The sequence below is a fragment of the Rhipicephalus sanguineus genome, chromosome 7, assembly GCF_013339695.2.
Source record: "Rhipicephalus sanguineus isolate Rsan-2018 chromosome 7, BIME_Rsan_1.4, whole genome shotgun sequence".
Taxonomy (NCBI): Eukaryota; Metazoa; Arthropoda; class Arachnida; order Ixodida; family Ixodidae; genus Rhipicephalus; species Rhipicephalus sanguineus.
The window spans coordinates 49,581,060-49,653,148 of NC_051182.1; the positions used below are offsets into that span (position 1 = coordinate 49,581,060).

A 72,089-nucleotide genomic window follows, 5' to 3' on the forward strand; every position below is an offset into this window, starting at 1 on the left:
TCGGGAAACGTGAGTGCTGTGTTGCGTGCTGGTAGTCCCGGCGCAGCAGCAGGCGAAGACCGGCGGTGACCAACGCGACCGGCGGGGACGCCAGCCAGCCCGAAAACGCGGTTTGGCGCGAAGCGCTGAAGCAGAGAAACGTCCGCACTCAACGAGTACTCTCCACACACTCTTTTATTTACACGTCGCCTGGGTAAAACAGGAACGCCAGAGCGGCGCCCACAACCGGCAGCCTGAAGGCCGCCCACAACGCTGCTTTTTCATTTTTTAAACATTTTTTTTTCACCTTCTTGGCCTTCTCAAAGCTAAAGTTTTTCAACACCAACCCATGGCATTCGTACAGTGCAATACAGAACCGAAACCGAAACACAACAATGAGCTCGTGCGAAGGGCACAGAGGAAGGCTAATGTCAGCGCAGTCGCATTTTCAGCTTTGTTGAAACAGCGCTCACTAGACGACGACGAAGTAAAAGAAGGCACAGGACAGGCGCTGCCTGTCCCGTGCCTTCTTTTACTTCGTCGTCGTCTAGTGAGCGCTGTTTCAACAAAGATGAACGCATACCAACTCGCTCAAGCTTCCATTCTTATGCATTTTCAGCGCAGCTTAGGAAACTAGGGTCCTTAAAATTGCGTATGTATGCATTTTCTATTAAAGGAACACGCCACCTAATACTTACCTAGTGATGTTGCACCTCAGATATGCATAATATTTACTTTTTGATCGACAACGTTCACAAGTATGAACAGCCGCACCAGTTCAAGACGGCTGGCCCTTGGGCAAGTGGTTCGACTTTGGCCGAGTGGCTGAATCGAGGGACGTGCCGACAAACAGAAAGACAGACAGACAGAAAGACAGACCAAAATTTCTGCGTTTAAGTTCCCCAAGAAAGACTATCGTCTTTAATAATAATAATTGGTCGCGTTTAACATCCCAAAACCACGATATGATTATGAGAGACGCCGTAGTGGAGGGTTCCGGAAATTTGGACCACCTGGAGTTCTTTAACGTGCAGGTAAATCTAAGCAAACATGCCTCAAGCATTTTCGAGAGGAAAGAGAAAAAGATAGAACTACAAAGAAAGAAATAGACAAAGAGAGAAAGACAAATAAGCAGACACAAAACGAGATAGAAAAAACAATGAGCAAGACAGGAAGAGAAAGAAAGCTAGAAAGACAGAGAAAGAAATACACAGAGAGAAAGAGATAGAACGAAATGAACAGACAAAAGAGATAGAAAAAAATGAAAGCAAGACAGAAAGAGAAAGCAAAAGAGAGAGGTAAAAAATAGAGAGGAAGAAAGGAGAAAGACAGAGACAAGAAATAGGTAGAAAAAACAGAGTGAACTCCGCCCAACTCTGCTGTTCCTTCAGGCTTGGCACCACTAGTCCGAAGCTGCCTTTTTTTAAAGGCTCACTGCAAAATGTGGAGGATCTGATGAAACGCACATGACAGTCAGAGCTGCTGCTGTCAGCGCGATTGAGCACAGTGCGGGCGGGCACACTTGCTCATGCCGCCGACAGGTGCACGGCGATTTCAGTCCATCTCAGTGGATACTTTATTCTGTCTTCAATTCATTTGCGTTCTCGAACACTCAGTTTTACTAATCGGTGTAAAAATTTCAGTCTTGAGACGCGAAGCCTTGCTGTCCGAACCACCACGAGGTGCTATTGTCTTTCAAGGCATTACGTCAAAAGTAAACAATAGTGCAAACGCTAACGTTCGAAAATATTAAAATCACAGAGGTCGACGTTTCACTTTACGTGAGTAATATTTCAACTGACGTACTAGTGACTTACGCTATGCTTGCTGGGATGAGTGTCGGTAAGCACGCAAGAGAGGCGCGAAAACAGCACCTAATGGTATGATATAATAAGTGGCGCACCCAAATGGCGACAGGAAGCTCAATGCTGTTCCCTATTCGTGAGTTGGGGATCGCTGAGGACTTCGCATTCCGTGGGTGTCGGCTTTCTACGATAGCGAACAATCGATATTCGTTTCACTTAAATTCGGACCCTTTGATGGATCTGCCAGTTCTTCGATTAAATAATCCCTGTCATAGAAGATATGGATCTCAAGTTACAAACAATAGTTAAACATTTGGAAGCCTCAGTCAACAACTTACGTTCTGACGAGCCTACCTATTTTCGTGGTTCACATATAAAGTTGCATGAAAGAAACATTTGAGTAACAGATGATGATGATGATGATCGTTGTCATGATCAGAAGTTATATGCTTTTCGCTTGAGGGATGCTGGTAAACTACCATTCATAATCTGAGGAATACTGGTAAACTACCATTCATAATCTGAGGAATACTGGTAAACTACCATTCAAAATCTGAAAATACCAGCCGAACGTACTCCAACACATTCTTACCTTTCTTAAAGGGACACTAAAGAGTAACAATGAATCGGTTTAGAACAATAAATTGTGCTCTGAGAACTGTAACGTCGTTAATTTCGCCGTCATAGGTTTATTATTAGAGGAGAAAATCTAGTTCAAAGTTTCATTTTTTAATTTCGCGTCGAAATCTCCCCGCGTGACGTCAGGAATTTCGAAGTGTATTTATCGTATTTTGACGCCTTTGGCACAACAAAATTACCCCAAACTTGGTATGTTAAGTCTATGGCCCCCTCAGAAGGCAATGTACTTCATTTTTACCGATTAGGAACTATTTAGTCCCTAGTAGCCGCCGTCAAAACATGTGACGTCATGGCGAATGGTACGGAAACTTCAAGGTGGCGTCGCCACCCACATTTCGTTTTTGCGCGTTTTCTGCCTTACTAAGCGTCTTCTCGCAGCAAGCGTGGTGTTTTTTTGTATCGTGAAAGAATACTTTTCTAATATGAAAAAAATAATTTTGCTCTTTAGTGTCCCTTTATTACTTGAGCCTCATGTGCCGGATTGCGGTCACATCCTCTCTGAGTAAACGTATTCGTTTACCATTCAGTGATTCGCTACCTATTGCAAACCGCTGTTATCTATTTTCGAAACTGTTAAACTTTACTTTATTATCTGCATATTAATATTTAGACGCATCAGTTTGGTTTGCCTCTGCAATTCACGAATCACATGATAACAGCTTGACAAGTTATCATAGCTGAAGACGAAAATCAGAGGTTTTATTGAATACATTTAAAGATACGTTGGCCATTGATGTGAACGTCTTAAAAGAAGTCCTTTGATGTGTTCGTCTGCACAATGTATGCACAGTGATCGTCAGTTCGCCTCATTTTTTGCTGTTGTGTCCATTCTAAACACTGTAGTGTTTGTAACAATAACAGTTTCCATTGATCTTGTCTTCGTACTATATGGAAGGAGGCGGTCAAAATCACCCCGCGGTGTATAAAAACCTGAAAATCTCTTGCAAGAAAAAGACATTACAGGTTAAATATACAACCAATTCTATTTGCAATAAAATTGATATACGTATAGTGTAATATAGTGCAGCGCAAACTGAGTGTTTTCTTTCCCTTCGGTTTTAGATTCTTCCTTTTTTTCACATCAAATGATTCAACGTTCTCATTTATGTATGAGGTATTGCACTTCGAGCTGGAGCCGCAAGTTTTGAAGCATAAATAGCAAAAATATTCTACCGGAACGAAACAGAGGAAGTAAAGCAGAAGACCATGTTGTCTCTGCTAGCTCATATTGCACACAATGAAAGGAGATGTGTACTGCCTCAACTACCAATGGTCATCGAAATTATTTTTCGCCAAGTTCTTCATGTAGTGGTAAATTCAGGTAAAGTAGGAAGATGATATAAAACACACACCTGTTTTTGCACTTGACTAAGCTCTTTGAGCTGTTCGGCGGCTTCTGTCATTTTCTTTCTTCTCCTTGTCATCTTCACCCAAGAAAACACATAAGCAATGTTAACGTAAGTGATTGTAACATTATCACCGAATAATTGAACGGTATAGTTCGTTCGCAACATATGTCATACGGATATTTACGGCACTCGCCAACACATGTGCCCTCAATGCCACAATTAATTTCTGACAATGCCCTGTCATTTATTGCGCAGCAGTAGTTTTTGTATGTAGTACTTTTTCATGTTGTTGTCGTCATCATTGTTATCACTGCTGTTGTTATAAAGTCCAGTCTCAAGGCAAATATCCGAGGCATTAATATAACTGTAACAGCAATTCTTCCACTGATTCCCATAGTTTTCAAATCAAGTGTTTAAATCGTAGTTATCAGCACTATTTCGTATGACGCACGTTTCGTGCTCGACGTGACATATTAAATATTGTTCCGAGAACGCTAATAGTAGTACTGCGGATAACCCCATGTTGTATCACTAGGCCAACTACACCCGCCACAGTGGTCTAGTGGTTATGGTGATCGAAAGCTGAATAAAAAATCGCGGGATTTAATCCCGGTCATGACGGCCGCATTTCGGCGAAGGCGAAATGCTCGAGGCCTGTGTACTTAGACTTGGGTGAACCTCGAGTGGTGGAAACTACCGGAGCCCTTCACTACGGCATCCGCAATAATGATATCGTGGTTTCGGGCGTAAAACTCCAACAATTATTATTATTAGGCCAACTAAATCTTTTACACTTTTTAGATTCCGATTATCGCACAGCCCGACTTGATCGGCTGACACTTTAGCAGTAGGGAGTGGTAAGATGCGTATTGTGTCCTCTTTTTTCCACGCCTTACGGTGATTGTCTCGCGCAGTACCTTTACATCTTCAGCCACTTTTCTAATTCAAATCACAGTGAACTTTTTTTTTCATAGTGTTATGCGGAGGGTTAGGTGAAGCGACGAAATTCGGACGCATAAAATAGCATCAGCTCGATCAGGGAAGGGTGGGTTGGAAATTATTGCGAGAGGCATTCGTCTTGCAGTGGACATAAGAGAGTCTGATTATGATGATCTCTCCGAACAAAAAGAAGGATAGCGTTATCATAGAGGATAGCTCTTCCTTTTCAAGCATTTTCTTTTTTGGAAGCATTGGCAATATCCGCGAAATATAAAAGCGATGCAACGTCAGGATTTTTGCGCATGACGATGGTACACTGCGACAGTTGTATTTTCATTAGTTTTTTTTTTTTTCGAAATCAGTCTTCTATCATAATCAGAAGTAAACTAATACTCAACCCATAATTGTTCATATGAAGAGAAATCCTTCACGGATTTCAACAGTTCATGCAATTTCATGCACTGTTATGCCACCGTGCAAGTGGAGAAAGAAGACACGTCAAGTTTAAAGACTACTAATTTTCCCTTGGCCTCCTATTAAGACATCGAGTTTTACAGCGTACAGCTAAATATTAGCCTCCATGGACGAAGAAAAAGAAGTTGTTGAATAAGCACTGTCACTTCCGCGAACTTTTTTTATAAGGGGGAAAGACGACGTTCCTTCAACAACATCTCATCACTACAAGCCTCCACCTTTCCCTTAACTTTGTATAGATCAAGAATGATTCATACGTGTTTTGTTGTCGGAACCTTTATCTTTTTCTTTCTTTTTCTCCTCCTCTTTGCCCTTCTTCTTGTCCTTCTCTTCTTTATCCTGGAGTTTGTCCTCTTTTTTATGGTCGTTCTTGTCCTTCCCTTCTTTATCCTCCTTTCCTTCATTTTCCTTATTTTTCGTCTTTCTTGTCCTTCGGCGACTTTTTCTTTGCCTGAAATTATGCGAATAAAACCTTACTGAATGACCTAAAAATAATCACCATTTCAGACTGGCAAGTTCGTACTATGCACAGCTATGGCCTTAGCACATTACAACCGGCCTGCTCAATAAGCATCACTTGTATATCACGTGCAGCTATTCAGCACTCTCGAAGTATTCATTTTATCGGTGCGCTATGAATTAAGCTTGTGTTACCAAGTTTCTATCGATTGCTTAATCAAATTATATGCGGCAACGGTGCACTGGACACCACGCATTCTTTATTTCAAGCAGCAAACTCCTCGTAGGACGAATCTTACGCTATCAACTGTTATCTAACTAATATAGCAATCCGTCGCCCTTTTCTTGCGTGGGAACTCGTATACAAGTTCTAAATGGCTGCTTTTTCGTCACCATGACCAAGCTTATATAAACAAAACTGGATTGCTTCGAAGTACTCGTTTTTTTGTTAGACGCAAATAAATGCATGCAATAGATAATGAGGCTTAGTAAAGCATAACGCATATTATTTGTTGCTGTTACCCGCAGTGTAATTATGACATACACTGAAATGAATTAAAGCAGAAAAAAAAACACCCTTTCTGTTGGTTGTGCCCGAACCCACAACTGTTTAAGGTTGTGAATTCGGGCTATACCTGAGCGTCTGTAGTGGTAGTCAGCGCCAGTCCAGCTGGTCTTTTTGCCCCGTTTTCTCGCGATATTTCTTGCAGTGTCCTACAATTTTGAACACAGCATTGTGCGTCGCAGTTCCTAAAATCGTAGTCGTTTGAACTAGCTATTGCGACATTGCCAGTACGTGCTACAGTGCGATGGCACGGAGACAGAGTGAAGAAATAGAATATTGCTATTCCCACGCCCACTTTTTTGGTTTATTTTGATGCATTCGGATTTGACCAGCAAGGACGGTTATCAACGCTCGACGGTGTCCGCGAAGCAGTGTTCGAGAAGCTTCGCTATTGTTGTAGATCGTTTTGTTAAGATTGCGCGCCGCACGTGAATGTTCCAGCTTTGGCGAGAGATACGCTGGCACCAGTGATATCGCTGGAAAGTTCGATAGCGCCTGTATAAAAGCCGACGCGCTTGACCGCTTGTCAGTGGATCGACGTTCGACGCTCTGTTCGCCGCTATCAGTGTATTGCTGTAGTTTGGCTTTCAGTTTCTCGGCCACAACTTCGGCCAAATAAAGAGTTTCATCTTGACCACGCCAGCTTTTGTCTTCGTCGAAGTCACGACCCCGTGACACTATAGCGGTTTACAACCTAAGAACAAATGTAAGCTCCACCCACAGCCGTCACTGTCCCTCCCAGTATTTGCATAAATGACCCATCCAATTGCAATTGTTTCTTTACGTGACGTCAAGAGCGTGTCGCGTATTTCAAGTAAGTGGCCTTCCTATGTAGGCACAGGCTCGTGTCTCTAGTTTTCAGTCGACAACTTGAACCCAGTGGCAAAGTTTAGCAACGATTACGACTCACCTGCTCTTCCAAACGTAACACTTAAAGGGTACGACGAACTTTCAATTTATAATATGCGGAGAATTTACATTTGCAGCGAAAAGGTATTTAGGGTTAGAAGACCAGCCACCAAGCACAACTCTGTTGCAGAGACGAATGACAGGCGCGCCGCAGTTTTATGACACTTTACTCAAATTCTGATGTAATAATTAATTACGTGTGAACTACTTGACTACGATAATGTTCGTGGTTAAGCAAGGGGTGGTGCAAGTGCTCACCTTCTCCTTCCTTTGTTTCTTCGCCTGATTTTGTGTCGCCGCCCGTCGCGCCTGGACCACCTAGATCACCCAGTCCATCCATATCACCTCCGCCAAGATCTGAAAGGAAGCTGCAGTTAGAAATACTTCAAACTGCACAAGCATACAAGCCATAAAACACATCACGCGCTCCACTCGTCAAAGGCTCCATTTACTACTCAATTTGCGTTCACATTTTGAATATGAATTCTTGATGACACATGTAAATAAATGTGCGACAGCCATGCTTCACCAAAGAAATTGTTCGGATAGAGTCTGCTAAACATAAATATTTCTCGCTTGGCAAGCAAGAGTGGTTGCATGAAAAAAATGGTTTTTCTTCTGTGCTTATTTGTGCATTTTGTTACGAGATTGTAGGCTGGCGAGGTCACTGTCAAGATCATCTTCTTTCCTCAGTCTCCCGCAGCATGGTCTATCCTGATCCTGTTGCAGATAAACTGCATTTAATTATTTGTATTATTATTATTATTATTATTATTATTATTATTATTATTATTATTATTATTATTATTATTATTATTATTGATATTATTATTATTATTAGTAGTAGTAGTAGTACCTGCAGCAGCCGAAACAACTAGCTACAACAGTTATGTGAACAAGTCTCCAAGATTTGCTTTCAAGCCAGGTGGTTACACGGGCCTGTACAATTACTTGTCCACCGTTGAGTGGTCACAGGTTACTGACAAACCAAATGTTGATGACCAGGTTGATCGGTTCCCGGAGCTTGTACTGAGCAGCATGCGTAAGTTTATTCCGCAATATACACCTAAACAACGTAAATGTCCCCACTGGTTCTCATCTGTATTTATCAGTGCACTGAAGCATAAAGATCGCACACACGGGTAATTTAAATGTTCTCCACCCAGCGAGTGGAAGGAAGAGTTCAGCTTCTTTCGAACTCTCTGTAAACGCCTATATAAACGGGATCATAGTTCGTATATTGAATTCTTAGAAAAAAGCGCCTCTGACAGGCCAGCTGAGTTTTGGAAGTATGTACGTAAACGGTCTAACAAAAGAGCAGAGTCCTTCAGACTACTGGACTCAAATGGGGTAGAAGTGCATGAAGTCCCTTACTGTTTTGCCACGCAGTTTTCATTCGTTTATAAGACCTCATACTCTAGCACTGATATCAGACAACAGCCCAAGGCAGTTAGCTCACCCAGTGCTTTGTCGCTGGATGAAAATCTTCTCTGCAAATGCATTAAGCGCTTAAAACATACTTTTCATGTGGTCCAGATGGCATCCCCTCCGCCATACTAAAAGCTTATGCTAGTACATTTGTCCCAGTACTGACAACAATATTTAATAACTGCCTGGACACTTCCACATTTCCTGGCATGTCAAAAACTACTCGTGTTTTCCCAGTATTTAGGTCGGGCTCTAAAATATATGTTTCTAATTATCGCCCGATATCTCTACTATGTGCCACATCAAAGATCTTCGAGCTGGCTCTTCACAACATATTGTCTTTTGGTGTGAAAAACTCAATCATGCCAAATCAACGTGGTTTTCTCGCTGGCCGTTCAACCACCACAAATCTTGCTAATTTCATGACGCAGATCTCCAAACCTATTTCTCAGAGAGGACAGGTGGACGTAATCTACTGTGACCTGAGCAAGGCTGTTGACGTAGTCAGCCACACACTGAATATGGTTAAATTTGCGTACTTTGATGTTCACTTGTCGGTTGTGAATCTCCTGCACATCAATCTGCTCAGCAGATCTTGTTATGTTGCCGTAAAAGGCCAAATGTCTTCTTTGTATAAAGTGACTAGTGGGGTCCCTCAAGGTTCGGTATTAGGCCCACTGCTATTTTTAATTTACTTTGTTGATGTTTCTTTTGCCATTCGTAGTTCTTTCCTTTTGTATGCAGATGACATCAAGATATTTATGGAAATTCATTCGGTTAACGACTGTCGCTTGCTGCAGTCAGATTTGTGTTCTTTTTCCGAATGGTGCAACAGCAATAACCTTTCCCTGAATACCTCAAAGACAAAATTCACGTGTATCACTTGCAAAACATCTAGCGTGACATTTCAATACTATGTCAATTCTGTGTCATTATGCAAGGTTTATGACATCAGTGATTTTGGTATTGTTGTTGATAGCGCGTTAAACTATGCTGCTCGCGTTAAGCGTGCTACTATGCGGGACCTTCGTTCTCTCGGATGTGTTTGCAGAATATCTCGAGAATTCAGTTCTCCCATAGCCCTCCACAAATTGTACACCGCAATATGTCTTCCACAACTTGAGCATGCGTCCGTGATATGAATTCGAATTGCTCAATCCAGAGGTAACGCCATTGAACGAGTCCAGAAAAAAATCCTCAGCATATATAACCATCGCTTTGCTAGAAATGACTCCGGATCTCATTCAAATACTGCTTGAATATTATCATTGCCACCACTTCACTGCTGACGAAATCATTCTGACGACTTACTTCTTTAGAGGCTAGTTCAATATATCATACCCTGCCGGGCACTTCTCAATTGTGTTAATTTTTGAATTCCGCGTAAGTTAACCAGAGAGAATAGACCGTTTCATGTACCCGCCTGCTTCTTCCAGACTATACCGTTCACAGAATACAAAGTCTCTATAATGTTAATTTTCTTCATCTTGACGTTTTTCACAGTCCACAGTCATATCCTAGCTTTGCACTGTCTTGACATAGTGTGGCACAATGTACAAAGTCTTCCCTTCTCACTCTTTCCACATACTTGTATATATGCAATCTAATTTTTTATTTTCCTTCAATATTTCTCATATTGTCTTATTTTACTCCTCCGCTTTTGTGTTCATTTCTCTTTGTCTACGTGTTTTTGCTCTTTTTATTTATGAAGACTGTCTGTATTGCATTGTTGATTTTTATTGTTTTTTTTTTGCGTGCGCCTGCACAAAGACCTCACGGTTGTTCCTGGGCACGTTAAATAAATGATTGATTGATTGATTGATTGATTATTATTATTATTATTATTGTTTTTGTTGTTGTTGTTCTGTGTTCATTCAGCTCTAATACCTACTGCAATGTTTTGCGAAAGCTTTATTCACGTCCCACGGTGGCCCATTAGGGCCAATAAGAGAGGCAAAAATGGTAAATTGCGTAATAAGGAATTGGAGGCAACATCATTCTGCAAGAAAATGCAGTGGCATAAAATCTATAGTAAGTTCGGTCCATAGGAATGAGGCCAGTGGGGTAGTGCTAGCCAAGCGAAAATAAATAACGATGGTGTAGACGGCCGCATACGGCAGCTGTCAGCGTTTATGAGATAAGTGACACTTACAAGATTCGGCCAGCACGTAACACTAATTTTCCGGAAGCACTGCAGATAGTGCTCACCCTTTTCCTTATTCCGCTTCTCTCTTGCTTTGTTCAATGTTTCACCTACAAAAAAAAGCAAGAACATGTGATGGCCCCATGCGCTCGTTGAAAAAAGCATCTTATCCTGATGGCACTGTACAATTAGTGCACTCAGCAAACAATGATGGTTATTTAGTTTTCTGCTTCAAAGCATCACAGGAGCCATAACAAACACAGTAATGCAGGCGTTCGTGTTCTTGTCCTTCGTATCAGTTGTACCTCAAATGACTAAGCTTTGACAGGCACTTTTGTGTATGTTTTCCAAGTGGGTAGTTTTCAGCGGTGTACACCTGTACACCGGTTTACTATAGTGTAAGTCATTTAGTCACTAGAAATTGATTTGGGAAACAATGCTTGCCTAGCTATCCGACACGTGGGTGTAAACATAGACCGACATTAAGGCAGCAATGTTGGTCTATACATTATCTTGATGCATCAAGCGTGAGACATACATTGAGACTTACCTTGATGCATCAAGCATCGTAAGTTGAAACACAGAAAGTGAAGGGGTAAGTGACGTGCTACACGGGAGTTTAAGGACACGTTCGGCACAGCGCCAACAACATTGCGATTATTTGCCTACACTTATACCCCTCGCAGCCCCGATCACGAACGGATTCGATGAAAAGTCCTGTCCAGCTGCTGGTGCTCACTGATCACGGTGATGATGGCCTTGTTCAGGAACTGTGAAGAACCCCTTCCACACATGCACATGAGTTCATGAAACGTGCTTGCGTTGTCCGTCATGAGGGACAAGTATAAGCACAACATCTGAAACGCAACTGTGACAACTGTAACTGAGTGAAACGTACGTGCAGGGTGGCTGCGCGTGCCACTGTGCTGTGTATATATCTAGATAATTTTTTCTGAAGAAAGCTTAGTTGCGCGTAGCACCTGTCCTCTGCATCTGTGTTCCTTCTTTGTCCTGTTCGAATCCGTGGTGTCCAACATTGAAGAATATAAGGACTACATATCAGCTCCGCGTGTCTGGTGTTGGTAACACCCATGTTGCTGTTGGCATCGTTGCCTAACTGTTTACAACTGGTTACATATTACATGTGCGACCCTTCAACAAATGTGTGTGTACCATTTGTACATTTATCTAGCGCCACTCCGTCGCGTTTTGCTCAACGTATAAAATTACACCACATTCACTTTCCCGCGCATGTTTCGCATAACATCGGTTCCCACGGTACGTGGGATCTGCCGAATTTTTTTTCTTACTCTAACGTCATTAAGCTGTTGTGCTGCTGCGTTGGGGTTGCTCATTAGAAACAGGTCGAAAGATGAACGGCATCCAACGTAACACGTCTGATAGGGTTTTTTGTTCAAAATTTCACCATATCAACTACAGCGCATGCTTTTAGCGTGATCGTGAGTTGGTGCGAAATGATCGTAGTGTCATTTGTGTAATGAGGCAAAATTTATTGCCCTCCCTTTTTTTTCAGTGACATGATTGTGTTTTCTGCCGGATACCTTATGCTAGGTTGCGGTTCCAATGATCCAAAAGAAGCCTGATCATTGAAAAGCTCAGACCCAGCTTAAGTCACATACAACTGCTCTGTCTTGAAGGAACGTTACAGATTCATATTCAGGGAGCGAAAATACCACACGTATAGGGCCTAGAGTAACTTGATTTACATCACTGTAGGTGCTACGCAGTAGTTGGAAGTAAACATTTGAAATTAATTGGCATATTCACTTACTTAGGCCTCCTCCTCCCGAGCCACCGTCCAGCCCTTCCCCTAGAAGAGTACAAAGCGACGTTTGCACACGATAGAGCGTTTACAAAAGTATCCTAGCGTAAATGTGGCACAGAGGATATCAGCGTTCATATCTGTGGTAGCATGGTTCCCTACAGCCCCAAAAAGAGAGTGACTCTTGTTGTGACTAAATTATAGAAAAGCGTGAAAAAAAAATCGAAAAAAAGAGTCGCATAGTGAAGCCCCCATTGAAAGTTCCGAATCGCTTCAATGTGATGCCGTTGAATTTTAAAGACCTTTTTTGTGTTCCCCGGTGTTGCTAACGTGTAGGTTAATAGTCACTGCATTTTAATCACAAATGCCGAAGGCTTGTGCCCCGACGCGTTTCATTTTAACCTAACCTTAATGCCCCAAATAAAACTAAACTTTTGCAATATTGACTTCAGCGGGATTTACCGCGCTGGGGATTCAAAGAAATGTTTTAAGGGCTGGTACTGGGAGTGTGTTGAATGAGAAGTGTTTGCAGACAGCTTGCCAGTATAAGAGTATGGTTGCCGGCTTCAGCGTAAAAGTGATTTCCAACTACACAGCGCCCGGCTCCAGTATATTCGGACTACGCGGATGTCTTTAGACTCTTGCTGTGACAATGGTGCAATAACTAGACGCAAGACTGACGGCAGCGTTCATATGACTTTAGATTACTAATGAGCTGAGGTTATTTAATTTTTTGTTCGCTGTATATGCGTCATCTTTGGCCTGATAAGATTCAGTTGTGAGTCTGCGCACGACCTGTCTTCTTTTGTCCGTGTTTCTAGCGCACTAAAAAGTGTTTTCAAGATAATGTGACACTGATCATTTTAGTTGTTATACAGAAGATCATTATTGATAATAAACAGGAAATAGGTAGTTTCACTTACCTCCTAGTCCTCCCGTGCCGCCATATCCTCCCATGCCTCCCATTCCCATGCCTCCCATTCCCATTCCTCCCATTCCCATCCCTCCCATTGCCATCCCTCCCATTCCCATTCCCATTCCTCCGCCCATCATTGAACCTAGAACGAGAAAAACGGCATTTCTAGACGATTCAATGCTTACAAACATTCTTATAAACGCGAAACAGAAGATATCAGTATGTTTAGCTGTGTTAGTAAGCTACCCTAGTACAACGCCACGAAAAAAAACACCATCATCTTAACAGGGAGGTTTGCAAGCCTGAAGAAAAGCGAGAAAAAAAAACATGGATACTGATGTCGCCTTAAAAATTACCACCTCACTTCACAGTGACGTCACGGTTTTCAAGGACGCGTCTGCTTTGCATCTTTGTGAGCTCGTTGGCAAATTTCTGTCTTTTCACATATCAAATTTTGACTTTGTCTCAAGCCACCATCGTAGCTTTTTGTTCGAGATCCATTTCCTGTATCTTTTGCTGGAATAAACCGTTCGTTCGTTCATACATTCATTCATTCATTCATTCATTCATTCATTCATTCAAAAATATCGATTGCCTTTATTCTAAAAAGGTGAAACGCAGAACCTAAAAACTGTTCGCTTTTACTTATGCTCTCGCTGATTCCAAGTTGAAAAATGTATGTTGAAAATAGTGACGTCAGGGGGATACACCGCACTTTGGATTCAATAGAAAGCTTTCGAGAATTGCCAACGTGAGCACATGATGCAATAAATATTGCAAAGCATTTGTAAAGAATGTTGCGGTGACTCAGCTCGGCTATGCCAGGATGACGTAGCGTTAGCAAAGGTTCAGCTGACTGTTCTTAGCTTTCCTGATTGTCTAGGTTTAGCTTGATTATCATGCTTACTGCTGCTCCAATGACACACACATGGTATACATATTATGTGGCACACATATATTTATTTTGCCAGGCAACTACTTCGGGACCTCATGAGTTAAGCTTATCCGCTCTTCTGCGCCGTTGAGCAGCATTTGCCCTCTCCTAATCCATGGCTAAACCACACTGGCAAACACCAGTAAGATGCGCTATCAAGCGGCTCCAGCGCAGTGTCAGACGGCGACTGCACAGCGAAGGCGAACAGCTGTGCGCGCGCCGGCGCCAGTACGTCTACCTCGGCTACGACGTCACTCCTCTGGAAAGCGCAGACCGGCGGCAGCGAGTAGCACGCGGCAGCGGCGGAGTGCGCGGGAGGTGCCGGCTCCTATGCGCCAGCTGTGTGACATCAATGATCCTCGCGCATGCGCAGCACAGCTCTTGAAGAGCCACGACGCTACTAAATATGCTCGCACCGTTTTTCAAGGGGCAAGGAAGACAACTATTGGGAGCTAATCGGCGAATTCGTGAAATGTCAGCTACGAAACGCTCACTACGAAATTTTCGTGATGAATTCCCCCCTGTTCGTGCGCATAATGAGGGCTTTCTTTACAAGAATTGCTCAAGTAAACTGACACATTCGGGAATGCTTCGTATCACGAACGCGCGTGATTTTTACACTTTTAACTTTAGATGGCACTGTGACCGTCAGCATTACATTCGTTCACATTTTAGCGGTACCACTCCCAGCGGTCGATTCGTTGTTATAAAATGCGTAATATGCACTGATGGGCTAGTTGGGGAGCCGTGATATTGATGAAGCAGTGCACAAAAGACACAATCATGCACACATAAAAATAAAGCAAACGCAAGCTCTGACGGAAGCAGCGTTTGTGTTTGCGTCAATGTTTCAATTCAATTTCAAAATTTGTTTTATTGTTTTCTTGTACAAGCAAACATGTGTGCTTTATGTGTGCGTTGTTAACAGCGAAGCAGTTTAAGCTATCGGTAACTTGTGCTCCATCGTGTGAAACTCCACAGCTTGGTATGCGCCAAACGAATTGGGCAAGCCCAACTAGCGAGTACAGCAGGTGCGACCATTAAACGAAACTCGGCTCGGAGAAGTGGAGCACGTGAAATGTGAAAGAGAGAGAGGGAAAGAAAGAGAAAGCGATAGAAAGAAAGAAAGAAAGAAAGAGAGAAAGAAAGAAAGAAAGAAAGAGAATGAAGACATAAATAGATCGAGAGCTGGAGAAAACAGAAATGCAGAGAAAGAGATACAAAGAAACGGACACAAAAAATGCAGAGAGCAGGACCGAAAGAGAAAGAAAGAAAGAGTAATAGAGAAGCAGACAGAGCGAGAAAAGGGATAGAAAGAAAGATAGAAAGACAAAGAAAGACATAGAAAGCGAGAGAAAGAGGTACAAAGAAACAGACACGAAAATGACAAAAAAAAGCAGAGAGCAAGATAGCACTAAAGAGAAACAAAGAAAGAGCGCTAAAGATGCCGAGAGAGAGAGAAAGGAGTAGAAACATAGAAAGACGAAGAAAATGAGAGAAAGAGATACAAAGAAAAAGACAAGAAAATGACAGAGAAAGCAGATAGCAAGGCAGAAAGAGAAAGAATAGGTGGATAGCAAAACGGCGCGTCGTCTGCTACAGCACTTCCGGTTCTAGGAACCGTCAAGGCTCAGCTCTTCGCTGCTTCAAGTTGTGTGCGGTTCAGTGTAATCGGGGAGGAGGCAAGATAACTGGTAACAACCGTGTCGCCGAAAGTACGCGTTTTCTCCCCGATTACACTGAACGGCACACGTCTTGAAACAGCGAAGAGCTAGGCATCGAACCGGAAGACGTCATTTTGCTATCCACCTATTAGAGAGAATAAAAGAAACAAGGAATGAGAGATGAAGAAGTACATAGCGATAAAAAGGGATAGAAAGAAACATAGAAAGACATACAAAGCGAGAGTTTATTTATTTATTTATTTATTTATTATTTGTGTATTTATTTATTTATATATTTATTTGCATACAAAGACACACAAGGACACAGGGAAAAGAGGAAGACAGCAAGCTGGCAACTGCCACCTAGAGGGGCACAACGCCTGCCTACTCTTTTGGGAGGAGGGAAGAGACAGAGGAAAGGAAGATAGGGGGAGAAAAAGAGGAAAGAAGGTAGGAAAGTAAAGGAAAAAATTGACATAAATACGTAAAATTGACACAAATACTTGGACACAAATACGCAAAAACACACACGAAAAATAGAAACGCTTATAGGCGGGTAGCCAGATCCGTTTGTTCCATAAAGGTCAGCAGAGTTCGATGGGCCTGGTCGCGCCGAATTGCACAAAATCCCGGAAAGAAATAATCGTCAATAGTCGCGCACCTAAATGCGAGGAATTTATGTTCGTCGGCGTCCCTCTGGTACTCGCGGAGGTAGCTAGGGAGCAAGGCCTCGAGGAGCACAACGCACGAGACTGACGTAGTGGCCGCGTCACGATGAAAACTCGTCCTCACTGCGTGGAGGGAGCCTAATCGTCTCTGCAGGCATTTTCATAAAGCTGCTCTCTCTAATCAGCAAAGCACGCTGCGTAACGAACGCGGGACAATGTAATATAGGATGCTGAAGTGTTTCAGAATAGCCACAAGCTGCACACAACGGACTTTTCACACGCCCTTGACGGTATAAGCGGTCTCGCAACAATACTGAGCCGACTCTTAGTTTATATAACAGCGCTCTGGAACGATGAGGCAAGCCACGACCACAAACACGGGAGGGAACGATGCGTTCTTGACTCGCTGGTCTGGGTACTCCTTTAGGACGTGGCGGCATATTAGCAGACGAGCGTTGTCCATCATCAACGAAATTTACAGGCAGTCAAAGTCATCATAATTACAAGATGAAGCGAGGCTATCAGCCTCTTCATTTCCAGCAATACCCACGGGCGAAGGTGTCCACTGGGCAGCTAGGGACACTCCGCATGAGAGAATTTTGTCGGCGTATTCTATCGTACTGCATAGAGTAGGGCTGTCGGCCTCTTTTCCAGTGAGACTGCTAAGGGCACCACGAGAGTCTGTAAGGATGACGACCTTCGATGTAGGTAATCCTTCTTGCACGTACTTAAAGGGGTGGTGCCACCAAATTTGTGGCTTGCGCGTTCTTTGCTGTAAGCGTTTCCTATAGCTCCAGGAAGCATGATGCACGCACCAAGGTTCATGTATTCTTGCTAAATAATTTGATATCGCTTTTGATGTGGACATCTTTCGGTTTCGGTTTCTGGGCGCCGAGGTTGGGCAGTGACGTAGAAGTGTAGGAGGCGTGGTCACGTGACCACACAAGGCTGTGACGCACTTAGCCAGGAAGTTATCGAAACTCGGCGAGTGGTGTAGCAACCGATGCTTTGCCGGTACTGTAGTGAACTAGAATATATTCTAGTTCACTACAGCCGGTACGTGCGTTGCGGAAGTGGCGGAGGTCCGGAGGTCACTCGCGTTAATACAGCAGATTTGGTGTGACGTCACTACAACTTTCGTTGCCCATCCTACAGATCTACGTCAGTGTTGGCGCGCTAGCGATGGGTTTCGATCGGGAGAATGGGCATTTAGGTACACTTTGGCAGGGAATTAAAATATGTTCTAAACGTTTGCTGTGTCCGACCCTTCGTGTGGAATGTCCTTGCATACAGAGGAAACCCACAACAGGCTTGTTATAGCCTCGAAATTTGATGGCACCACCCCTTTAAGGGTGACATCAATCGCTGCTAGTTCCACAGTCACGGATGATGATGGGTGAGGTATTTTAAGCACCCATCTTATGTCTGTCGAAGGACGAAACATAGCTGCAGAAGCACCTAGGCCGTCGCTGCGTACAGATGCGTCCGTAAATACTTTAATGCAATCTCCGAATTCTTCAAATAAGTTCCACTGGGTCAATTGGAATTGTGCCGAAACAGGTTATTCACACTTTTTGCGTATTTCTGGAAGTGAATGGGGAAGATGCATTTTCTGTGCTCTTTCGATGTTGTCACAGAGGGCGGTTTTGTCTGAATTGCCAGTAATGCCAATAAACAAAGCCGCCATCCAGATACAATGAAACAGAAACGAACACGAGAGAAGAAACAGAGAGCAAAACAGAAAGAGAAACCAAGAGAGAAATAAAGAGAAACACATGAAGAGAGAGAAAGACGCAGAGAAAGAAAGAGAGAGAGAGAGATAAATAAAGGAAGAAGAAGAAATGAAGATAGAAAAAGCGAGAAAGAGAAAGAAATAGATAGAGATAGAAATAGATAGAAAGAAAGAAAAAGAGATACAAGAAACGGAGAGATTGAGAAAGAAAGAGAAGAAAGGAAGAAGCAATAAAGAGAAACGAGGAAAGCCACCCAGTTGCTCTCTTTCTTCACGCTTGGCACCACTAGTGAGGAGCCGCTATGGTTTATCCTGCTTTTTGTGCGCTGTTTCATCAATATAATACAATGCGTCTGCCATCAATGGCAGCGTCATGATCGATGAGATTTTTTCGCACTTGTTTAGAAAGGTATATCAATACGCTCTGTGACACTCGGCTGATAAGCGAGCGGCTTCTCGAAACAGTCACGCTCATTCACAACCTCGTATAATCACAGTTGTGTCAGCAAGCCCAAGCATCTCCACTGATGGATGCAATCATCACTACCTCCGCCATGTTGATTCTCCTGAGCAAAGGTGCTGGACAGCGCGAATAGCTTCAAGAGTAAGCTGCTCTACATCAATCAGTTTGTGAGACATAGCAGAAACGATGGCATCATAATGAAAGTCACAATTTCTCTTACTCATCATCATCATGTCCGTCATTCCTGGAAAGAAAATAAAAAATATTAGTTCAGTTCAATCATTTCAATCATTGAAGTTTCTTCGTGCTATGTTTCCATGTTTATTCATTGGCATGTGTTGCTTTTTTATGTGTACTTAGTGTTTGGAGAAACCGGATGGGAACTGGAGACAAAAGTAAAACCCGACAGGGCATTAAGTGCCCGAAATTAGACACCGGAAATGAATCATGAGACCGGAAGCTGTAATATGAAGACCTTGGTGTTAGCAGTTGCAGCACGGACTTTAACTTACCTTGTTTGAGTTTTCTTTAGAAGAATTGATGCCTGGGCAAGTTGGAATTGGTTATGCATGTTCCAAAGGGGCGGCGCAAAAACAAGGGACAAAGGAAAGACTACACACCACAGGGCGCTCTGTGGTGTGTAGTCTTTCCTTTGTCCCTTGTTTTTCGCCGCCCCTTTGGAACATGCATGAGTTTATTTGTTTATTTTAATAGCTGTACTGGGTGTTTATTAATGCGATAGCGTTAAAAAGTTTGTTTCGCAGAAATTACGGTGTCGGCGGCGGCGTCTTTGCTCTGAGCAAAAAAGAAGCGTTGCCCATTGGCGAAAACTTGAGCCAGATGCAAATAAAGAAATGCGACGGAGGACTTCCGCACTTTGGCTTTCCTTGCGGCACGCTTTTGCTCTTCACCGAGTAGTGAAGGCAGGCTAGCGATTGGGAAGGCGTTACAAACACGGCCCGATTACGCAATCTCGTTCTACTTTTGTTGCCGCCGCCAGCGAGAGGAACGGGCGCGCGGTGTGGTCGCACCATCTCTTGGAGGCGTTGCGATGGCGCGCCGCGGTTTTCCCGCCGTTTCCGAGAGATAGCATGACCACGCCGCGCGGATGTTCCCTCACAAACACGTAGTGGGTGCATCGCTAGTTACTCATAACAAAGGGCCCACACACATTTGCGCGCGCATTTTCTTACACACACGTACAGGGTTCATCTATACTTCGAAAAAAATGTCTCGCGCGTAGATGTTCCCTCAAGTCACCGGGCTGTTGACACGCTTGTGATGCATTCTGTACATTCGCAATAACTTTGACTGCAGTGTCTGAAAGTGTCAGGGTTGTGTGTGCGAGTGTGCAAGAGAGAACTCAACGCGTACTAACGCGCAGAGAACAGAAGTGCAGGGCACTGTATATAGTTGCCCCAACAGTTCACCAGCTCTCATTACTCGCTCGTACTTTGAACACACAAAACACTGTTGTCTTAAAATTGCTGTTCTGTTGAAGAGGCTGGAAACCCTTACCTTTACTATATGTATGTCATGTGTGTGTGTGTGTGTGTGTGTGTGTGTGTGTGTGTGTGGTGTGTGTGTGTGTGTGTGTGTGTGTTCGTGCGTGCGTGCGTGCGTGCGCTATTACGTCCAGCTCTAAGAGGTGAAGCTTAAGAATCCCCAATTTTTCCTTACCGAAACTGCAAATCGACGTCACGCATCGTCAAACTTAAGTATGATGGCTTGAGAGGCTATTCGTTGATTGTAATGATTTATTCTTAAAAGCTCAAATCGAAAACAGTCGGGACATAATTGGGAAAGTGCGTAAATCGAGTTACTGGGGCAAACGGGAGAGCTTTTTGTTGCACGGTTGGAGACTGTTACAACTGTTGGAGACGCCAATGCTGCCTGCCTCTACTACTTCTACAGATGTACTGGTGATCGGCTCTTGCCCCTAGAAAGGGACAATAGAGATGAACAAACGCTAGACAAGTTTCCCAGTGCAAGAAGAAAAGATCCCATGTGTGTTCCTCGTTTGGCACACTGAATAGCTTTCTCGAAGCTTACGTCTATTTGAGTGCACTGACCATCACATTTAATCGTTTCCTGGCGAGTCGATCTACATTATTTCACCTCTTCCAGACCATAGAAATGTACACTTTTGTGTCATACGGTATTCCACGTCCTTATTTTCTTGATAGTCTTCTTGCAAATACCCTCACAATACTTTATAAAACCTGGAAGGTAAGTGCAGACTCAGCGCTTACTGGATATGGAAGCTGAAATTGTCAAGGTGTCACCCTTTACCGAGTATAGTTAAAATAGAATAGGTTTTGGGGATTCTCCAGTGGCCTGAGCTTTCTTTAAAACCGATTAGTTCTCGACAGTTCTGAATGAGTTAACAATAATAATAACAATAATAATATGCAGGTTTTACGCCACGAAACCGTGGCATTATTGTAAGGGCCGCCGTACTGGAAGGCTCCAGAAATTTTGAATATCTGGTGTTCTTTAACGTGCACGTAATCTAAGTACACGGGCCTGAAGCACTTCGCTTCCATTGAAATGCGGCCGCCACGGCCGGGATTCGATCCCGCGACCTTCGGGTCATCAGTCGAGTACCATTACCTCTAGACCACCATGGTGGGTGTAAATGACGAAATACGACATGTTTGACGAGATTTTGCATACCAAAACCACTATATCATTATGAAGTACTGTGGTGGGGTGCTCTGGATTAATTCCGACCACGTGCTCTTCAGTGATGTGCGCTTAAATCCGAATACACGTGTGTCATTGCCCCCTCTAAAAAATCAGCCGCCCTAGGCGGCATTTGATCCCGCGCCCTCGAGTGTAGCAGCGCTGTATCTTAGCCGCTAAGCTACCACGCGAGGTACGCCACCTAGGCGCTATGTTTCTTTTTTATAAATGATGACGCTGCACTTACCCATTCCTCCTATCGGGTTACCACCTGTAAAATAATCCAAAATCATTCAAACTGGAAACCTTGACCAGAGCTATGCTTTCGACGGCGAGTAGGCTGGTGCCTTGTGTTTGTCCAAACGACTGAACTGGTACGTTTTTAAATGCGAAGCATTTCTTAGCGAACCTCAGGCACTTGGGCCGTTTCTATCTACGTATCTATCTATCTAGCCGCCTACGTCTGGGCGCTCTCCAGGTCGTCTCCATAACTTCTAGTATACCAAAACCGGCATAGCAGGGGATCAGTGTACGACGAACACGATCCACTGGTCATGACATGAATAACGCAAAATACATGTCGCGTACGTCATGAAACCCTTTCTCTCAGACACGTGTAGCACATACCCGCATACCAGAGTTCATGTTTTGCGGGTATGTGCCAGAGGTGATACAACACAGTAACCGCGAACACACACAGACACGCAAGGAAAGCGATAATATTAATTGTTGGGGTTTTATGTCGCAAAACCAGGATATGATTATGAGAGACACCGTAGCCAAGGGCTTCGGAAACATGGCCATCTGGTATTCTTTAACGTGTACCGAGATCGCACAGTGCACGGGCATCTAGCATTTTGCCTGCATCGAAATTCGACCGCCGCGGCCGGGATCGCACCCGCGACCTTTGGGTCAGCAGCCGAGCACCGTAACCGGTACACCACCGCGGCGGACGCAAGGAAAGTGAGGAACCTGAAAAGAGAACAGCCCTGGAAGACGCTCAACTACCTTCCACTCGTCCACGTGGTCCGCAACGTGGACCACGTGGATTACGCAAAAAACCGGCAGCAATGGTTCCTACAATAAATCTACCGAGAGAACCAGGCCTCTCATCATTACCGGTGACTTCAACATTGTTTTATCAAGACCCAACAACGCCTGGTCCTTATACCGCGTGAAAAACGGCTAGGACGAGGACAGGGCATCAAAAGACCTCACTGCCACGTCCACATGAGGCATCAGATGATTGCATCGTAAGAGGCATCCAGGATTTCCGCCAGCTGTGATATACCTCGCACTTCACTGCACTTAGGCCCCTCGAAGCCGCGATCATGAACAGATCCGAAAAACAAGCCCGGTCCAGCTGCTGCGGCTCACTGATCACGGTAATGACGGCCTTGTTCAAGAAGTGCCAAGAACCCTTTCCACACATCCACACGGGTTCGTGCGTGTGTGCGTGTGTTCGTTCCGCGTGCGCGCGTGCATTCTCCATCATAACAGACAAATATAAGCAAACAATGGTAACAACTGCCACTGTGACTGTAACGTACGTGCAGTGTGCCTGCGCTGCCACTCGGCTGTGTATATATGTAGGGAAACTTTCCTGAATGAAGCTTAGTTGCGAGTAACGACTGTCCTGTGCACCTGTGTTCCTTCTTTGCCTTGTTCGAATTCGCGCTATCCAGTATTGAAGAATATAAGCACTACATATCAGCTTGCCGCGTCTGGTGTTGGTAACACCCACGTTGCTGTTGGCATCGTTACGCAACTGAACTGTAAACAACTTGTTATATAATACATATGCAACTCTTCAACACATGAGTGTGCGTATACCACTACCATATTTCTCTAGTGTCATTCCGTAACGTTTCTTTCAATGTGAAAAATTACGCCACAGTCACCATCCAGCGCATGCTTCGCATAACGCCGATTCCCACGGTACGTGAGATCTGCCGAATTTTTTTTTTCTAGTTTTTTTTTTGCTAGAAAGGCTATTTACCCGTGAAAAGCTAACGATAAAATAATTATCAGGGCTACTGCAAACTTGTTATAAGCACGAAATTATTTTAGCTCCCAATGTCGAAGGCCTTCAAGTCACTGAGCCAAATGCCAGCTCCGTTTTCCGGGCACTGCAATCGAATCATCCAGGGACCTCAACTACTTCATCCGGGCGTCGTGGCGAGACTTCAACGGCACATCCGGGCAATAAGCCGAAAAGTTTAAAAATGTGTGGTCTTTCGCAGTCGCCCCGTCTTACAAGACCGCATTACATACACTGGTGGCGGTTCAAACAAATTACAAATTAATTGCTTCAGAGTTATTCTTAATGTTCGTTCATACTATCACTGAAGAGGTAACTTCTTATCTTATGTTTCCTTGCTCTGAAACATAAGATGCGCAGTACCAACTAGCCCACCGGTCGGCTTTATTGTACTTTAAGTTCTCGTACACTATGATCTTACTTTACCATTTGACATAGCGACGTTCCAAAGGCAGATATGGCACCATACAATTGTTCTTTCCAACGCTAGCGCCAAGGCTGTGTGGGTCACCCACCAACACGCCTGCGGTTGGTGGGAAACGGCGCGCTGCCAGAGCTTACCTTTGGGGCAGCTGTTTTGCGGCGCAGGTTGCCGCATTCTTCGAGAGATGACGCCATGCTACGGGCGGTGCACATGCCTGTTGTCGCGTCGTGGCCGCATCGGCCGGATACGCTAGGCAAATCCCAAAATTTACCTCGCCCAGTAACAGCAACCAATGGCGTTCATATGGACGAGTGCACGGTGTACTGTAGTGTGGTGTACTTTGGCGTGTGTGTCCTTGAAAACGTGCAAAAATTTGTTGATTATAATCTCCAACCAACCTGCTTTGCCCGTAGACATTTATTGCTTACATCTACTCTCGATTACGGGAGAGGCAGACTTTTACGTAGAAACACCCATTTATTTACGCATTTCAAGCAAGTTCATGTCTTTCCTGGAATGCCTCAATGTAGCAGTTATATTGTAGCTCGCTTGCGCGTAGGCATCTCTTAGTTTTATCTTGAAGCCCAGTTTCTCAAAGTATTAGTCCCTTGTATCCTTATATATTAACATTTGTAGCACGTTGTCGCTAACCCGGCATTACAGACGCATTTGTTAAAGACAGTAATGTGAAGAATTAACCTCTTTATCCAATTGCGCTGCTCTCGAGTATCACGCTTTTGGAAATAAATTACAATTAAAATTACCTTGCGATTACTCTTACAAACGAGAGCGCTTTTCAATACTTTAGTTGACAAATCGACTACCTTTCTTTCTACGTGAGATTGCAACTGAATATTTGCACTTATAACAAGCCAATAGTTTTGTAGCTTATCCTTTCGCACTATGAATCAACAACAGAATGTTTAACGTAAAAATGAAATGAAGTAAAGCATTCATGCTTGGTAGATGCGCGCCTGGATGTCCCTTCATATTTAAAATATACTGCGTTGTTTGGTAATATTCCATGTACTCTATGTAGAATTATCTACAGAAACAGAATGGTAAATATACCGTGTAACATTTCAAGCCATACGTGAACGGTATCACTTCGTATGCATGTATGACCCGATTTGTCTGCCTGTGTCGGCAACCATTCATATAGCGCACTCAAGTGCTTTCAGATGACACTCTAAAAAAAAGGTTTCAGGCATGTTTCGTTGGTGTGCCACTTCTGATGCAAGAGATGCGCAATCTTATGCTTTCCGAGATGGGTTGCATTTTTCCTGTGTTCCACGGTCAGAAAAGAGCCATTCATGCAAAATTATGCAATATGTAACCCCCCCCCCCCCCTTTGCTCTGTTATGCCTTATTGGCGCGGAAGGTACTGCAATGAAGAAAGAAATACATAATTATTTACCTAAATAAAAAAATTAAAATAAATATATTTTGCCACTGTGAACAAATGCTGTCGTACTCACTCGTTGGCTTTTTAGGTGTCTTAGGCTTTTTGTTACGTTTGAAACCTAAAACAAGTAAAATACACATGTAGAACACGCTGCATGCTTTGGAAGAATATATAAGTCTTAACTGTTGCACAGTTTCACAAAGCGCTGCTAGCAGTATATCAAAAGGTGATCAAGCTAGCGCCAGCTATTTTGATTACCTCGCTTTACCTCATCAGTTTTTGGGTTGATTAACTCACCACATACATGCAGCTGCACATAAGCAGTCGCGATGAGAAAAAACTCTTCATTAGTACAGCTTGACTAGGCCCTTTTCTTCTGTTAACGATGGCAGTATGAGAGCAAAACTTGTTCCTGGGCGAGTTGGTGCCTAAGTTTCCTAAACATGTTATTCCTGGCGCAATGCTTAAAGCATGGAAAGAGACAGAGGAGCGCTAATTACCAACCGTTTATTGACGGTAAAATCTTCTCTGTCCTTCCGTCATGTTAAAGCATATCGTCAGAAATAACACGTTTAGCCAACTTAGGCAGTATGACAGCAAAAGGTCATAGACTACAGTCGTGCAGAATGACAGTGCACTTGCTTTACAATGAAAACAGATTTTCAAAGAAGGCGAGAAAAATTCGTAAATATTTATTACGGCATGCTCAAAATAAAATTCTTTGAGGAATGTGCGTAATCTTCCATTAGAAAACTTGAGTTTGTTTTATATGTTTGGCAAGCAAGAACACCAGGCCTGCGCGGAAAGCGCAACACAGTCACAACGAAAGCTGGAAGAGCGGCCTTTCTAGAGCCCGTTATAACTCTCTTGTGGCTGCTAATACCAGTACACTAGCAACGTACCCACTACGCCGCAAATCCTGATTTTTGTGAAGCTGGGAAGCACCCACCGCGAAATTGATCGTCATTCTGCGGAGAAGCGAGGCACCATCTGTAAGGCATTCTGTGTACTTTGCTGGTGCGATGGATGATGACGATGAATTATGGCTCAGCCCTTTGTAATGAGTTCGAAGCTTTAAACGATCTACTAGTTACGTAAGTTGCATTGTGTGACGCGCGGTCGTTATTTATTTCTCTCACCACGCTTCATAAGATACGTTAACGTGAGAAATAGAGAGAGAGGGAAATAACTTTATCGAGACCATAAGGAAATGGGTCATGGGAGCCTATGGGCTTCCTTCGCAACCAGTAGAATTGCACTTGCGAGTAACCCACTACGCTATAAACCATCATAATTTTTATGAAGTAGGGAAGCAGCCACTATGAAAATTTTAGATGCGAATCATCTTATAGCGGAGTTCAAACCGGTGGTGCTGGTGGTGGTGTGCGGTATGACCACCCTTACTGCGCATGCGCAAACGCTCTCCACACACCTCCTCTCCTCTCCCCTTCCCCTTTCCCCTTCTCCTCTTCCCCTCTGAAAGCGGGCTCGACATGCCGAAATTCTCTCCTGCGCAACACCGCGATGAGCGCCAGCGCATGCACGTCCCCTCCCCTCTCTCTCCTCTCCTACGCTGCCCCCCCCCCCTCGCGCGCCTGTTGACCGCGTTCCCCGCTCGCCCTGTGAAAATTAACGGCCAGGTTAGAGGGAAGACACGACGCGCGTAGCGTCCCTCTTCGTGTTCCACGACGCGAGGTTAGTGGCATGCATGCCCAACGAACGCCAACGGAACGCGATCGTGCACGTGCTCCGGCTTCGCATCGCCTCACGGTCCCCTTTAGCGGGCAATCGTGTAATTTTTTTCATTCTGCGGAGAACCGTGGTACCCGCTAAACACCTGTAAGGTATTGTATGCGCTTTGTTGATGCTGTCGCTGATGACGATGAAGAACTGTAGCAGAGGCCTTTGTAATGGGTTGGAAGCATTCAGCAACCCACTCGTTGCGCAATTCGCCTTGTGTGAGGCCTGGTTACAGAATTCGCGTTGTTTGACGCCTGGTTGTAATTTTACTGTTCTACCACACTACATTACATGTGTTAATGTGGTTCCTTCACGACATGAAGCCTGTATAGGGTCATTTTTCAAAGCAGTTTCAAGCACCGGCCCGGCTCTGAGGTAGAATGCTGGGCTCCAGGCAAAGGGCCCAGGTTCGAAACTCGTTCCATCCCGGATATTTTTTTCTATTTAGTCTTTTTTTCGTACTTCCCGCGATAGCGGTTACTGACACCGGCGGTGGCGGCGGCGGCGGACAACTAAGGCGCCAAAAACGGCCCTTATTGTGATCTCATAACAGCTTTCGCTGTAATGACATATTTCTTGAAAGCAAGTTCGTGCGTTGCTGCGGAAAATATCAATGTCAGTTTAATTTTTCTCAGTATCATATTTGATGGAAAGCAATACGCTTTGTCCATAATAAGGGTTTGATTTAAATATTTTACGCTTAGCGAATAGCTTGACAGGATAGCTTGGAATAATAGGTTACGACTGATATGAAGCAACTGCTCTGCTATAAGACGCGAACTGCACTCATCTAGTGACTATGACTGGGTGACGGATCCCTCGTTACTTCAGTGGTATGTGGCCGTAAGATTGCAAGCCTTCAAAAACATTCTGAAGTAGCCTAGCAAAAAAAATATTCACTAAGTAGCTGTTGACATCTCGAAATGGCGAAAGTGTCGAGTTAACTCGCTCAATCCTTATGGAAGCATCAGGTCATAAGACAGAAATGTACTGGACAAGAGCGATCCATTGAAAAGCGTTCAGCAGATCTTAGAGTCACAAGTGGTAGATTCCTGCTTACCTTCCAACGGACATATAATTGTTACACTCTACTAGTAGGCGACAAGGTAGCGTCAAATATAAAGTTCAACAGCAAGTGTAAAAATAACACATAATATCAATTCAACGAGGCATGCAAGAAAAAAATCACACCATCTCCCGCTAAAGGGGACCATGAGGCGATGCGAAGCAGCGTTTCAGCATGTCGAGCCCGCGTTCAAGAGGGAGGGGAGAGGAGGTGAGTGGAGAGGGTTTGCGCATGCGCAGTAAGGCTGGTCACACCGCACACCACCACCACCGGATTGAACTCCGCCATAAGATGCTTTGCATCTAATAACTCTGACCAGGAGATCACCAAGCATGAAAGCAGCAGTATATGGTGCTATGCAGGATGGCCCGAGCTTCTCGGGAACATGAGCTTGCTCCGAGCTCGCACTTCGGCGGTTATGATAGAAAGACAGTGCGGAGCGCGCGACAGCAGCGTTGATAAAAACGGCAACAAGATTGAGCATGGCGTCACAAACGCATGTGCGGCATTTGCGGCGGTTTTCAAACGTCAGGTAGACGTCAGGTAAGAAGTCTTCCTTGACGTCTCGAGGTAAGACGTCAAAAACCCTCCGCGCCGTTGCTTATCAAAAATTTTGAGTGGCTTAGCTCGGCTATGCCAGGATATAAGTAGCAAAGATTCAGCTAATTATTCTTAGCTTTCCAGATTGTTTAGGATTAGCCTTCTGTTCATTCTTCGTACGCTGAACCACTAATTGGCAGGCAACTACTTCGGGATCCGATGAGATAAGCTTCTCAGCTCTTCTGCGCCGTTGAGCAGCATTTGCGTTCTGCTTCTTCGTGGCGTTACCCACCTGCAAACGCCAGTCAGATGCGCTATCACGCGGCTCCAGCGCAGTGTCAGACGGCGACTGCATAGCGAAGGCGAATAGCTGCGCACGCGCCGGCGCCAGTGTGTCTGCCATGGCTACCACGTCACTCCTCTCGAATGCGCAGACCAGCAGCGGCGATTCGCCGCGACGGTGGCAGAGTCGACGCGCGCGCCGGTGCCAGTGTGTCTGCCGTGGCTCCGACGCCACTCCTCCCGAACGCGCAGAGTAGCAGCGGCGAGTCGCGCGCGGCGGTGACGGGGAGCGCGTGAGATGCCGTCTCCAGTGAGCCAGCTGTGTGACATCACTGATCCTCGCGCATGCGCAGCGCGGCTCATGAGGATCCACGCGAAATCGGCTCCGGCTAGGCAAGTGTAGCTAACGCTACAATAACTAAGCCACAGCTCCGCACCGCCTGTGTTTAACCTCGCCTAGCTGCGCATACGCCGAACGGCAGCCGCCGCCAAGACACGCCCATAGACGGAGACAGTCCGCGCATCCGCCGCGGTGAATTTTCCCGGCGTGGCGCGAGCCGAGTACGAGCGACGTAAGGTGCGAGCTTCTACCGGGGTGCCAAGATTTGCACGTTAGTTTCTGGCGCTGGAGTTTGAACATTCTTGCAAGGTCTGTGACATTCTGTGGTTCAACTCTACTCTGTCTACGCCAAGGAAAGACCTAGCATCAGCCAAGAAGGCCACGTTAATCCCCTAAGATTGACAAGCTTCACTATTTTTAAGCTTTACGTGGCTAGTGTAAACTTCCTTTAGTTTTATGCATTTTTTACAGTTTAGTATGTTGAAGTGGCTCCTCAATTAGTCGCGTCTCCGTTCAGCAGTATTGAAGGCATCCGTGCAATATGTAAACGAAAACCAGGCTAAGTAAGATTCCGTGTTTGTAGATTTCACCTGCGAACCACTGAGCCACATTCCTCGTTTAAATAAGGCTGTTTCACCAGTCACACTTACGTTTAGGATTAAACTTTTTCAGAATTCTTCTGGTTCCTGAAAATACACAGAAACACATTTGCTTATCACTTCGCACTTAAAACATCGTCCGTTGCAATCCCCATCCATTAACCTATGCCGACCGTTTTTAATAAATTTTCCAGAGCAAAAATAAATAAATAAATAAATATAGCCACCTGTCCATGCTCATCGACGTGGGGCCACGGCCGGACTGGAGGGGCGCGCGGGCGTTCCTTTTTTAAGAAAGAACGCCCGCACGCTTCTCCACTCCGGCCGTGGTTGGGCATACCGTAACATTTATATACGATCATTTCTTCCGAGAAATTATCTGCAAATTTATGTTTTACGTGCGGGAACCATATATACCAGTTTCACTTAGCAGCACATACATACATACATTCGCTTCATATCAATTCATAATACAATGGTCATTTGTAGTCATTATTTTCAGATATGTTCTTATTCGCACTTATACATATTACAGAATGAATTCCTGTTGATTTAATTACATCGCATTATCGTGTCGGTCGTGTTTTTTCTTCTTTATTAACGGTGACCATTGCCTATGAAACCACACTCTGTCTTGATATCTGTTTTATTGTGTTTTTGATAACTAAATATTCCCTTCTCATGCTGTTTCCGTTTGGAGTTTTTGATGTTATAATGCCGTTAGGGACCATTTAACAATTTTGTTGGGTCCCTAAAAGTGTAAATACATGTACCACACAAATAAAGAAATAAACTTCAAACTTCAGATAATGAGGAATCATACGGGAAACGCAGAGATATAAATTCGGCTGATCCGGGTGGCACTTTCACTCTAGGGAAGATCATTGGAGAATGAAAGATGAAGAACATTATTAGGGCATTCACAGGCGCATTACAAAGCATTCATAACGTAATAAGCAGTCCTATAGGTTGGCGCATCTCAAGAAACGCTGAAACGCTTACGCTTTCGTAGCATTAGAAATTGAAGACGCACAAGGCAGTGATTACAAGACCTCTACTGTTGACTGCTTATCATCTAGATGCAGAAGCGTAGCCAGAACTTTTTTTCGGGGGGGGGGGGGGTTCAACCTTACTTTATGTGTGTTCGTGCGTGCGTTTGTATGTGTGCGTGTATATATGTGCAAGCAAAATTGAAAAATTTCGGGGGGGGGGTTTGAACCCCCCCCCCCCCCCCCCCCCCCTTGGCTACGCCCCTGTCTAGATGCCCTAATACTATCAGAAGGACAAGCCTCTCCTTGTAGCATACTGTCCAATATCACCACAGTTTTTTAGAGTACCTTTTACCCCACAAGTCTCGCAGTTGTGAGCTGTCCGCATTTCCCCTTAAGGAAGGAGTAGGTGTTCGTAAAGACAACTGCTACTCGTATGCGGCATAGCAACACTTTTCTGATAAAGTAAGAACTGGTATTAGTTGTACTTTCATGTCTCAGTCTACGGCATATAAGCTCCTGTTGACTGGATGGTGCCGCTCAGCTCCCGACACGACGATACAGCATAATTTAAACACCCCCAATGCAAGGGCAGGCTATACGTTCAGCTCAAACAGTATTAACACACAGGCGTGATTCGTTTATTTCATGGCGGAGAATAACATACTTTGAATGCACTGACGCTAACGAGTATCACTGAAAAAACTTTTTACGAAGAAAACCTAGCACTTGCCAGCTCTGCCTGCTAGATCAGTTATTGTGAGTAAGTGGTACCTGTACACTCACTCGAATTTCTCTGTGGCTTTCCTATGCTTTTTCTTAGCGTTTCGTCTTTAATGCATTGATGTAGATAAAGCGTACTCGTGTCAAACGTTTCATGTAAGCGCCGTAATAAGAAGTCATCGAACAAGAAATGTCGCCGGAGCTTTCTCACGACTTCAAGGCGACGCTCCTGTGAACATCTCATCTGTCTTGTTTGGATACATATACCGTGGAAGGAAACAGTCTATCAGTAAAGAGTAAATATATATATATATATATATATATATATATATATATATATATATATATATATGCAGGATTATACCGCTCAACCATTAATCCGGACTGCGGGGTTTCACTCTAGAGTTATAAGCGTGTGGGTTCGTTCAGTTTAGATCAGATGTCCTGGGGTTGCTCGGCGTCGGCCTGTGATGGCTCTCAAGGTGAACAGTGGTGGCAGCGGACGCTGCACACTGACGTGCTGGCGGACCAAGTCAGGGCTGTCCAGAGGGCCCGTGTGGCGGCAGAGGGGCTTAGCGTCTCTGTCCCGACGTGGGAGCGGGCAGCATCAGTCGCGGACTGAATGCTCAGGACCTCAGTATATTTATTCATACCATACCATAACAGAAAAGCGATATTTTTCATGCGTAGGTACGAGGTTCCGTGCCTACCTCGACATTTGCATGCTTTTTTACAAGAACATATTCGGAAAATGTTTGAAGCCACTGTTGCTATTTCGAAGCACAGGACTATAAAAAATACAAGAAAATTAAAGGAATGGTACAGGAATGCATACAACAGTGTTTGAAGCTGTTATACTGATGCTCGGGAAAGAATATCATGTGAAATTACCCGTACATGCGCTCAGTGGTTAGTTTCGCGTTTGTAAAAAGATAGCAGTTTTTACTCACTCGATTGTTGCATCTGTTGACCGCGCGGAAGTGTTGCGGCATTGCGACCTACCCCTGAAGACACATAATAAGGCACTTGTAAATCTCCTGCGTCTAAGAACATTCGCACTTCAATGCAGTGGAATTGCTATAAGTTCAACAAACAGCAGAAAGTGATCAGGTGTATGTAGTTGCATGTTATTGAGGAGGAAGTCACTATCACACTACTTACTAGCTGCATCTCTATTAATTATCAAAATAATACAATGTGTACCGTTAGTCTCCGTGCTCGAATTGCTGTAACAAAAGACATGGCAAAAGAAATCACTCCAGCTCGTGTCATGGGAGGCTTACGGAGTGGCCACCATTACACGAGTCCAAAGGGGCGCTGTTCAGTTCTTGAAATATGATTGTAGTGTCATGCGAAGTGCTTTGCGTTAGCTGGTTTGTCGAGGTGGTTTGTTCAACCACCGCCTTTCTTTGCTCATTGATCGTGAAAGCAACTGGGAGACGACGTTTTGTTTTTCTTCCAGCTATTTTTGCGCGTATCAAATAGCGAGAGCACCTCTCGAGAGCGTTGAAGAAAAATGGTTCTTTTTTTTTAAGATAGAACGTAGATGTCAGTCTTGAGTTCTTAAAAGGACGTTGTTGTGAATGTTGTTTTCTTTTTTCTGTTTTTTTTTTTTGCTGGTTCCTACAGGTAACTTAGCTGGGTGCGCGACCCCGTCGCGTTCCGCCTTACCAAATACAGTGGTTTTCAATTCAATTCAATTGCTACGAAGACTTGCCATAATGCGAAATATTTTGTGTGTTATTTTTGTGCTGCGAAACCAGCATCGTGCACAAATTGAAGCACTGTTTTGTAGACTAATATATGTTTTAGTATCCAGGGATAATTGCTGTTCATAGAACAGTAGCGGAGGCCGGCTTGCAGCAACATACGTGTGATTCCGAAAGTTCCCTGCCTGGCATTGAAAAAGCAAAGCTATTTTATAAATGTGGGCAGTTTGCTCTAAGTCGCCCAGAGCTTGGCAGAGCGAAGCACGAGCCCGTCGACGCTCGTAGTCCCCGTCGATCGACACGTCTAGCCTCCCGTTAAAGTGACTGACAACCAATTTTAGGGCACCTGTTTTCTTTAGCGCATGGGAAGGCTAAGTGGTCAGAGTGTCTAGCCACGGAATGGTAACATTTTTAATCAGAAATTTTCTATCTTCGGCGAATATGAAGCCTTATACACAATTGACAACACAAGCTGCAAACTGTGAGCGCGGTGGTTTACTGCGCATGCAGGCACTCCGCGCACATGCGCCGCAGCTCTACATTGGCCACTGGCAGCAGCGAAGGCAGCGCTGCTTCTCACCGTGCAACTCCTTTTACCTCGTAGGCAACACAGAACAGAGCGGGTATAGATAATAATATACATACTGTAACTTTGAGGACCAATTATGGCGCGCACGACAGCAACAGACTACGTACAGCAATGTGACCGTCTTCATAATCCTGCTTCAAGGCTCTTCCGCTAGGCTGCGCGAAATACCGGTTTTTGTTACATTTAAGCACGAATTAAAAATATAAATCCTACTCACAACGCGAAAAGGATGCTACAACTTGTCACTGTATTTCACGGTCTTTTCATTTCTACCAGGATCTAATTACACGTTCTGTCCAGTTGTCGGTCCATTCAAGGAATGAGTAGGAGCGCCCATCCCGTCTTCTTGTCTCTTGTGTCCCGTCTTTTTGCGCTCTGCTTTTATTTTCAGACAGTTCACCAACTCACCCAACAACGCATTCTATTAGCTACGAGATGTGCGGCTTCCTCCTCGGGTGTTCGCACTTACTTAGGACGCCCAACGACTCTCTGGGCACGATCCGGTGCAGCCAGTCTATGCACCACAGAGCCGAGGTTGGCGCAATGTCTCCGTCGGTAGACGTGACTCAGATAATGCACGTGAGCGGCTTGGCCAGGTGGTGTGGTATGTGGTCGCTAGACGACGCGATGCTTGCCTCCTCTCTTTTTAACACAAAATTGTTTTATGCCGGGGTCCACCAAGACTTCAGTGACGTATTTCCGTCACGGAAATGACGTAGAAAAAATTTATACGATCAGATGTCAAAGAAAAAAAGTTCCGTCAACGGGCATCGAACCCACGACCGCTCAGTCCGCAACAACAGATGCGGGGCGCGCTGTCCACTGCGCCACGGCCACTTTTTTTCTTTATTGCCACTGCGCCACGGCCACAGACTCTAGAAGTTTTACAAACGCGCCTTTTATATCTACCACTCTCCCGGTCGGCGGGGTGTTGTTGCCCTCTGGGAGCGGTAAAGTAATCCGTCATTACTGTGGCCTCCGCGATTAGCACCTGCAACGCGTTACACGTCCGTCCCATTCGGCGCATTTTCAATACAAGTCCAATTTTCTCAATGCCTTAACACACCACGAGGTGGCGATCTTTCGCCAAGCGTCGTAAGAGCGTCGCAAGGGCGTCGGCCTTGCTCAAAGCATCGCGCTAATCCAAACCAAAAATAGCTCTGCGACGCGTGCCTGCCTCACCTGGCTGTAACACCGCATTGACGTGAACAGCGCGTGTAATACACAAGGACGCAGAAATGACGAGGACTAGCGCTGAACTCGCTAGTCCTCGTCATTTCTTCGTCCTTGTGTATTACACGCGCTGTTCACGTCAATATGGAATACCAACTAGCCCGGTCACACACCTTGTAACACCGCGTTCACCGCTGACGCGCTCACCCCGAGAAAAATTGCGGCTGGGCTACCGGGGCGGCAGGACGCGCTTTGCGTTTCCCTCTAGTCCGTCCGTGGTGTTCAATCACAATTTAACATGCCGCGGGATGGCGACCAAGTTCTGTGTTCAATATGCGACGCTCTTCTGGATATCACACCTCCTTCTCTGATTACGTTTGAACCGTTAACTACTGCAGCTACCACAAGGGTTTGTTTAATCATTTAACATATACGTTAGTCGTCGGGATGGAGATGTACCGCCAATCATCAAAGTGTGTGCATCCACGTTAAACGGTGCTATAATAAAATAATATTTGGTGTTTAACGTCCCAAATGCACGATGTGATTATGAGGGAGGCCGTAGTGGAGGGCTCCGGAAATTTCGACCACCTGGGGTTATTAACGTGGACCTAAAGCTAATTACACGGTAAACGGTGCTATAGCTGCCAGATATCAATATACATTGTGCAAGCTCTCTTATATCAATTCAGTTACTTCTGTAAGGGCACGCTTTACTTTCGTGTTATTCCGATTCCTATGAAGGAGGGATCAACCGTCTTTTTTCTTTCTCTCTCTTTCGTTGATATTTCTTTCTTTCTCTTTCTGCATTTCTTTCTCTTTATTTCTCTCTTTCTCAATGTTGCTGTGCTACGCTTTACTCTCTCCCATCTTCCTTTCCCTCCTCCTCACCCTCACTTTCCTTACCCAACTCCTTGGTACGCTATACTATACAAGGATATACTACTTTTCATGTTGAAACGTTTTTAGTGCGCACAAAAGACGGAGGACACAGAAAGAAGGTACAAAACACAGAAGAAGGTTCAGTTTTACTGTAAGGCTATACTATGTTCTGCTAGTGTGCCTGGATAGCCGAGTGGCTAGGACGCTCGCCTATCGAGTGGAGGGTACACGAGTTCGAATCCCGCCTCGTAAAGAATTTTTTTCGGCAAGAATTTCTCTCTTTTTCTGTCTTTATGTCTTCCTTTCTGTCTCTCTGTTTCCTTCTTTATTTCGTTCTCTCACTCTCTCTGCACACGTTCTCTCACACATCAGGGTTATTACAGGCAACGCCGTAGCGGTGAGTAGTGGTATTTGCCCAAATTCTGTGGCACATACCCGTTCATAATTCTGATAGTTTTTGGGTACGACCACACATTTTACGCCTAGCTAGAACAGCTTTGCTGTTAAAACGCCCGTCTCAGGCACATAGCACCATCTATTAAGAGACCTGTGTATGAGTTCGAACTCGGTACGCAATTGTACATGAACTGCATAATGTAATAAAGGAGAACACCCAATGCATTCTTATTGTGGCGTCCGCCTGCTTCACTACAACGCTTCAATTCACACAGCGAGCGCTGTGAAGGCTACAGCCTGAATGACTCTGCTACTACGAAGGTCTGCAGCTTCGAGTGAATAGATCAGACACCCTACAGCTTCGACATCAGGCCCAGTGACTACTGCCTCTTCTTAAGGGTCAGTAAACAACCCCGGGGTCCGAAATTTGTGATTGAGATATAACTGCGCACTCGGCCGATGTGAACATGCCGCCACAAGAATTTTGCGAGTAAGTACATTATAAGAAAGTTGCAAGGAATGGAACAATCATTTTCGGCTGGTTTTGCTTTGTCGCTCAGCCTCGCCACCCTTCTCCGTCGCTCAAAAGCGCAGGCGCAGTCTTTCGTCGTGACTACGCCCACATCGGCAACGTTGCTCGGCGTCACCGAATGCGTCATAGGCGCGCAGCCAACGAGCGAGCAAGGCTTCCACAACGTGTTTGTCGTGGCAGTTGCACGCAGGCGGCGCGGTGAGGAAGCGCGGTGCGAGGCACGGACGAAGTAAAGAGACACGCAACAGGCGCGACAACTGCGCTGTCAAAACCACACAACCGAAACGGCCAAGGCGCAGTTTCGTAGTGCAGAGGACCAATCAACGAGGTCAGTGCTACATAAAGTTTCCGATAGACAACATTATGCCATATCGCGGGAAAAGAAGACTGGTAAGACGCAGGAAAGGGCGAAATATGATCACAGCGGCTTTATGAACGAATGAAGCAGCTTGTTTGAGAGGTGTAAAAAAAGGTTGGGGTCTGTTTACTGGCCCTTTAAGGCTGAAGAAAGATCTCCGAGACGAAGAAATAATGCACCTGATAATGAGTGAAGAATTCCGTCCAGTGACAAAAACCCCAGGCCTGCGCTGAAACCGCAGCACAGTCACATCGAAAGCTGGAAGAGCGGCGTTTCTAAAGCACCGTTGTAAGCTCTCTTGGGGCTACTAATACAAGTACACTAGCAAGGTACCCACTACGCCATAAATCACAATTTTTGTGAAGTTCGGAAGCACCTACTAAGCCATTATCCGTCATTCTGCGGAGAAGCGAGGTACCAGCTACACGTTTGTAAGCATTATGTGCACTTTGTTGACGCGACGACTGATGACGATGAAGAATTATGGCTCAACCCTTTGTAATGGGTTGGAAGCTTTAAACGGCCGACCAGTTATGTAATTTGCATTTGCTCTCCCGCCATACTGTACAACATACGTTGACGTGGGAGAGAGAGGGGGGGGGGGCGAAGAACTTTACTGAGACTCCAAGAAAATGGATCATGCGCTTATGGGCTTCCTTGGCAACTAATACAAGTGGGCTTGCGAGGAACCCACTATGCTACAAATCATTGCAATTTTGGAGAAGTAGGAAAGCAGGCATTATGCCATTTTTCGTCATTCTACGGAGAGCCGTGGTACCTGCTAAACGCATGTAAGGCATCATGCGCACTTTGTTGATGCTGTGCCTGATGACGATGAAGAATTATGGCGGAGCCCTTTGTAATGGGTTCGAAGCATTCAACAACCTTCTCGTTGCGCAATTCGCATTGTGTGACGCCTGATTACACAATTCGCGTTGTGCGACGCTCGGTGTTTATTTTACTCTTCTACCACGCTACATTGCATATGTTAATGTGGTTCCTTCCCGACATGAAGCCTGTATAGGACCTTTTTGCAAAGCAGTTTCAAGCACCGGCATGGCTCAGAGGTTGAATACTGGGCTCCCACGCAGAGGGCCCAGGTTCGAACCTCGTTCCATCCTGGAATTTTTTTCCTATTTATTTCGAGCGATAGTGGTTACGCACACCGGCGGCGGCGGCGGCGGACAACTACGGCGCCAAAAACGGCCGGTGAAATGATCTCATAACAGCTTTCGCTGTAAAAGTTCATCCTCTTTTCCCTGTGGAATAAAATGATAGATCAGGGTTACGAAAAATATGCTGAAGTGCAGGGAGATCATATTAAAGAGTGACGAAGTTGTGTTGTGCTGCGAGGTAAGAGTTGGTCAGGCCGAAAATATATGGAATCACCTATGAAACGTTTCCGATTAGTCGCGTGCCTGGGCCTGTCTGTAGTGCCTGTATAGGACCTGTCTATAGAATGGAACCGTATGGGCCCGTAGTACACACTGGTTAAAAGTTACCAATTCCACGCAGTAATGAGCGACCGTGTAAGGATCCCACTGGCTCGAAGCCTCCTAAGCACACCTTCCTCCAATCTTTAGTACGTTGATGGCGCAGAGAGCAAAGACACGGCAACACTGTATTTTATTAGATGTGAAGCATCTCATAGCGGAGTTCAATCCGGTGGTGGTGTGCGGCGTAACCACCCTTACTGCGCATGCGCAAGCCCTCTCCACACACCTGCTCTCCCTCTCCCATCCCCTCTCCACTTCCCATTTCCCCTTCTCTTCCCCCACCCTCTCCACTTCCCCTATCCCCTCTCCCTTCTTCCTCTCCCCTTTCCCCATCCCCCTCTCCCCTTTCCCTCTCTCCCATCCCCTATCCAATCCCCCTGAGAAGCGCGGGCTCTACATGCCGAAACGCTGCTTCGCATCGCCTCATGGTCCCCTTTAGCGGGAGATGGTGTGATTTTTACATTGAATTTCTCACGTCAGCAACAGCCTCAGTGCCATAGAGTTTCCTACACTACTTACTAGAGGGAACTCTGGCGCTAGTGTCTATGGGAGCTGCAACGCATGGCGCTTCAGCCAGCATGGAAATCATGGGTAGTACTCCGATTTCTCTAAACTTCGTTCTTTCGGCTAGGTTTTGCTCCGCGACGACTGCATCCGTTTTGCCGCAAAAGGAAGTTCAGCAAAAGTCAGCAGTTCCACTTCACCACTTTAACCTATTTAGGCTCACTAATTCAAACCTGGTCACGAAGTTCACAATGGTCTATTCTTTTATCCGAAGCGAACGCCCAAACACAGCAATAAACAAAGCCACAAGTGCGTTAGAAGCCGTAAGCACGAATATTAGGCAACTCCGTGTACTACCCATCATTCAAAACAAAAGGTATGTTATTTCGCAGTAAAAATACAAAGATTACGGTTAATAAAGTTATAACACTAAACTCCTCGCCCATCGCCCTCGTATCCAGCTTTAAAACATTAGGCGTCGTCTTTTAGGAAACATTATGCGGGGATGCACATGTCGATTGCCTAGCAACAAAGCTGTCTCAAGTGATTGGTATTGTTTACCGCAATCGCCATATACTGCCGCAGAATGTTATGATGCTAATTTTCAACAGTTTGTTTCAGTCCATACTTAATTACTGTCATTTAGTTTGGGGCACCACTACTCAAGGAAATGTACGCATAATACACGTTCTACAAAAAAAGTTCCCACGCACAAGTGAAAATGTCCCAAGTCACTTCCACACACGCGAGTATTTCTTAAAATATAGGATACTGCCAGCCACAACACTATATGATTACCGTTTGGGTAGGGCGTATAAACAAGAGTTAAAAACTGGATCAGATTTTCTTAAGCGCCTTTCCAGGTTACAAGAAAACACCTCTGTATATGCAACACGTAAAAAGGAATACTGGAAAATACGAACAGTGCGAACAAGATATGGAAAACAAACACTCGGAAATAACTTACCAAGATTATTAAACAGATTATTTGCGAAGGGCCACAATTAGAGAACATGTATTTTAAAGCTATACGCAGTTATTTTGAACTCAAGACAGATATTATGGAAAAACATTGTTCTGATGCCTTTCACTTCTATATCTTGCACATGTGTGTGTGTTTTCTTTCTTTTTTGGTGTTCTACAATAACCAAGGTTACGTGTGAGTAATGTTATCATCTCGCGGTTTTTTTCTTTGTCTCTGCAAAGGATTGCAATTTTGTAGAATTAGACATTATTGTACTTTCTCTATATGTGTCTTGTGTTATATATTGCTGAATAATGTTTATATATTGTTAACATATCGCTGCTGTTTAGACTGCTGCTTTCTTTCTCTATATGTGCCTTTTTTTCTATATGCGTCTTGTGTTATATATTGCTGAATTATGTTGATATATTGTTAATGTATCGCTGCTGTTAGCGCTAATGAGGGGGCCGGCAGGCTCGTCAAGCTGTCTAAACGACAGCTTTTTCCGCCCGACCCTTCGTATCAATCACTGTATTGATGCGAAAATAAAAGTCATTGTCATTGTCATTCTGATGGTGGCTCAACGATCGCAGCGCCATAGGTTCCTCTAGGTAATTGTAGGAAACCCTATGCTCAGTGCAATGTTCTCTGCTGCAGTAAATACATCATACACAAACAATCCAATATATGAAAAATGTGTACACACACACACTCAAGTGTGTGAGTGCTTGTGCAGGCGCACGTATAACACAGAAGCATTTACAGTTATTCGACGTTTCGACAGGGACCGGTCATTTTCAAGAATGGCGTTCACAGATGCAGTCGCTGATACGCGTTGGCTCTGAGGGAGGTGCGAAGTAAGAGTTTCATTACAATGCCAAGAAAATGGCCACTCGTACCTCGTGACTCTCTCAGAGCGAAGCGTGTATAAATTCAGAGACGGCACCTGTCAACTCCACTCTTGTAAAAATTACAGCATATCCACGGGTGAATGAAGAAGAGCTTGGGCGAAGCTCCTGAAGCAATCATGGTTACACCCTAAAATATTCAGTGGTTTCGCCCAGCAGTAATCAAAGCGATACGCCGCTTAGATTACTGCACGCCATCTAGCGTGTAGGGGGCCACTGCTTTTTTTTCTTTTTGTCTTTCTGTTTGTCCCTTTTTTTCTTTTTTTTCTTTCTTTTTTTGCACACATCGCACACATCTCTATGGAACTGTGCCACCTAATGAATGATACGGCAGACGCGACGGCGGGGGCACGCCGGATGGAGCTACGACCGACCCGGTGATGCTATAAAGAGCTTCGCCCCTAAATGTCGATACGTCGAATAATTGTAATTTCATCTTTTTTGTACGTGCGCGCACGCTTCATATTACTTTTTAATCACCGGATTCAAGGACCGTGAATATATATTTATATGTATGTATGTATGTATGTATGTATGTATGTATGTATGTATGTATGTATGTATGTATGTACGTACGTATGTATGTGCGCGCGCGCGCGCGCGTGTGTGTGTGTCATACGTCGTCATCATATAATCGTTGTTACTAACCGAAATAGAGCCCATGCTTACCCTTTCTTCTGTTTCTCTTAAATTTTCACATGAAGGCTGCCTGCCTTTCATTGACTACAAACTTATCAAGAGGCTGTTTAAGTGGCAACATCACGAACTCCGTCATGTCATTTCATGCACTATTTCATTTCAGGTCACCCAAGCAAGCCAGAGTGGAGCTGAAAGTAACGTGTGAGTAGGTCAATTCGAGCATAAAGCGGACGCTGCGGAGAAAGAGCAAGCTAGTTTAACCCGACCTTCGGAAATAGCAGGCAAACTTGAAATAGCAGGTAATATCCTCAAGATTCACTCACTTGCATCAGCGAGATCCATTTCCGTGAATATTACTGCGATGGTGTGTAGTGCTAGAGCGACAAAGGCAACGTTCATTGTAGCCTAAAGACCCATACTCGTCAGCCCGTAGGATTCAATTTCCGGCACGTTTATGCATGTATACCGGACGCGCGGCTCTGTAGCATACCTAGCGGACAGCACCTACACCTAAGAACCAGCTGGCATTGTTGTTTATAACGGCAGAATGCGACTGCGGTTGCATTATTCTGTCTCAAGTACGTCTTCATCCACCTTAGCAGAGCTGAATTCCCTGGAACGTAACGCACCTCAATAGAACAATTATGTGGCTATAGCTCACGCGAGCAGAAGCAGATGCAAACTTGCAAGCTAAGCTATTCTTTCGTGTTCAAAAGTAAGAATAATGTAAACCTTGTCGTCACCAAGGGCCATATGCGCACATGTGGCCGACGCAAAGAGCAGCGCCTCACCGACACGACGGTTAGCACCAATAATGCTGCGCTAATGCACTCTAAGTGTAGATAGGCGCCGTTCGTGACAGTGTCTGTGAGCAGCAACAATGCGGCTATTCTCGTTCTCGTAATTTCATTGTAGTATTTATGGCGGCGTTTCTGTCGACTGCCAAATCTTTTGACTCACGAACAGATACCACGGGGTTCATTTCTCATCAAGGATCACACATGGCATCAGTTTGCCAGGACGAATTTTTTCCACAGTGAAAACCTTCAAACCTTTATTCATCACTGTTAATTTACATAACTGAATTCATTTAATCCTGTTGTCTCGTCATACATATCGGTATGTGATATCGGACCTATCACACCCTATCATATCATCAACACCACCTTCAGCCTATCTTATTTCCACTGCAGGACGATATCCTCTGCCAATTATTTCCAGTTTGGCATGACCTGTGGGGCTCACTTTATTTTATTTCTGCAGATTGCTTAATTTTTAATATCATTTTTCCAATCCCTCCTCTTTATATACAAAGCGTAAGAGTGTCCTCGCTCATAAGAACTCGTCGAAGGCTTTAGGATGCTCAAGAAGAAGTTGCTCCCACCAGTATATTCATATTTTGAAGCTTAATCGGCACCAGCAAAATTACGATTGTCCAATTGTTCTTACGACAACGGTGGTGCAGAATGAGTACAAATTTGATTAAATAATCTTGCCTTTCATAGCACTAACTATTTCGTTGCATGCGAGTTGACATCGTTGAGGAGAGTCAACATTTCTTCTTTTACATTAGAGGGTAATTAGAAAAAGCGGACTTTCTGGTATCTGGTGTTTTCCCCAACGAGAGCAAGAACTGTAGGTACCAACTCGGTCACCAGCAGAGCAGGTTCTTTTTTGTCAATCAACAGCATACGAGCGTCGCCATTCTTAAAACTTCCTCCAAAGCTGGCTAGAGGGCACTATGTTTTCCTTGAATGAATGCTATAAGCAACACAAACAATCGTGTGATATCACACGCTAAAAATAAATATTCGACTAAAAAAAGAAACTTTCATTATGCTTAAGTAAAAAGTTCAGGTGTTGCACGCCATTCCATTGGTAAACTCGTGCAGATGATGAGGACGATTAATAGCAATAGAGGAAATTTCTTTGCCCATAGAGGAAACCCTGAAACAACGTTGCACCCTACAGTGTTACCGAGCAAGCAAGCCTAGTCTTTGGGATGCGGCCAATTTTGATTTTGTAAGTGAAACAGTTCCTTTGCATATTTGTAGGAGATATTTTGTATATACCGTGAAAGAGGCAAGATGTAGGTGTTACAAATATCTAAAAGGGTTAGACAAGATGACTGACGAGTCACGAGCGCGAGCTTTTTATGAAACACACTCGTCTTTTTCATCACCTTGGAGAGCACTGCACTAATCCATGGTCGTATTATAGCTAGCTCCCTTACATTATCCTGCATATATTTTTGTATTGGTGAAATATACCGAATTTAGAGTAGTATATATTTCGTACTGCTGTGTAAGGTTCAGTGCATTATTTGTCTTCTTTGTTACCAATAAAATAAGCCGCCCTCTTTTAGTAACATTTTTCATGCGAAGAAATCTGCGTTTTGTTGCATGGTGGTGACCAAAACTTTGTATCATAACGATCACCACCGGTGTATCATGGTGATTGCCATTTTAGATTGTATCTTTTTACTTACATCTACGTATTGATCTTTACATTCTCGTGATTTCATAGTTGGGACATCATAGTTGAAATCAAGAAGAAGAAATGGATATGGGCCGGGCACGTAGCACGTCGGCAGGATAACCGGTGGTCATTAAGGGTAACTGACTGGATTCCAAGAGATGGCAAACGCGTGAGGGGGAGACAGAAAATTAGGTGGGTAGATGAGATTAAGAAGTTTGCAGGTATTACATGGCAGCAGAAAGCACAGGACCGGGTTGATTGGCGGAACATGGGAGAGGCCTTTGCCCTGCAGTGGGCGTAGACAGGCTGATGATGATGATGATGATGATGATGATTTGGTTTCTGTACTGCACTTGTTGCGACAGCAGAGGCCACTGTCAGGCGAATAAAGCCTTTAGCCTCTGTCTCCTAAAGGAAGTCCTGAAATGAACTGAATTGTATTGAATTTAATTTATTGCCCCACAATTCATCATGCCTTCAATAGGGAGTTAGGAAATAACATCTTGCCGCAAACTGTTTGCTTTCAGCTTACTGCACGATTTCAAAGAATTACTTATAGGTTCGCACAGATGTGCGTGAGATAAGGGGAGGCAAATATTTATTTCCAATCCAAAGTCAAAAGTCTACGTTGATCACAACACATATCGAAGCAGTTAGGAACCACCACAGATTGAAAAAAAACATAAACTTTCACTACTTGCATCACCCCCTCAGGTGAGTAAATATTATTGCCAATGCTGTACTAACCATGCGTGGCCAGCATATATTGTTCAGCAACTACGCCATCCGTTCCATTACGATAGATGCCAGTCGTGTACCTTGCTGGAATATGATAGGAGAAGGCTGCAAGTGTTTGAGTTTTGGGTGCACGTATTAAAAAGCATTTCCTTGAAACGCAGAACTTAAGTGTGGAAAAACATATTAACTCTCGCCGGTCGGCATTATCTCTTTGTGTTGATATCCTAATTTTCGTATTGTCTGCAACGATGAAAGTACACGCTGTTCATGCGTTGGTGCAGTATAGAAAACAGGTGACCATAGTGTTCCCTCTTGTTAAAGTTGTTAAAAATATAGCGGAGAAACACAGTTAGTGCTTCAAAGAGCATATGTTCGGGCACGTTGTTAACACATTATTTTTCATAATAGTACACAAAAATTACAGTGGCTTATCGGCCTACCGCTGCAACGGAGCCAGCGAGTCGCGGCCACAACTGATTTCGTTCGCTCAAACCATGGCTGAGAGCACCACGTTCGCTGCCGCGCGAAACCTGTCGCTAAGATTACATTTTGGCTAAAGATAGCACCTTGGCTAAAGATGTATCTATATGATATATATATATATATATATATATATATATATATATATATATATATATATATTCCTATGAAGAGATGACAATGCCAATTAGAAATTCAGGTTGTCTTTAATGTCTCATCTTGCATACGCAGAGTGGTATGAAAACTGCAATTTTCAAAGCTTTATTCGCTATCCTACTGTACGCGTGCTTCTCATTGACGCCGAAAGTTACGGCATGGTAGGCGGATGGCACAAAACATATACCTGATTGTGCACTTTACTAACCACTTCATGCTCTCCCGTGGCCACTTCTCATGCCGTTATTTTCGTTCTTATCTTTCTTATTGTTATCTTTCGCCTTGTCATCTTTCTCGTTGTCTACCTTCATTCCTTTCTCTTTGCTGCTGTCCTCATCCAGGGGCGTAACGGGTAAGATTAGTGGTTCAAACAGGAAGTTCATTCGAAGCAATGCTACGCAAATGCCCTTGTGACACGTGACAACTGACATCTTCGGTATACCAGAACTCATTCTCCCTTCGTGCAGTGCCTTCAAATATTGTTGTTACTTATTTAAGAACACGAACGCCAGCCTTCGGCTAAATATTAGAGTCTCAATAGAACTGAAACAGCAATACATTTTGACATTATTTCCCAAATGTTCCACTACAAGTTGTAGAATTTTAGTTTTTTTGTCATATTACTTTTTGAAATGAACGAAGTTGTGCGACAAACGTCACCTCATGAATAATATTATCAGGAATTTGATTGCCGGTCATCTACAAATAAAGCGATGCTATTTCACCAGGTCAACCAAACTGTCTGCTTTATTTTCCCATGATCGAACACAACACCCGGATCTAGCGCATAACTTGGCTCGTTCGGCGTCAGATGTCCCAGACACTGCACCACCTACGATAACCTGTTACAAATCATAATCAAACACTTCACTGCACCATTCACCGTCGTGGGTTACGTTAAAAAACAACTGTACGTCTCTTACAACAATATAAATGTCGTGGACATGTTCAAAACATGTCTCGGGGAAAAATATTCTTGAGGACGCAACGATCATAGGAGCTGGATGACCAGCAAAGCTGTATTCGCGCTCGTATTCGCGTTTCTTATGTAGACGCATCTCCGCTTGTTCCTTCGGCATGAGCGACTTCAGACTGCGAGATTCTTCTTCGGACTCATCGTCTATAGCCGTGTAAGGTTGAGTTCTTCACCCGCGATCCGAGGATCGCGAATAAGCCAGAGGCTGACCACCAGGCTAGTGAAGTCTTTACACTCGAGGTGCCCCGTCAGAGACGGTCGTTGCGGCGAATTGCAAGTCAGAGGCTTGGAGATTGTGGAGCAAGCAGATTTATATACAGAAGTGGTTACGAGAACATATATACAAGGTATTTACAACTTCTGGCAGGCTACTTTGGACATCGTCCAACTTCGGGGGCCCCGAGCACTGCCTAGCAGTAACACCATTCAGACCAGACTGCCCTTCTTTCCATGGTCGAGCCATTTTGTCCCCCTTTGAGCACCTACTTTCCGCCTTGCAGTCACGTGGTCTCGCCGACCTTGGCACGCCCATTCCTAGCGTCCGTCCAGCTGGACCTGCGGAGAAAGAGCTCTACCGAAAGGGAGAGGTGACTTTCGGAGTTCTTTCGTGATAGCATACTCGGGAGAGTTGCCGCCACGGGCTGTCTTCCCTCAGCGCCAACTTGCCTCCGGTGACTGACCATGCAGTCCAGTAATGGTGGCATTGTTCATTGCCCCGGTCGCCGCCTTGAGCAACCCCCGCGCCTTCTCTTTGTTTGCGCGGGTGACGTTGTGGACATACAGGCGCCAACGGCCTTCCCGCGGCTCGCTGGTTTCTGCGAACCTTACAAGCCGAATTCTGCGTTTTTCACAGTTCCGATTTCTCTGCAGCAGGGGAGTTTATTTATTTTTATTTATTTATTTATTTATTTATTTACTAATACTGCTATCTCGATAGAACGAGACATAGCAGGAGTGGGTACGTGAGTTAGTAAATAAAACTACGAGCATACAAAACATTGAATCATACAAAGCAGAAGAGGGGACACGAGTTACAATGCATGATACTCGACCTACAAGGCATCATAAAAGCATCACGAAATGTGGTTCGGCAATTTTCCACAAACTGTTCATTTGGCCTTTCCCGCAAGGAGCCATCTAAGCTGTTCCAAATTTCGACAACGCTGGGAAAAAAGGAGTACTTAAAGCAATTTACAAATGGCTGAAAAGGAATAATAGTAAATGGGTGGGATCGGCGCGTGGCACGCCTAGTGGAATGACTGAAATATATCGACGCTTGGATGCGACTGTGGCCGTGTACAATCTGATGAAGTAGTGCGATACGCTCAAGCGTGCGTCGATGAGCCAAATGTTCTAACGACAAAGCGCATGCGTGAGCAGAAGGAGAAAAATCGCGGTCATATCTGTGAAAAATCAACCGTATTACTTTCTTTCGTATGGCCTCACGCTTACTTATGTCAACTGCAGTGTAGGGCGACCTACCGCCGAGGCGTACTCTAGTAACGGCCTGACGAGGGATTTGTAAGCAGTTAATTTGCAGTGCCTGGTAGAGTGCTTGAGGGTTCGTTTCAGGTATCCCAGTTTCCTAAGCGCCCTAGCACAAATGGTTTCAATGTGCAGGTGCCACTTTAGATTATCGGTGAATGTAATTCCAAGATATTCGAATGTTTTCACAGAGTTAAGGTAGTGCCCATGGTAACTGTAGCGCAAAACTAGCGGCTGCTTTTTGTCAGTAAAAGTCATTTGTACCGTCTTTTGGTATATAATGCTCATTTGTCACGCGGTGCACCATGCACAAAAAGATGAAAATCCATTGTTGAGACCCTCTTGATCACCTATGTTAGTTCACAGGTATAGAGCACGAAGTCGTCAGCGTACAACCGCGGTCTCACCGGTGTGTTCCTAATGACCTGTGCCACATCATTAATGTAAATAATGAATAGCAGGGGCCCAAGAACCAAGCCCTACGGTACACTGGAAGTAACCGCGACCGACGGTGACTGTGCGTGGTTGAATGTGACAAATTCTGTCCTTAAACTTAACCAATCAGCTATCCAACCTAGTATTTTCTCGTCACTAATAATTTTGCTGAGCTTAAAAACAAGTTTTCTCTGACACACCATATCAAATTCTTTTTTGTAATCTATAAATATGGCATCAACTTGACCTCGATTATTCAGGGCTGAAGCGATGTCATGGGTGAATTCAATGAGTTGGGTAGTTGTGGAAAGGCCAGGGCGGAAACCATGCTGATTCTGCAATAGTATGTCATTTTCAGAGATGTACCGAAGAATATGCTTATGAATTATGTGCTCTAAGAGCTTGCAACAAGTACACGTTAAGGAAATAGGCCTGTAGTTGATATTTGTTGTTTATTACCCGATTTAAACACAGGAATTACATTGGCGATTTTCCAAATTGTCGACACTGTACATGTGTCTAATGATTTACGAAAAATTATCGCTAAATAACGAGCGTTCCATTCCGCATAACGCTTCAAGAACACATTTGGTATTCCATCCGGTCCGGCACTCTTATTAGTGTTGTGGGGAACCGTGGATAATCACCAGGTCACCACCATCGCCCATGTCAGCACCGGCGGTGACAAGGCACAGCAGCGAGGGCCACTGCGCATGCGCCCGGATACAGACAAGCTTTATACGCGGGCACGGCGAACGGTCAGGGGGGAGTTGCCGGCGAACTGTCGAGAGGTGCGCGTGTGTGCGCGGCGTGCGGTCCGCCGGGGCCAGGGTTAGCGGCACCGGCGCCGAAGCTGTTCGTGGAACGGTGGAACTTCGTCGTGAACTAGTTATTGTGTTTTGCCGAGGTCGCTATAACGGTAGTTTTTTGCTAATAAATGGTTTTTAGTTGAACCGGCGAGCATCCCTTCTCTGGAGTAGACAGCAGACCCCACAACTGGCGCCCAACGTGAACATGGCCCTGTCTACTGCCAGCAAGAATGGAGGCCGCACTGCAAAAGCTGCTCGAGACCATGGAGCGCCTCGACATAGCCTCCGCAGTGTACTGCGCGGCGCGGGGACACGCCGAATCTGCAGCCTATTGCGCGGCCAAGGGCGTCGTGGTCCCAACGTTGAACTTCGGATGGCTGACGGCCCCGGTTGGGCGGGACTGCATGCCGGCTCAAGAGGAGCCCGAAGGCGAGGTGGTCGACGTCGTGAAGGAGGACGATTCCACCAGCAGTGACGCGGGATTTAACCAGTGCGAGTCTGATTTAAAGGGAGACGACTTATCGGTGATGCAGGCCGACGTCGTCGTCCACTTGAGCACGAGTGTGGCCGCGACGGAGGAGGACCAACCCGCCGCGACGCGGGAGAATACGAGCGCGCAGACGTCGGCACCTTTCGCTGATGCCGGCGCCGACACCACAGGGGATGGCGACTGCGGCATGCACGAAAAACAAGGCCCAGGCCCTGATCAAGCAGCAGCGCTTCCGGCTGGTCAAGGGAGCGTGCTGGCGTCCAACTACGAGCCGCAGAAGGAAGATGGCGGTGAGGCAGAGGAGGAGGATCACGCCTCCGCGCCAAATGAGAATGCTAGTTCGGAGACGCCAAAACTAGTCTCGTGTGTCGGCACCGAGACAGTGGCTACGAGCACAGCTGGAGGAGCAGCTCCGGCGGAGGCCAAGAAGGATGCTGCCGAAGGGCGCAAAGCCGTGGCTACTAGGACCGTTGCACAGAGGACAAGGGCTGCCGGCGCGGCTACGCAGATGACGCCCAATGCGGCCACGGACGAGGAGACCGTGCGCTACCTATGGGGGAGCGGACTGGCCAACAACACGCAGGCAGCCGAGCTAAAGGCGCTGTTCGGCAAGTGCAGCAAGGTGGTGTCCGACAAGATCGGCATTAACGAGAAGGCACCTGGCGCACGCAGTGACAGCTTCCTGACAATGAGCGCCGCCGAGAAAGTGGACAAATGCATCCAGAAGTTGCGCCGCAATGAACGAAGCGCAAATATGCTCTTCCCCGAGCGCATGAAGCACAAGACCAGTGGTGCCCTGCTCGAGCCACAGCCTGAGACGGAGACCGGAGCTGCTGCGTGGGCAACCGCCGAAACCAAGGATGTCCTCAAAGGAGGCGGTGAGGCGACGTCTTCTTTGGAGAGGGGGAATGTGTGGGGAACCGTGGATAATCACCAGGTCACCACCATCGCCCATGTCAGCACCGGCGCTGACAAGGCACAGCAGCGAGGGCCACTGCGCATGCGCCCGGATAGAGACAAGCTTTATAAGCGGGCACGGCGAACTGTCAGGGGGGAGTTGCCGGCGAACTGTCGAGAGGTGCGCGTGTGTGCGCGGCGTGCGGTCCGTTGTGGCCAGGGTTAGCGGCACCGGCGCGGAAGTTGTGCGTGGAACTTCATCGTGAACTAGTTCTTGCGTTTTGCCTAGGTTGCTATAACGGTAGTTTTTTACTAATAAATGGTTTTTTAGTTGAACCGGCGAGCATCCCTTCTCTGGAGTAGACAGCAGACTCCACAATGTCGATGCTCAAGAGGTTATAAATGCCGGTACAAATAATTTCAAGTCCTGGAATCGGAGATATTTCCGGGTTATCATCAATGTCAGGGGTAGTACCGCTGTCATCTCCGAATACAGATTTGAAATAGCCAATAAATGCTTCCGATATTGTCAAGGAGTCTGAACAGGACACTTCATTTATTACAAAAGATGATGGGCACGAAGTAGTGGGATTGATTGTTTGCCAAAACTTACGCGGATTGGTTTTCATAAGAGATTAATGTGGTATTGAAATAAAACTTTCTAGCTTTAGTCATTTTTGCTTTCAGTTCAGATTTGAGCAAGTGAATTAGGTGTTCCCTTTTCGTGATGTGTACATTCCGTCGTTTCCGCAGGCGCTCAACGTGACGTTTGAGTTGTATGATGGCCGTGGTGTACCATGGTGTGTAGCATGACGTTTTATAGTTTTCTGGGGAACAAACTGTGCAATGCACTCTATAGCTATACTATAAAAATGGTTCGTCAGTGTCTCGACACTACAGCGATCACTACAAGACATTTCGGAAATTGAGCAACTTAATAATAACAGGTCTTGGGTTATTGCTCTTGCGCCCTCCCACCCTATGGCAACGTTCTATATCGCTGTGGTTAAATTTTAGTTTCGACGTAATCAGCTCAGTTACCGTCTTCAACAACTCCTCTGAAGTTTCGCGAGAGCTTTCAGCTAAGCCCTATATGAATAAGTTATTTCTGCGGGACCTGTTTTCTAAGTCGTCGTTTCTGCGACCCAATTAACAATCTCTCGTAGGTCAGTTACGACTTTTTCTAGTTCAGACACGCGCGGTGCAACTTCGGGAATTGGTGCAATAGACTGCTCTGTTTTAGTTAATCGCTCTTCAAAGGATGCAACCCTAGAGGAAAGACCTGATATCTCTTGGGTAACTTTTGCCTGTCCCGAGAGTAATTCGAGCAACATTTTTTGAGTGTCGGGTCCAAGGTCAGTTTACACATCACCGCACAAGAGCAACAACACATTCAAGGAATTCATTAGTGAAACACACATTCATGAGGACTGCAGGGGGGTCCGGCAGCAGCAGTAAAAAAACGATTGTCACTTCTATAGGTCTTAAAATTATACTTCAAGCTCACCTGCAAGCCAGAGCATACGATTTTGAAGCGAGTGCTTTCCATGCTGCCGCCGGACCCACTATGTCTATCCATGACTGAGTTGAGGAAGGTAGACGTTCATAGAGAGGAAAACACGCTATTTTTGCAGCCCTTGTTGGGAGCATGGCGTAGTGTCTCTGGGAGAAGATGACGGAAAGGTTTAGAAGTGAAGAAGGAATAGCGAGGACGTAGTAGCATTCATAGCCCGGGGCTTGGGGCGGGGCCTTTACAACCGTGAGCCCAGGCCTGTGTCTCCAGGGGAGTGCAGGAGCGCCATGCACACGTGGTCTTCGCTGTCCGTATTCGCGCTGCTGCTGCGTCTCGCCATCTCCGGTTTCCCTCAGTGGTCTGCGACATAATGCAGCAGCTACGGCACACTACGCCGAGGCGAGCGCAGCCACCACTCTCTTTCCGCTTCAGCTCTACATGTCCCCACTAATGTAATTTAATAATTAATATTTACTCTTTTCTCCCTCGACTGAGTTGCTTTAAAGATGACCATCATATCTACTAGTAATCACCGTAGATGCGTAGTAAATACTAGACAAGGCTCTTCGATTGCACATTCTGGCGTGGAGATTACTATGTCTATCCATGACCGAGAGAGAGAGAGAGAAAACTTTTATTTCTGAAGGCCTCTAGGATTATCCTCGTCGGGTGGAGCCCTTAGTTCAGGGCCCCATTGGCTCGCGCCACACAACGTGCCCGCTGGATCAGCCGACGCTGCTCCTGCGGCTCTGAGCTGGTCAGCGCAGTCTCCCAAGAGGATTGTGAGGGTGAAGGAATAGGGCGGCATAACGCATATTCTGGGTTTAAACAACATGAAGCATGATTCGCGCAGATGTTCTTGATTAGGTAAAGTATATCCTCATCGCATTACATGTCAGGTGAAAACCGACCATCAAGAAAAACATGGTTTCATATCATGACTGACTACTGCACGTTTTATCTTTGTAAACAAAAGGCACGTGAGTTCAGCCTCGCTTCCACCTACGGTAGTGCCCGATGCCACTCGTGTTACGCCGCTTCTAGCAGTACCCACTGAAACATGCGGAAATCGGATATAATGCTTGTGTAGAGAAGCCTTGGGACATTGTAATGGGTTACCCTCGCCAGCGCCTTCTAGTGGGTCGTCTTCTTTGGTTGCTTGTAAAAGAACGCCGCTCGCGCAGGGAGTTCGAACCTTGCCGTGACTGTCGCCATTACTCATTGTCGTTGAGTGCTGTCTATTAAACACCTCAACAATTTGGTGGAGAGTGCTCTGCTCCCATTCAATGCCCCTGGAGCTCCGATCCCGTACCCTGCCATCTACCATGCCTCAAGACGCCGCCCAGCAAACGCCTCCTCTCGCAACGAGCACATGTCCCGGTGTCCCCCGTATACGCGATCCACCTATCTTCACTGGCGCCGATAGCTCCGACGTGGAGGACTGGCTCGCAATTTACGAGCGCGTCAACATCCCCAACGAATGGGACGAAGAAGGCAAGTTAAGCAACTTGGTATTCTACCTCGCGGGCGTAGCAAGCTTGTGGTACAACAACCACGCGTCCGATTTTGCGACTTGGTCCGATTTCAAGACCGCCGTCATCAGCGTTTTTGGCCGCCCAGCAGTTCGTAAGCTGCAAGCCGAACAGCGCTTACGTGAACGATCTCAGTTATATCGAAGACGTCCTCGACTTGTGTAAGAAGGCCAACGGAACCATGTCTGAGTCTGACAAGATCCGGAACGTAATGAAAGGCATTGACGACGATGCCTTCACCATGCTGCTCGCCAAAAACCATGGTACAGTGGCCGAGGTCATAACGCTGTGCCAGAGCTACGAGGAGCTCCGCCGGCAGCGTTCGATGACCCGTCGCTCCCCATCACGCGACGCAGAGCTTGCTGGCTTGGCGGCAATATCTGACCAGGCCGCGTTGCTGGCGGAAGTCAAGTCATTCGTGCGAGAGGAAATTGCATGCCAGGTCTCCCTCCTCGCCTTTGCCCACCCGCCGCACGTTCAACAGTCGTCGACCACCCTTCTTCCTCCTCTCCGCCGAGCGATTGAGCAGGAAATTGCGGAGGTCATGCCTGAGTACCACCCGCAACCTCCGGCTCCTGCGCCCCAGAGTTACGCTCAAGTTGTCGCCAGGACGCCCCAAGTAATTCCTGCGGCTGCCCCAATGAGTTAGCCGAAGCCGCCGCTAGACCTCCGTTCTTTGAGGCGGGTGTGCCGGCTACATATTGCCACCTGGATGATGAACTGCGGCGAGCACGAGCCCGCATCGAGCAAAAGCAAACCAAGAAGTCGTTTGGGACAGCCCGCGCTCTCGCTCAGTCTTTGTTGGTTTTGGCGCGGCCATATTATTAGACCTGCGTCAGTCTTTCTGCCAGCGTGGTATTTCTTGCCCGGGGACCTCCTTTTCGCACGTGACAACTGGTGGAGGTGCTGGGTAATCCCAGCCAATGGTCCTAACGTCTCCTGGTAGCCCTGTACCTGCAGTGACAACACCTGTCCACCGGGCCAGCCGAAGAATCCGAGGATTGCCCCCGAACGTGAACCTCTACCCGAGATGACGTCAACTGCACCACCCGAAAGCGGTATGGAAGGCACTTCAACTGCTAACTACACGCTGCAGAAGCCACGAGTACCGAGGGTGTTCCATGGCTCCGTCTTAGAGGACGTCGAGGACTGGTTGGCTCACTTTGAACGCGTCGCTGATTTCAACGGGTGGACCGACGCCAACAAGCTGAGGAACGTGTACTTCAGCCTCGAGGATGGCGCTCGTACCTGGTACGAGAACCGTGAACCCTTCTCGACGTGGAGTGTCTTTTGCCGTCAGCTGCTGGCAAGTTACGCTAATCCCGATCGCCGTGAACGAGCGGAGCGGGCCATTCAGTCGCGCATTCAAATGCCGAACGAAAGCGTGATGATGTACGTCGAGGACATGACGAGCCTCTTCCGTCGTGCTGACCCGGCTATGGCAGAAGATAAGAAGCTGCGTCACTTAATGCGAGGAGTTAAAGAGCAGCTCTTCGCTGGACTCGTCCGCAGTCCCCCGAAGACTGTGGCGGAGTTTTTAACCGAAGCCACGACCATGGAAAAGATGCTGCAGCAGCGGTCAGCTGTGTACGACCGCCAGATCAATGTCGCTTCACCGATGGGCCAGATTGGAGCTGCCGGCAGTAACATCAATGTCGAAGCTCTCTGCGACCTCATCAGATCAGTGGTACGCGACGAGCTACAAAGGAATCACTGCCCGCCTCAACCTCCTGCTGCAGGATCCATCTCCAGCCTCATAAGGAGCGAAGTACATCAGGCTCTGCAAGTCCCGCTTTCCAGCGATGTTACCTCGCCCGAGGTTACCTCGAGCCGGACGGAGTCCCGACGTCCATCGTACGCCGAGGCTGTGAGCCGGTACATTCCTACCCCACCGCGCTTTGTACACCCTACGCCGCACGATACACTTCCCTCAGTGCAACCGATCCAGCATTTCGAGAATCGGCAGCCGCTCCCTAGGAAAGCGGACGTATGGCGCACACCGGACAGGCGGCCGCTGTGCTATCACTGTGGTGAAGCCGGACATGTATACCGCGAATGCCCATATCGCCGCCTTGGACTTGCTCTGCTCCCATTCAATGCCCCTGGAGCTCCGATCCCGTACCCTGCCATTAACCATGCCTCAAGACGCCGCCCAGCAAACGCCTCCTCTCGCAACGAGCACATGTCCCGGTGTCCCCCGTATACGCGATCCACCTATCTTCACTGGCGCCGATAGCTCCGACGTGGAGGACTGGCTCGCAATTTACGAGCGCGTCAGCATCCCCAACGAATGGGACGAAGAAGGCAAGTTAAGCAACTTGGTATTCTACCTCGCGGGCGTAGCAAGCTTGTGGTACAACAACCACGCGTCCGATTTTGCGACTTGGTTCGATTTCAAGACCGCCGTCATCAGCGTTTTTGGCCGCCCAGCAGTTCGTAAGCTGCAAGCCGAACAGCGCTTACGTGAACGATCTCAGTTATATCGAAGACGTCCTCGACTTGTGTAAGAAGGCCAACGGAACCATGTCTGAGTCTGACAAGATCCGGAACGTAATGAAAGGCATTGACGACGATGCCTTCACCATGCTGCTCGCCAAAAACCCTGGTACAGTGGCCGAGGTCATAACGCTGTGCCAGAGCTACGAGGAGCTCCGCCGGCAGCGTTCGATGACCCGTCGCTCCCCATCACGCGACGCAGAGCTTGCTGGCTTGGCGGCAATATCTGACCAGGCCGCGTTGCTGGCGGAAGTCAAGTCATTCGTGCGAGAGGAAATTGCATGCCAGGTCTCCCTCCTCGCCTTTGCCCACCCGCCGCACGTTCAACAGTCGTCGACCACCCTTCTTCCTCCTCTCCGCCGAGCGATTGAGCAGGAAATTGCGGAGGTCATGCCTGAGTACCACCCGCAACCTCCGGCTCCTGCGCCCCAGAGTTACGCTCAAGTTGTCGCCAGGACGCCCCAAGTAATTCCTGCGGCTGCCCCAATGAGTTAGCCGAAGCCGCCGCTAGACCTCCGTTCTTTGAGGCGGGTGTGCCGGCTACATATTGCCACCTGGATGATGAACTGCGGCGAGCACGAGCCCGCATCGAGCAAAAGCAAACGAAGAAGTCGTTTGGGACAGCGCGCGCTCTCGCTCAGTCTTTGTTGGTTTTGGCGCGGCCATATTATTAGACCTGCGTCAGTCTTTCTGCCAGCGTGGTATTTCTTGCCCGGGGACCTCCTTTTCGCACGTGACAACTGGTGGAGGTGCTGGGTAATCCCAACCAATGGTCCTAACGTCTCCTGGTAGCCCTGTACCTGCAGTGACAACACCTGTCCACCGGGCCAGCCGAAGAATCCGAGGATTGCCCCCGAACGTGAACCTCTACCCGAGATGACGTCAACTGCACCACCCGAAAGCGGTATGGAAGGCACTTCAACTGCTAACTATACGCTGCAGAAGCCACGAGTACCGAGGGTGTTCCATGGCTCCGTCTTAGAGGACGTCGAGGAATGGTTGGCTCACTTTGAACGCGTCGCTGATTTCAACGGGTGGACCGACGCCAACAAGCTGAGGAACGTGTACTTCAGCCTCGAGGATGGCGCTCGTACCTGGTACGAGAACCGTGAACCCTTCTCGACGTGGAGTGTGTTTTGCCGTCAGCTGCTGGCAAGTTACGCTAATCCCGATCGCCGTGAACGAGCGGAGCGGGCCATTCAGTCGCGCATTCAAATGCCGAACGAAAGCGTGATGATGTACGTCGAGGACATGACGAGCCTCTTCCGTCGTGCTAACCCGGATATGGCATAAGATAAGAAGCTGCGTCACTTAATGCGAGGAGTTAAAGAGCAGCTCTTCGCTGGACTCGTCCGCAGTCCCCCGAAGACTGTGGCGGAGTTTTTAACCGAAGCCACGACCATGGAAAAGATGCTGCAGCAGCGGTCAGCTGTGTACGACCGCCAGATCAATGTCGCTTCACCGATGGGCCAGATTGGAGCTGCCGGCAGTAACATCAATGTCGAAGCTCTCTGCGACCTCATCAGATCAGTGGTACGCGACGAGCTACAAAGGATTCACTGCCCGCCTCAACCTCCTGCTGCAGGATCCATCTCCAGCCTCATAAGGAGCGAAGTACATCAGGCTCTGCAAGTCCCGCTTTCCAGCGATGTTACCTCGCCCGAGGTTACCTCGACCCGGACGGAGTCCCGACGTCCATCATACGCCGAGGCTGTGAGCCGGTACATTCCTACCCCACCGCGCTTTGTACACCCTACGCCGCACGATACACTTCCGTCAGTGCAACCGATCCAGCATTTCGAGAATCGGCAGCCGCTCCCTAGGAAATCGGACGTATGGCGCACACCGGACAGGCGGCCGCTGTGCTATCACTGTGGTGAAGCCGGACATGTATACCGCGAATGCCCATATCGCCGCCTCGGACTTCGGGGTTTCGCCGTCGACTCGCCAAGGCCAAGATTTGGTGAAAGACCGAGAGCGATCGAGGAATACCTGTCCCAGCAGCGTATGCCACTGCCGTTGCGGCGGCAGTCGCGATCACCGTCTCCAAGACGATCTTCTCCAGATTTCCGGAACTACCCAGTGGCGGCGCCAGCGCGTTCGCCAAGCCCTAGACGGGAAAACTAAAGGCAGCCACCTTCGGGGGCGAGGCCGCTGATAATCGACGTGAGCAAGGCCTCCCATCGACGCAAGTACGGACCAGCAGCAATTCGACGGCGACAGCACCTGAACTCGAAAGCCGACTCTCCTTAGACATACCTGTCGTGCTCGACGGCCGCCACGACGCTAGTGCTTTAGTAGACACCGGGGCTGACTATTCCATCATGAGCAGAAAACTTGCGACGCATCTGAAGAAAGTTGCGACGCCGTGGTACGGACGACAAATCCGTACAGCCGGCGGACACGTAGTCACCCCTCTCGGGATGTGCACGACCAGAGTCGGCATTCGTGGACGTACTTTCCTCTGCAGTTGCCTTATACTTCCTGAATGCTCCCGAGACCTCATCTTAGGCGTCGACTTTCTACGGGAATACGGTGCAATTATTGACCTTCGAGAGCGCACCGTCACATTCTCGACAGAAAGAGCAGCAGAGAAAATCACAGCATATCCACGGAGTGAATGATGATGAGTGGGCGAAGCTGCGGAGGTTCATCGGTAAACCGTGAATCTTCCTTGAATTCTGCCCAGTACATCATCACCGACGTGAGATCGGGCGCGTTTATACTAAAGGTTCGATGAGTTATGACGACTTGCAGCTCACTTTAATTTTACATGTACGCTGTGAATTTTCATTGTTTAGAAAACCATTGCTTTAGAAAACACCTTGCGTCTTTCGTTAAGCAGCTGGCGTCTTTTTCGTTTTGCTTTAGAAACATCTGGCGTTCTTTCGTTTTGTTTTTACAAAACATCTGGCGTCTTTCGTTGGTTTATTTCATCAATCAACGGCGTTTTGAACAAAATTTTTATTGTTTAATCACGCACAGGAGAAATCTCACCAGGCACTACCTTGGAGGTAAACAATGGCTGCTAATGGGAATGAGAGACAGAAGAAGTCGGCTTTTAGCTAACACTTACACTTCTACAGAGACAGAAGAATTCGGCTTTTAGTTAACGCGCACGCTGCGAATTTTTTATTGTTCAACAACGCACAGGAGAAATCTCCCACCGGCACCACCTTGGAGGTCAAAGGGTAAGACTTGTTACTCACTACTACGAGCACGACGAGGGACGAACGGGTGCCGCCTTAAGGAGCTTCGCCCCTAAAACCCGATGACCGTCATATCAGCACGTTTCGCGTTTCTGCCGACAGCATCACTTTGCCCCCGCGTTCAAGCGTCCTGGTTGATGTCGTGTGTGACGAACTACGTAACGGTGAGGCAGTCGCCGAAGGCAACTTGGCACTTTTGTTTAGCATAGGTATCTGCGCTGCCCGCAGCCTCGTCACGCTTCGCGACAGCCGTGCGACACTGCTTGTGACGAATTTTAGTAATGAGCAGCGGCACCTTTTTCCTCGCACTGCCATCGCTTTCGCCTACCCCATAGAAGACGTCGCTGAATGTTTTACGGCTACATCAATGCAGAGTGGGCTCCAATCGACATCGACAGATGCCTCTTCAGCGCTCGGAAGGGTGGACATAAATTCGAGCCTCTCGGAGCAAGAACGAACGGCACTGCATGAATTGCTGCTTAAATTTCAAGGGTGCTTCACTTCGTCCTCGAAGGTGCGTCAAACGCCCATTACGAAGCACAGGATTATTACGCACACCGATGCCTCGCCCATTAAACAACAGCCCTACCGAGTTTCGGCCAAAGAGCGTGACGCGATAAATGAGCAAGTCAAAGAGATGCTCCAAGATGATGTTATACAGCCATCCAATAGTCCGTGGTCATCGCCAGTCGTTCTAGTAAAGAAAAAAGATGGAACATTGCGTTTTTGCGTTGACTACAGGAAGCTAAATTGCGTGACTAAAAAAGACGTGTATCCTTTGCCGCGCATCGATGATTCATTGGACAGACTGCGACGGGCCAAGTATTTTTCTTCCATAGACCTGAAAAGCGGATACTGATAGATTGAGGTTGACGAACGTGACCGCGAAAAAACTGCTTTTGTTACACCGGATGGCCTGTATGAATTCAAGGTGCTCCCCTTCGGCCTGTGTTCCGCGCCAGCGACATTCCAAAGAATGATGGACACTGTTCTCACCGGTCTAAAGTGGCACAATTGCCTTGTTTATCTTGATGATGTCGTCGTCTTTTCGGTCACCTTTGAACAACACCTGATGCGTCTGCAGGCTGTGCTGGAAGCGCTCCGCTCTGCAAACCTCACGCTGAAGCCAGAAAAATGCCACTTCGGTTACAAAGAACTCAAATTTCTGGGCCATGTTGTGAGCGCAGACGGCGTTCGACCTGACCCCGACAAGACCACCGCCGTTGCATCTTTTCCTGTCCCCCGTGACAAGAAAGCAGTACGTCGCTTCCTCGGCCTCTGCGCCTACTATCGCCGCTTCATCGCAAATTTTTCTAAGATTGCCGAACCTCTGACTCGCCTCACACGTGAAGATGTACCATTCACCTGGAATGAAGAACAGGACACGGCTTTCATCAATCTACGGGAACGTTTGCAGGCACCACCAGTCCTTGCTCACTTCGACGAGGATGCTGCCACAGAAGTTCATACCGACGCGAGCAATATAGGTCTTGGCGCCGTTCTTGTCCAACACCAAGAAGGCACTGAGCGAGTAATAGCTTACGCCAGCCGTACCCTCTCTCGCGCCGAGACGAACTATTCTACCTCAGAGAAGGAGTGCCTCGCAGTAGTATGGGCAACCATGAAATTCAGGCCTTACCTGTACGGTCGTCACTTCAAGGTGGTGACCGACCATCATTCATTGTGCTGGTTAGCCAATTTACGAGACCCGTCTGGGCGGTTGGCACGATGGAGCCTTCGCTTGCAAAAGTTTGACCTTACCATCGTCTATAAATCAGGCCGCAAGCACGAAGATGCTGATTCGTTGTCCCGTGCACCTACTGAAGTTTGTGATCCCGACACTGAGGACGACAGCGGCTTCCTCGGAGTTCTCACTGCAACTGACTTGATCGCACGACAACACGAGGACGCCGAGATTCGCGCAATCATCGACAATCTAGAAGGACGCAACACTCCCGTACCACGACACCTTTCTCGCAATCTCGTGTCATTCTGTCTGCGCAGTGGTGTCTTGTACAAGAAAAACCTGAACGGCAACGGGAAACCCTACCTGTTAGTCGTCCCTTCTGACATGCGAGACGACATTCTTCTTGCCTGCCATGACGAGCCCACATCCGGCCACTTAGGTTCTTCACGAACCCTCGCCAGAGTTAAACAGGCGTACTACTGGCCCAAACTTGCTGCATACGTGAAGCGCTACGTAAAAAGCTGCCGTGAGTGCCAACGCCGCAAATCTCCGTCACTGAAGCCTGCAGGCCTGCTGCAACCCATCACACCACCTAGGGCGCCGTTCGATCGAATAGAAATGGATTTACTGGGGCCATTTCCGCTGTCATCTGCCGGTAACAAGTGGATCGTCGTGGCGACAGATTACCTAACGAGATACGCCGAGACAAGGGCCCTACAACGAGCTACGGCTTCGGATGTTGCCCAGTTTTTCATCGACCAGATCGTTCTTCGGCATGGCGCCCCGTCGTGCGTGATCACTGATAGAGGAACAGCTTTCACGGCCCAGCTTATTGATGACGTTTTCAAACTCAGCTACACGAACCGCCGCAAGACGACGGCGTATCATCCGCAGACTAACGGCTTGACGGAACGACTGAACAAACCATCGCCGACATGTTATCCATGTATGTGGACGTTCAGCACAAGACGTGGGATCAGGTCCTGCCGTACGTAACATTTGCGTACAACACTGCCATCCAGGAAACAACACGATTCACGCCGTTCCGTCTCGTCTACGGGCGTGAGGTACAAACCATGCTGGACGCTATGCTGCCACACGACTACGACGCTTCGCTTACACCTGAAGCTGAGCAGCTTACTCAATACGCCGAAGAAGCTCGCCAGTTGGCACGACTCCACATCACGCAACAGCAAACTGCAGATGCCCGCCGCTATAATCTTCGCCATCGACACGTCGAATACCACCCAGGAGATCAAGTTTGGGTATGGACTCCGGTTCGCCGCCAAGGGTTGTCCGAAAAGCTCCTGAGTCGCTACTTTCGACCGTACAAAGTGGTGCGTCGCATGAGTGATGTGAATTATGAGGTTGTCCCAGATGGAACCATGTCACCCCAACGTCGAAAGCACTACCCAGAGATTGTTCACGTTCTACGACTCAAGCCGTACTTCACGCGTTAGTGCGACTGTGCCTCGGCCTTCTCATTTTTTTTTTACGAAGTGCCCACACTGTGCCCGTTTGGTCTTTTCTGCTTATGCATGTCCGCTTGCACGAGCATCGGGGCGATGCTTTTTTTTCAGTGGGGGAATAATGCCACCTGGATGATGAACTGCGGCGAGCACGAGCCCGCATCGAGCAAAAGCAAACGAAGAAGTCGTTTGGGACAGCGCGCGCTCTCGCTCAGTCTTTGTTGGTTTTGGCGCGGCCATATTATTAGACCTGCGTCAGTCTTTCTGCCAGCGTGGTATTTCTTGCCCGGGGACCTCCTTTTCGCACGTGACAATATGCTGACGCCATCCCTCGGCCCCGACTGCAGCACACCATGCAGTCATTTCAGCAGCCGACCCGTCAATCGCGTCCTGCGACATGGGCGGGACCTACCCCGGCGAACCGATGGCGCACCCCCGACAACCGGCCCATCTGCTTTGCTTGCGGTTACGCCGGTCACGTGGCACGTTATTGTCAACGCGTGCAGCCGCCTCGAGTCTCGTCACCTGTCACCAGCCAGTCAAGCCGTGCATTCTACGACCCACCTCCACCTATGTCGCCGACGTCACGCCCACCTCCAGCTACTCGCCGCTCTCCGTCTCCACGACGTCGATCACTGTCACCCATGCGGCCACGTGCGGTCGCACGAGAGCAGGAAAACTAGTCGTCGCAGTCCAGGAGACAAGGGCTGCGACGCTATCGAACTGTGAAAGCCCTCAGCCAAGTCCATCGAATGTAATCGACGTGCTTGTGGACGGTGTTCGCGCATCGGCCCTTATCGATGCTGGAGCCGCTGTATCTGTTATGGACGCAAAACTTTGCCGCTTACTTCGAAAAGTGATGACACCACTTTCTGGGATGTCCCTCCATACCGCGAGCTCCCAGAGTATTCATCCTACAGCAGTATGTACTGCTCGCGTCGTCATTCAGGACGTTCTGTACGACGTCGAGTTCATCATAATTGCGGCATGCTCTCACGACGTCATCCTGGGATGGGATTTCCTCTCCCGCCACGACGCCGTAATTCGTTGCGCACCAGCCGAAATCGAACACTCACCGTTCTCACATTTCACGCCGACAAACAGTCCATCGGCAGTGAGCAAGATCCTCGTCAAAGACGATACGAAAGTGCCTCCACACTCGTCAACGGCAGTGTCGGTCTACTGCGCCGGTCTCTCCGACACCATTGCACTCATTTCGCCATCTGCCCGCGTCTGCACTAGGAAAGGGTTGCTGGTACCGTTCGCGACCGTGCGAGTCACTCAGGGCAGCACCGCTATTTTTGTTACCAACCCATCCCCGTGCATTGTCACGTTGGTTCGATGGGAATGTCTTGGCAAAGTGGAACCCGTTGAAGACGCACAAGTTCTGGACGCACCCAATGACTCGCACTGTACCAGTTCCCGCACCATCAGTGCTGTTTCCACGTCTGATTCGTCACCTACTGATGTATTTGGTCCCTCCATTGCTGACAACCTTACGTCGGTCCAGCGTTCGCAGCTTCTGTGCTTGTTGGATGAATTTCGTCATTCTTTTGATGTCGGGCAAACATCCCTGTCGGGCAAAACTAAAGTAATGTGGAACAATCTTGGCAGAGAACAGCGCTTCGCGATAGGTGGCGAGACGCTGGAAGTTGTAAAGGAGTACGTCTACTTAGGACAGGTAGTAACCGCGGAACCGAACCATGAGAGTGAAATAACTGGAAGAATAAGGATGGGATGGGGCTCATTCGGCAAGCATTATCAAATCATGAATGGCAGTCTACCACTATCTCTCAAGAGGAAAGTATATAACAGCTGCATCTTACCGGTACTTACCTACGGAGCAGAAACCTGGAGACTTACAAAGAGGGTTCAACTTAAATTGAGGACGACGCAGCGAGCGATGGAAAGGAAAATGATAGGTGTAACCTTAAGAGACAGGAAGAGAGCAGAGTGGGTCAGGGAACAAACGGGGGTTAAGGATATCATAGTTGAAATCAAGAAGAAGAAATGGATATGGGCTGGGCACGTAGCACGTCGGCAGGATAACCGGTGGTCATTAAGGGTAACTGTCTGGATTCCAAGAGAGGGCAAACGCGTAAGGGGAAGACAGAAAATTAGGTGGGTAGATGAGATTAAGAAGTTTGTAGGTATAACGTGGCAACAGAAAGCACAGGACCGGGTTGATTGGCGGAACATGGGAGAGGCCTTTGCCCTGCAGTGGGCGTAGACAGGCTGATGATGATGATGATGATGAAACATCCCTCGGCCGCACGTCCGCTGTTACGCATCGCATCGACACTGGCGCCCAACCACCGCTGCGGCAACGTCCATATCGCGTGTCTCCCACAGAACGCCGGGTAATTAACGAGCAAGTGGACGATATGCTTCGACGCGATGTAATTCGGCCCTCCGACAGCCCATGGGCGTCTCCTGTCGTTCTTGTTGCGAAGAAGGATGGTTCTGTGCGGTTCTGTGTGGACTACCGACGGCTCAACAAGGTCACCCGCAAGGATGTTTATCCACTGCCGCGAATCGACGACGCGATTGACAGCCTCCAAGGAGCAGAATTCTTTTCATCTCTCGATTTGCGCTCGGGGTACTGGTAAGTACCCATGGCTAATGACGCTCGACCAACGACAGCCTTCGTCACGCCCGACGGCTTGTACGAGTTCAACGTCATGCCGTTCGGTCTGTGTAATGCGCCCGCGACCTTCGAGCGCATGATGGACACTGTTCTGCGTAACTTGAAGTGGCACACGTGCCTGTGTTACCTGGACGACGTCGTCGTCTTCGCTCCGGACTTCTCCACGCATCTCCAACGTCTGCGGCATGTTTTGACCCGCTTGAGCAACGCCGGCCTCCAACTGAATCTGAAGAAGTGCTAATTTGCGGCACGGCAGCTGGCTATCCTCGGCTACGTCGTGTCCAAAGACGGAATCCTTCCCGATCCGGCCAAGCTTCGGGCCGTGGCCGAATTTCCCAAACCTACGTCCGTTAAAGAACTGCGCAGTTTCGTCGGACTGCGTTCATACTTTCGACGCTTCATACGAAACTTTGCCACCATCATATCGCCGCTGACGAAGCTCCTTGGAAGTAACGGACCCCTAAATTCGTGGTCGTCCGAGTATGACGACGCGTTCGCAAAGCTCCGTCGTTTGTTGACGTCTCCTCCAATACTACGCCACTACGACCCTACGGCCCCAAAGGAGGTACACACGGACGCCAGCGGTGTAGGCCTCGGCGCTGTCTTTGCGCAACGCAAACCAGGGATCCCCGAATATGTCGTGGCATACGCAAGCCGTACGCTTACCAGACCCGAGACCAATTACTGAGTCACGGAAAAAGAGTGCCTGGCGATCATATGGGCCCTTACAAAGTTTCGACCTTATTTGTATGGTCGCCCATTTGATGTCGTCACCGACCATCATGCACTATGCTGGCTGTCGTTATTGAAGGATCCCTCAGGCCGTCTCGCCCGCTGGGCACTTCGCCTGCAGGACTACGACATCCGCGTGCTGTACCGCAACGGACGCCAGCATGCTGACGCCGACTCCCTCTCGCGCTCTCCCTTGCCTGACGACAATGCCCTCTGCTCAGTATCTCAAATAGCTGTTGCTTCAATCAGCGTTCACACCATCGCTACCGAACAGCGCAAGGATAAATGGATCACCTCGCTGATCGACTTGCTCACTGATCCGACGGCAACACCATCCACTCGCGCGTTGCGTCGTCAAGCCCACCTTTTTGCCGTTCGTGACGACCTCCTGCACCGACGCAATTACAACGCCGACGGCCGCCAGTGGCTACTAGTGATACCCCGCAGTCTGCGTTCTGAAATATGCGAGGCCTTCCACTCTGACCCGCAATGCGCGCACTCTGGGGTATCCAAAACTTACCAGCGCATTCGACAACGATACTTCTGGCGTGGGATGTACCGCTACGTGCAGAAGTTCGTTCACTCCTGCCTCGATTGCCAACGCCGAAAACCTGCAACGCACGTGTCGCCAGCAGGTCTACAACCATTACCTTGCCCTAACCGTCCGTTCGGGCGCGTGGGCATCGATTTGTATGGACCACTCCCTCTGACGTCGGCTGGTAACCGTTGGGCCATCGTCGCCGTTGACCATCTAACGCGATACGCCGAAACCGCTGCCCTCCCAGCGGCTACAGCGCGTGTTGTTGCCTCCTTCCTGCTACACCGATTCATGCTGCGTCACGGTCCACCCCAAGAGCTTCTCAGCGATCGAGGCCGTGTCTTCTTATCGGAAGTCGTGGAAGCCATTCTGAAAGAGTGCCATGCTGTTCACCGCAAAACTACTGCTTACCACCCGCAGACGAATGGCCTAACCGAACGCTTTAAGCGCACGCTCGGCGACATGTTGTCAATGTACGTCGCCGCCGATCACACCAATTGGGATGCCATTCTGCCCTTCGTCACCTACGCCTATAACACCGCCCCTCAGAGCACTACTGGTTTTTCACCGTTCTTCTTACTGTACGGAAGGCACCCGTCGCACACCATCGACACGATACTTCCATACAAGCCGGATCCATCTGAATGTGCGCCGATTTCTGACACAGCCAGGCTCGCTGAAGAGTGTCGCGAGCTTGCCAAGACATTTACGACGCAGGAACAAGAGCTGCAGAAGAGCATCCGCGATGGCACCACTACTTCTGAACCCACGTTCCTCCCTGGAGCGCTCGTATGGCTCTCGGTCCCTACCACTGCAAGTGGCCTTTCTTCAAAACTGCTGCCGAAATACGAAGGCTCATACCGGGTCGTCGAGCGCACATCCCCGGTCAACTACTTGATCGAACCCATCGAACCAGCTTCGGACATGCGCCGTCGAGGGCGCGACATTGTCAACGTGGAGCGCCTCAAGGCCTACTACGACCCACTCATAGTGACGAGCTGTTAGATCGCCGGACGGCTCCCTTTTCGTCCCCGGGGTAATTGTAGAGAAGCCTTGGGACATGGTAATGGGTTACCCTCTCCAGCGCCTTCTAGTGGGTCGTCCTCTTTGGTTGCTTGTAAAAGAACGCCGCTCGCGCAGGGAGCTCGGGCCTTGCCGTGACTGTCGCCATTACTCATTGTCGTTGAGTGCTGTCTATTAAACACCTCAACACTTGAAATACAAATGCCCTACAGGTAAAATTCTAGAGACGCAGGCTAGAGGTTTGTGTCTCTGAAGCAAAGTATTCGTAAGGCTGTTAACTGTATGTCTGCAGCGGCTGCCCTGTGCATTCGTCAGTGAACAGGCTGTACACTACAGCTGCCGTTCCACTCATTCTCATACGCTCCCCAACAGAAACAATTATGATGGCACGGCCACCGTGGCTGCCATCACATCGATTAACCGGGCAACACTCGAGATGCTCGATGCTCTTCCTGAGAATAAACAAGTCGAGCGGGCTAGTTGGTGCAGATCCATGTTCGTAGGACGCGCAAAACCACACACAGTTCCTTGCTGTCCCTGTGTGTAGTTTTGCGCATCCTACGAAAATGAATCATCCAGGGAGTTACTTGAAGCGCACAGATACTGCAGGCAGTAGCTAGATTCTGATATTAGAGTACAGTAATTTCATACCTTCCCTGACTAGTGACAGAAAGCGCTCAACTTCACTACGCTTATTTCTTCGCAGTATCACGAGCTGCTAGAGCAAACCTGCTCAAATCAATCGTACAATACCCAAACAGTGTGAAGGACAGCAGCTACTTACATGAAGCCACGGCTCCAGGTACCATTTGCAATGCCATCATTGTGCCCATAACTCCCATACCTACACCGTAGTCTGTAAATAAATACGTAAAATGAAGTGCATGGTCCGTGCTTGTATTGCTTACCAGAGAAAATTCTACCACAGAGCTCGTAGTTCTTTCTTAATTAACATGTACCGCGATTAGCTGACAGGAGGGTATCAGTATTCCAAAAACGCCAGGCCTGCGCTGAAACCGCAGCACAGTCACAGCGAAAGCTGGAAGAGCGGCGTTTCTAGAGCCCGTTGTAAGCTCTCTTGGGGCTACAATACAAGTACACGTAGAAAGGTACCCACTGCCCCATAAATCACAATTTTTGTGAAGTTGGAAAGCACTTATTAAGCCATTATTCGCCATTCTGCAGAGAAGCGAGGCACCAGCTGCACGTCTGTAAGGCATTATGTGCACTTTGTTGACGCGACGACTGATGACGATGAAGAATTATGGCTCAGCCCTTTGTAATGGGTTGGAAGCTTTAAACGGTCCACCAGTTATGTAATTTGCAATGGGTGACGCCCGGTCGCTATTTCCATCTCCCGTCATGCTGTATAACATACGTTGACGTGGTAGAGAGAAGGGGGGGGGGGCGAAGAACTTTACTGAGACCCCAAGGAAATGGATCATGCGCTTTTGGGCTTCCGTGGCAACCAATACAAGTACCCTTGCGAGGAACGCACTATGCTCCACATCATTGTAATTTTACTGAGACCCCGAGGAAATGGTTCATGCGCTTATGGCCTTCCTTTTCTTGGCAACCAATACGAGTGCACTTGCGAGGAACCCACTACGCTATAAATCATTGTAATTTTTGAGTAGTAGGGCAGCAGGCACTGTGTCATTTTTCGTCATTCTACGGAGAGCCGTGGTACCTGCTAAACTCATGTAAGGCATTATGCGCACTTTGTTGATGCTGTGCCTGATGACGATGAAGAATTATGGCAGAGTCCTTTGTAATGGGTTGGAAGCATTCAACAACCTACTCGTTGCGCAATTAGCATTGTGTGACGCCTAGTTACAGAATTCGCATTGTGCGACGCTTGGTGCTCATTTTACTCTTCTACCACGCTATATTGCATATGCTAATGTGGTTCCTTCCCGACATGAAGCCTGTATAGGACCCTTTTGCAAAGCAGTTTCAAGCACCCGGCATGACTGAGAGGTTGCATACTGGGCTCCCACGCAGAGGGCCCAGGTTCGAACCTCGTTCCATCCTGGAATTTTTTTCTTATTTCGAGCGATACTGGTTAGGGACACCGGCGGCGCCAAAAACGGCCGGTGAAATTCGGCAGATCCCAAGCGTTGTGGGAATCGGTTTCATGTGACGCAGTCAGCGAGTACTTCTATGCTGTATCTTTTGGCTTTGAGCCAAGCGTTACGAGGTGGATCGACGTGTTTTTGTAAGTGTAGTAGCTCTGTGCACATCGTGGACTTACGAGGCATGTCGACAACACTGTCGTTTAAAGGGTAACTCATGGTGCGACGTAACGTCAGCCCTCACGTTAGAGTACATACGTCAGTATTGCCACACGCGCTCCTTTCTTTCTATGCTTTATGTTAACGCCCCCTTACACACGTCACTACATATCCAGCTTTGAGGGACACTGGATGATCAGCGCTCCAAGCGGCCACTGCTGGAAGCTCGCCCGTTTTCAATTGGACAGGGTCATTTTTCGGCGATAAAACAACGTAGAGGCGCAACGTCTAAAAGTTCCCAGGAAGGCACGTTCTAGAAATTGTACTGTACCTCACAAATGCAGCACTTTTGCCATCGGGGTGTTATATTTTTTCCCACGGCGAGTAAATTTTAAACAATGGGATCCTGTGGAAGCCACCAAAATTTCGCGTTGTTTTTCAGGACAAAAGCGGGCCGTCTGAAAAAACTAGAAGGAAACCTGCAAAATTCCCAGATATCTAAGTAGTATTAAGACGCACCTTTCATTTGAGCCTGCGATCGTGTTTTGGCGTGAAAAAAACACGTTCCAAATTGAGGTTTCCTACAACGCTGTTGTTTCTTTGGCTTGTATCTTTCATGGTAGTATAGTCATAAGACCAATTTTATCACCCCTTGCTCGGCTGGTGTTGTGGCCGAATCGGCAAAGCAGTGGGCAATAATTTTCTTTTTTTTCGTTCTTTCTTTTTTTTCAGTATTGCTCCTGTTTGCGTGGGGGTACAGTGGGTTAGGGTGCTAGGCTGGTGACCCGAAGGACGCGGGTTTTATCCTGGTCGCGGCTCTAGCATTTTCGGAGGAGGTCGAAATGCCAGAAGCCCTTGTATTATCCGGAGCCTGCCACCACGGCGTGCCTCATAATCATGCCGTTGTTTTGTACTGAATCAGAGGCTGGGTCCGAGCTAGTTGGTATAGCGACATAATAAAAGCGGTAAGCGCACGGTAAGACTGGAACAAGATGACCGAACAAGAAGAACAAGCGCTCTGTGTGTGTCGTCATCTTGTTCCAGTCTTACCTTGCGCTTACCCTTTTCAATATGCCGTTGTTTTGGCACGATTTGATTGTTGGTACATGCGACTGGTCGTTTTCGAGTGCTCCAGAGCGCTCTGGAGACGCGTGTCACGTTCAGATGGTCGAAATCGAACGCTCTGACTACGTTCGGCTGGTTCTTTCAGAGCACCACGCTGCATCTCTGAGAGCTCTCACTTTGTACTCGGAGTCCGACCGATATCTGATCACGTCACTCCCGCGTCTCGTGTGTTCGCTACAGAAGAGGCGGTGACGCGTATCCTCTTCGGGCCTCCGATTGCTCTGGCGAGTGGCTGCAGGTACCGCTCGGGCTCGCTTTCTCTGGCTCAGATGATTTAAGTCTTCCCTCACCAAGTCGTGTGAGAAAAAGATTTATGATAGCTTTAATGACCAGGTTAGGCGTCTTTTAGGTGGTACGTTATCCTCACGATGCAGTAGCCACTGCCTCGGAACGTTTAAAGAAGTCCGTTACGTTACGTCCGAGCGTGGTTGCCGAAAGCGATAGCAAGAAATGTGTCGCAGGTATTCCGTACATTTATTGTGTATCTGATAGGCTAACGAAAGTAGGAAGTAGATACGGCGTTAACGTTGTTTTTACGGCAGCCAATTAGCTAACAAAGATGTAATCGCCGCTATGCAGAGAAAGAATGAGCGAGTGAAAGACAAGGAATGACCGATATTAGAGGTGAAGCTCGTTAGGGCCGAGCCTTGTCGTTGTCTGCGTCCGACACGGTCCACGTAAGCGAAACCGACAAAAAACAGAAACATTTGTGAACTGCAACCGAAAAAAAGAAACATCTGTGAAAAAGAATACTTGACGGGGCGCTGAAGTGAAAAAAAGCCATGTGTGAAAAAAATACACGGGAGGGCGCTGCAGTGAAAAAGAAAACATCTGTGAAAAAATACACGATAAGGCGCTGCAGTGAAAATGGGTATATATAAGCGTGCTCCAGACCACACATACTCTTTCTGCCATGGACCGTGAACGCGCGCTTGCCCGCGAAAGGCAACGTCGACGCATCATTGGGAATCGCTTGAAGATCACAGCACCAATTGACACGCCCACACACACAAAGTGTTCACGTGATAAGACTGTAATTCACGAGTATTGACTACGTATCGGGCTCGTTCCACTAGGGATCGCTTGGCGATCACAGCAACAAGTACC

At 47.2% G+C, this 72,089-nt stretch overlaps 1 protein-coding gene and 1 long non-coding RNA gene across 2 annotated transcripts; both read right to left on the bottom strand.

Moving 5' to 3' along the window:
• Window positions 1–3,097: 3,097 nt before the first annotated feature.
• LOC125759193 (uncharacterized) lies at window positions 3,098–5,595 on the bottom strand. The gene is made up of 3 exons (XR_007416721.1): window positions 5,443–5,595; window positions 3,776–3,847; window positions 3,098–3,363 (listed from the first exon to the last, which is right to left on the bottom strand). It is a non-coding gene; the product is annotated as an uncharacterized LOC125759193 (long non-coding RNA).
• Window positions 5,596–6,299: 704 nt separating this feature from the next.
• LOC119398679 (uncharacterized) lies at window positions 6,300–42,362 on the bottom strand. Its single transcript, XM_049417387.1, has 11 exons — window positions 42,157–42,362; window positions 32,634–32,687; window positions 30,023–30,058; window positions 25,478–25,522; window positions 21,782–21,805; window positions 19,070–19,093; window positions 13,396–13,530; window positions 12,482–12,520; window positions 10,755–10,799; window positions 7,377–7,475; window positions 6,300–6,358 (listed from the first exon to the last, which is right to left on the bottom strand). Exons 1-11 carry the CDS (start codon window positions 42,230–42,232, stop codon window positions 6,300–6,302), a joined length of 636 nt encoding a protein of 211 aa, XP_049273344.1. The 5' UTR covers window positions 42,233–42,362.
• Between the last annotated feature and the right edge of the window lie 29,727 nt (window positions 42,363–72,089).

Bases quoted from the DNA above. Each gene is read 5' to 3' on its own strand.
- LOC119398679 (XM_049417387.1), bottom strand. From the start codon at position 42,232: ATGAACGTTGCCTTTGTCGCTCTAGCACTACACACCATCGCAGTAATA. The intron at 30,059-32,633 runs GTGAGTAAAAAC...GTGTATTTTCAG, and splicing joins TCAACAGATGCAACAATCGA to GAACCAGAAGAATTCTGAAA. The intron at 25,523-30,022 runs GTAAGTGTGACT...TACTTGTTTTAG, and splicing joins GAAAAAGTTTAATCCTAAAC to GTTTCAAACGTAACAAAAAG.